At 39.6% G+C, this 60948-nt stretch overlaps 1 protein-coding gene and 1 long non-coding RNA gene across 2 annotated transcripts; both read right to left on the bottom strand.

Moving 5' to 3' along the window:
* Positions 1-3409: 3409 nt before the first annotated feature.
* On the bottom strand, positions 3410-27877 carry ITM2B (integral membrane protein 2B). The gene is made up of 6 exons (XM_070471248.1): positions 27558-27877; positions 8987-9115; positions 7297-7503; positions 6348-6458; positions 5324-5474; positions 3410-4202 (listed from the first exon to the last, which is right to left on the bottom strand). The coding sequence occupies exons 1-6, from the start codon at positions 27672-27674 to the stop codon at positions 4117-4119; spliced, it is 801 nt and encodes a 266-aa protein (XP_070327349.1). The 5' UTR covers positions 27675-27877; the 3' UTR covers positions 3410-4116.
* LOC139036286 (uncharacterized) lies at positions 23003-27050 on the bottom strand. Its single transcript, XR_011488996.1, has 2 exons — positions 24114-27050; positions 23003-23200 (listed from the first exon to the last, which is right to left on the bottom strand). It is a non-coding gene; the product is annotated as an uncharacterized lncRNA (long non-coding RNA).
* Positions 27878-60948: the final 33071 nt, after the last annotated feature.

Here is a 60948-nt window from a genome sequence, read left to right as displayed (position 1 = left end):
ATTACGTTGTTTTATGGCACTTAGAAATGGATTTTGAGCTCTGAAGAGCCCACTCCCACCCATCTGCTTCTTGGGACTCATCTGCAATAGAAGACTGGAGGGATTAAGTGTCCACACCACATAAAGGCTACAGTATATGCAGGAGATGCAAGGTACACAAGTTTAATCCCTGGGTCAGGAACATCCCGTGAAGAAGGAAATGGCAACCCACTCCAGTATTCATGCCTGGAGAATCCCATGGACAGAGGAGCCTGGTGGGCTATAGTCCATGGGGTTGCAGAGTCAGACAGGACTGAGTACACATGTGTATCTTTTTAATCTTAAATTGTGATTAATATTTTATCAGTAAGATAAAAGCCTAACAATGATCAACAGTGAGAGAGCGGACTAGACTACACTTTTCCCTCATGTAATACTTGAATGAGAAAGACTGAGAGAAGAAAGCTAACCCTGACTTTGGACAAGACATTTAACAAACTGACAGCTCTGCAGTTTCGTGGAGCTGAAACAATGTCCTTTTTATAAACACATACACATGACGTCCTCACCTGGGAAACTGAATCTGAGTTAAATATGCAAGGATTGGTGCCCATCATTCAGAGCAGGACTCGTATAATTCCAGCCAACAAAAAAAACTCCTCTCTAGGTGGAAAGGTGTCCAATAAACCATTAAATGTGCACTTAGCAGGATGTTAGCCATTCAACCAGCATTAACTCATAACTGCATTCAAATGTGGCATCTGGGCTTTTTCCTTCCAATAATCCATTTGCTTCTTGTTTTATTACTAAACTGCCTTTGAGTTTCTTTATAGTCTACACCCCACTTCCACTGTTTGAGATAAATACCCTTGAGAACACTGTTTTGTTTTGCTTTGTTTTTGCATCCTACTTATTTTAACATGGATGTGGAGAATCTAAAACAGACACAGCAAAAGCCAAAAATTTAAAAACATGCACTGAAAAATAGGATCAGTGTTTACTTGCTAACACATACCAGTGATGGGGGTTCCCAAAAAACTAGATAGGGGTTACCAACAACTAGATGGCACTGTACAAAGCTCTTTCACATTTATTATTTTGTTCCATCTTCTGCCACAGTGATCAGACCAGAGTCCTAATGACGTGCAAAGATTTTAATCTTCTGACGTGTGTGCTCTTTATTCAGCCATGCAATAGGATGTTTCTGGAAGGGAGCTGGATTAGAGCAATCGTAGATAAACATGCACATACACAAGACGGAGAGCCTCGGGGAACTCAAGGGTAGGGAAGCATGTATGAGTCTCCTCCCCCACCCCAGGAAACCGGGCAGTCCTCTCTGCCTGCCTGATTCGGTCATCTTCTCACTCACTTCCTTTGCCTTCTGCTTTCCCCAGGCTCACAACCATACCAAGACTGTAGTCTCAGGCATGGCGTGAGTTCAAAGGGTACAATCCTGAATCTCAGCTGGAGCTCGAAAATTCCTGGGCCACATCTGACTGACCAAGTTTGGGTGAGAGGGACACCTCTGTTCAACTGACTCTAAATAAGGGATACACACCTCAGCATTTTTAATGGCAAAAATGTCATCCATTACTGAAATGTCCAAAAAGAGAGAACTTACTAGAAAGCTACACCACACCCACAATAAATATAATGCAGCCTTTAAGATGCAGAATGATCAATGACCTGGGAAAGTGCTTACATTAAGTGAAGGAAAAGACCATACAACAGTGAAGACACAGAAGTGCATACATCAAAATAACAAAAATCAGTCAGTTCTTGGTAGGGAATAATTTCCCCTCTTCCTTGTGTTTCTATGTATTTCCCAAATCTACAAAGAGCATGCTGCTATTACAGTTAAGATGATACAGTTTTAAATATACACTCAATTCTTTATTATGATTATTGCTGGGTAATGGAATTATAGAGGGAGGATTTTTATTTTCTTGTTTTTTTTTTTTTTTCCTTCATCCATGCGAACTGTCCACTCGTGGTAAAAAAAAAAAAAGACAACGCTTTGTGTTCAGCACATCATTTTGGTCCTCTTCCTGGACACACCTGATGACTACATACCCCACCTCCCTTACCACTGGCCTGAGGTCATAGGGCTGGGTTCTGGCCAATGGAAATGGGGAAAAGTGATGCATACCCTAGCAGGCCTGCCCATAAACCCCTGCAGGATCTACCACTGCAACTCCTCTCCTTCCAGGGCAAGTCTGAGGATTCAAAGCTGGCACTGTCACAAGATGGGCAAGTCTGGGTCCCTGGGAACCTTCCTGCCATATTGAAGTAATGATGAAAATGACAAAAGTCCTGCTGTCCGAAACCACTGAGATGTTGGAATTGTTACAGCAGTTCATCTATCCTATTACTATTATCAGTAGGAAAAGACAAATTAAGATGCTCCTTCCAGAACACAAACCTTCAATATCAGTCCATGATCTATTAGAAAGAAGTCCTCAGGACGGCAGAAAAGGTCCACCATAACCTGGTCCCATGCACTTCACATCCCCAAAAATCTCACTGACACTCCTAAAGGATCCTAAAACCTCTAGACCCAATCTTCCCATATTTCGGCACCAATCACAACTGTGTTACAATTAGTTGGTTGTTAATCGGTTCCTCTCATGAGACTGACCATCTCTGCTAAGGCACAGTTGTCTTTCTTTTCCACAGGTGTAACTTCAACACTTAATGCCATGTGCACGGCATATAAAGGATGCCAAGTATCTGCTGAATGAATTAATAATGTGCTCCTAAGTGTTCATAGCCCCTAAAAACCATGAAATTTTAGTGCCTTGGAGGCAGGGAAAAGCAATTCTCATTTCATCAGTATACATTCTCTTCTAAAACAAATTTCAATCCCCAAGTATCTGTCTAGCCAGCCTAAAGCTTTTACAGTATTACTGAAAGGAAACCAAGAGCCAGGACTCAAAATAATATCCTTGTAAAAAAATAATAATATCCTTGTTAGCCTAGTACTGGTTCCTAGACTAAATCCTTTATGGGTTTGTAAAGCTTTAAAAAATCTGACTTCTTAAATTCAGAATTGGAATTTGTCTCAAGAATTTACAGTGAAATTACTCTTAGATATTTTAAATAGAGGTGGATTCTAAAATATTTCATATAGGAAACAAACTTAGAAATATAAGAATCACCACGATAACTCAAAATGCTCCATTTGTGAAGAGATATTCCCAGGAAAGCACTTTAGTTTATGCTCCTTGGTAAGTTCAGGTTTAATGATAGCCCTTCCATTAAATACAAAAACATTCCTTCAAAATGTTTAAACAGCACCTTGAGTCTTAGATGTTACTTGAACAGTATCCATGAAGAACATAGTTATGAAACCTATGACTTTACCCACTGTATATAGAGAACTGGATTTTTAAGAAATAGTTTCTTCTTTAATATGGATTACCTCAAGATATGAAGGACCAAATTACTCTTTGGTTTTATTATATGGGAAAAACAACACACAGTCCTTTAGTCAAACAACTTTGTGATATTTATATTCCATTGCACAGGTAGAGATTATACAAATTAGTAATACAAGTTATTCCTTAAATTCCAAACAGTTTCTAAAATATCATTACACCAGATGCCTAGAATATTAAAACATCGAGGTGGAAATCATACTCTAAATAGTGAAATATGACACTAAAAATACTACACATTTTAAGTAGAGGAGAAAATTAAAATGTGTGCTAAAATGCTCTAACAAACCAAGTAGCAGGGCAACAGCTACAAGGAAGTCCCTGTGGTCCATTTGACGTATGCATCTATGTGATTATTAGAGAACCTCTCTTCTTGAAAATGCATAATTAAAACACAAAAATTTGGGTACATGGATTAATGAAATCTAAACACTTCCTAATACCTAAGCTCTATGATGAAATGTACTATTACCTATGACTTCATATAACTAATTCAAGATAAAAGACACCACACTTGGAAAGAAAAAAAGATTTTTAAAGATAATGGTTTTAATTGAGTTAATGAGATGAAAAAATTGTGAAGCCCTATGTGCTACTTACATGAAAGAAGATTTTTTAAAAAATAATCACTGCACAAAATACAAAGGGTGGGGTTATGCTGTGGTATTAAATTTCTCTCCATTATGTTTTTCTTGACTGTTCAAGAGCAAATTAAAGTTTCCACGGCGAATCTGTTCTCAAAATGCCGAATCGTAGCACAGATGCTGGCTTCACGTTTCTGAATACCTGTTTGAAAGGAAAAGTTGTTTAAATTTCTGGTTCTTCAGTAATAAATATTCATATTAATCTTCATAGCTATTATTTAGACATATACAAATATTTTACTCTATAGTCCATTAACTTCTGTAGTTTGATTTGTTTTAACATGGCAGAAGATAATTTCTGATCTCTTCTACACTAAGTATCTTTACAGAGGTTGATAAAAATAACAATGCCATACATATAAATTTATGACCCTGAAGGTAACAGAAACATTCTATATCTTGATACGGTGGTGATCTGTTGAAATTCAGAACTACACACTAAAAAAGGGTGAATTTTATTATATGTAAAATTATGGCTTTAAAAAAATTATGAACCATGAAGTTCATTTCACAATATAAGACCATCAAGCCTCAGGTTTCAGCTAACTCATCATCAAAGTATCATCAAACAGTAGATCAGAATCATCAAAAGTGCTAACAAAAAGCCAGAAATGCATTTAACCAGGTGCCACAATTTCAAAGAAATCACATCATAGTGTATCTGCATGGCATGTCTTACTTTCTAAAGCTCTGTCACCTTTCATTTTATTTTTTCAATGATCTTGAAAAGAAATGAGATAATGTCATCACGAGAGAAAACAAAGGTTAAGCGATTTGGCAAATCGCTAAGTTATAACAAACCTTAGTTATGTCAATGCAATTCTTCAGTCCAGTTCCTTTCTAACTAACCTGACTGTGGTTATCTTCAATGCGATCCAAAAGGCACACTCTGCTTAGAACCTGAGTACACACCTGAGAGCTACCTTAGAGGCTCTCTGGGTAAGCAGAACCCTTGCATAGCATGGCTGAACCAAAGTGGGAGGATGGAAAGGGAGACAGGGTGACTATATGGAAAGTGAGCTAACAGCACATCTAGGAAATGAATTTCACATTCACCTATTCTCTATATCTGAAAAGGAGTAGATTTAGAATTAAGGTGATTCTTCAGTAATCTAGAAATATTAAACAGTGTACAATATAGTTTTATTTCTTACTCATGGCCAATGTAATGGTAACAATGACAAGCTTACAACTAAATCTAATTTAACACAATGAAGTGAAACAAACTTTTCTGCCAACACTCTTAACATTCAAAAGTATTACCTTTAATGGTTTCTCTGCGTTGCAGTTTGTACGTTTCCTTGTCATGGCACAGTCGATAAATATAGAAACCCAGGTGGTCAATGTTTTCAATGCGATCAGTGATGACCATGTGTTCATGAATCAGATATGACTGAGGCAAGTAGGTCCCAGCCTACATTTGGAAAAGAATTATATTACATGGATATCTCAAAATATACATTGAACAGACAAAGAAAACAAACAAAATTTTTAGAGATTATATACAAAACAGAGATTGGCAAATTATCACCCATCATCTGTTTCTATAAAGTGTAACTGAGGACTTCTCTGATGGGCCAGTGGTTAAGAATCTGCCTGCCAATGCAGGGGACACAGTGCTATCCCTGCTCTGGGAAGATTCCATAAGCCACAGGAAAACGAGGCCCAAGAGCCAAAACTACTGAAGCCCACGCACCCTAGAGCCCATGCTCCGCAACAAGAGAAGCCACCACAACCAGAGAAAGCCTGCACACGGCAACAAAGACCCATGCACAGCCAAAAATAAATAAATAAATAAATTTTAAAAAGTTTTATTGGAGTATAGTTGTGCCCATTTGTTTACATATTGTTTATGGCATCAAAACTGAATAGCTGCAACACAGACCTTATATCTTAAAAGCCTACTATTTATTCTCTGACCCTTTAGGAAAAGTTAAATATGATATAATTTAAGAAATCACATTTTAATTTCAATAAATAAAATATTCAAGAGACAAGGAAAAAACCCAAACCACTAGTTTCAGTTACTTGTCATAAGATGCTTATTAGCTATACCATCAGTAAGTGAAGTGAAGTCAGTCAGTCATGTCTGACTCTTTGCGACCCCATGGACTGTAGCCTACAGGCTCCTCCGTCCATGTGATTTTCCAGGCAAGAATACTGGAGTGGGTTGCCATTTCCTTCTCCACCGTCAGTAAGACGGGCTCCTATAGGGCTAATTTCTCAATAAGGAATTCCAAGATCCTATAACAGCAGCAATAATAAGAAGTATCTGAAAGTTTTATACCTTTATGTTAATAAGTAACTCCAATAGGTTCTTGGGTGGCATGACAATGGAAGTGTTCAGAGGAATCACATAGCACTTATCCAGGTTAAGATCCAAATAGGCGGTGAGTTTCTGGGAAGAAAAAGATAATATTTTTGTTAGATTCATGTATAAATATTACAAATATATTTGTAATAATATTTGTAAACAGGCAGCAACTAGATTTTTAAGAACAATTTGTACCATTAAAATGGGTTGGCTTTAGAATGTGTCAGTCACTTGCATTTCAACAAATCAAGAATTTGGTAGGATAGGAATGGAAGTAGTAAGGGGAGAGGAAATTCTGCTACTAGTCAGTATTTACATAGTGATCAGATAACAACAAACTATTAAAACTAACTCCAATACCCTATCATTTGATTAAGAGACTTAGTCCCTGCATTTAGAAACCATCATGCCCTCCAAGGCATCCATCTATTGTATATAAAAATTAACTTCTCTCTGATGCATCTAGAAAGTATTGGCTAGTTACTACCATCCACCAGAGAATTGGATGAAATTGACTGAAATAAGTCAATTAAATGACTCTGTTCTTATGGTTCAGATGAGAAACCATGATTGAGAAAGACTAACTCAACAGGATGGTTCTTAGGATTAAAATTAGTTAAACCAAAACATGTAAATATTTAGATTTCTAAAAGCAATTTAACAGCAGAGAAGGAAGGAACAGCATCTGGTGTGCATTAAGACAAGACAAGGAAAGAGGGAGAAAAAGTAGGTTTCCTGAGGGTTAGCTTCAGACAAAGAGCCCATCAAATGTTGGAGTTTTTCTTGTAGGGCAGAAGGCCTTTTTTAAAGTTTTCTTTTCAAACAGTAAACCATAAATAGAATAAGTTAGCCAATATTAAAACTACAAAAGCATCCATCAAGGGACCTGCATTCTTTTTACAGTTCAGGGCACCTGGCTCACCTTGTTAAAGTCATGAACAATATTGGCAGGGTCACTATCTGCAAACTCTGGGACAGGCACGCTGATGAATTCAACCTCATCTTCCTCAAAGATCTTGATATTTTCCTCAATGGTCTGGTAGCGAGCGGCTGGGGCATCTGCAGAAGGCTCATTTAAGATGACATCATCTTTGATGTACTTTATTCCACAGTAGTAGACGTCATCTGGCTATAGAGAGTTTAAACACTATTTCAGCAATGCAGTGGGAGACAGGTTTTTAAATGTAAGTATTACTTAAGCTGCCACCTTTATCTAAACAGCATTTTGCTTGCAAACTCCTACTTTTAGATGACAAGTCAGACAGTTTAATTACAGAGTTAACACATTCTTTAAGATCAGGTTTTGAAGTATTGTTAAAAAAACCGGTTCAGAAGGAAAAAAGCAGTTGATTTCTCCTTTACTTTTTGTATTTGATTAAAAATAGACTATAAAAGCAATTATCCATCTGGTGACAAGTAAATCTGAAGAAATATACACCTCTTCCTACCTGTAGACCTTAATTTTATAAAAGGAATATATTCAGAAACCAGGAATATTTTTCTTAAAGAATATACTTTTAATTTTGCTGTGATTCACTGATTAGATGATTTTTCTCTTATTAGCTGAAAAAGGCATGGTTTTTCTGTCATTTCTACAGGCATACAGGTAGCTCTCATTTTTCCTTAAAATATATCACAATTAAGTGGAAAATATCAGATTACAGCCAATCATAAAGATTTTTTTTAAAGTAGGCATATATAATAAAGATTATGAGCATTTAACAAAAAGATAGATCAACAAATATCTCTAGACAGTGGAACTGCAATGACTTTTTATATCAAAAATACATTTCTTATAAAAAACTGCATTAAGATGACTTGTATTTCACTAAAGTCTATCACCATGCTATTATCTCAAACATACAGAAAATGAGCACAAAACTTATACATCCTATATAGAATGTTTCATTATTTTAATAAAATCTATCTGTCAACAGTTTCTCCAAATTCTGGCATATTAAATGAAATAAACCACTGGATTACTGCCAGAGAAATAAGTCACAAAAGAGAGATCTTAAATCTTAGTAATTGTAATCAGAAGAAAAAAACTGTCTCAATCCACTGGAATTCCTATCTATAACAAATTACAAACAACTTTTATCCTAAATTACATCAGCATTATTGCCAAAGTCCCAATTCTTAAGATAAACCGATGGCTAAGAAAGAGGCAGAGAGAAATGCAACAAGTGTACCCTGGGCCCAGAAGCAAAAAGCTACTGTGGGGAAGCCCAAAATGTCGATCCAATAAATTATAGTTTATCAACATGACATCTGAGGCTGGTGTATTTATTCAATTGGCAACTGAAAAATCCTATAACTTAGCTATTAATTATGGTAGGAAAATTGAGGGTTAGTCAGTTTTGAAAAATCATCCAGCAATCTATATCCTTCAGTCAGCAACATTTCAAAACAATGTTATTCTGCTTTTAACGACTGTCTAATAGGCTCAGTGAACTTATGCTCAGGGAATTTTTGAACATAACCAGAAAACAGAACCACCACTCTGACTAAAAGGCCACGGACAAAAAGCACAGACTTAGAATTAAGTTTGGGCCAATTTTCTAGTACAGGTGAAGGAAAGACAGAAGTGTCCTTAGCATTTTCCCACTTACTTGAAGTGCAAAATATTTGTACAGGTACGCTCCCCCTAGAATGACACCCGCGAGCATAAACGCCAGTCCAAAGCACATGCACCAACACCAAGCTCTTCTTTGGCCAACTGGAACCACTTCATCTGGGTCCTGAAATGTGAAAGACTGATGGTCAGTATCTTATCTCCAGTCAGAACCACAGAAATGTCAAGCCTGAAAGAAACCTTAAGAATTATCACTTCCCACCTGCCACCCATACCTCTAGAGCAATCAATAACACACTCAACAATTTATACTTCCTGTGCATTAATTTTTGTGGTTAAAATATCTTCTAATATTTAAAAATTCAGAAAAGGCGACAACCTTGTCATGCAAAATTATGGTGCTGAATCTTGTGTACTGGGCTTCCCCTATGGCTCAGTGATAAAGAATCTGTCTGCCAATGCAGGAGATTCAGGTTAATCCTTGAGTCAAGAAGATCCCCTGGAAAAGGAAATGGCAACCCACTCCAGTATTCTTGCCTGGAAAATTTCAGGGTCAGAGGAGCCTGGCGGGCTATAGTCCATGGGGTCACAAAGAGGCATACACGACTGAGCACGCACACACATCTTATGTATTATAACTTCAGGGTATGTGAGGTTATTCACAAAATTATATGTCAGCCTGCTGCAGGTAGTTAATATTTCACACTAGGTACAAAGCCATTCCTAACCAAACAAAAGAAAAATTAACAGGAAAACTGGGACAGACCAAATAATATTAAACAGATTCTTTAAATAATCAGAATCTCAAAGAAGTAGGACAAACATATTCAGAAATAATTCTATTAATGCACTTCTCTACCCTAAAGAATCCCAGTTTGTAACAAAGTTTTTCACTTTAAAGATAGAAGGAGTAAAAATTTGAGGAAAGACTCAGTAAGAAAAACTTAATGATTAAGAGACATACAACTAGTATGCAATTGTTAGAATTCTGATTCTGACCCATTCAAGGAGGTAATTTAGCCCTGAAACATCACCAAGGATCAGGATATGCACAGCCCTTAGACACACTCGCCCTTCTAACTCAGTCCTTCCACCCTGCCATTTCAAAGTTACAACTAATTTCTTATCTGTACCCAGGTTTATGTGCAAATAGCTAACAAATAAATGAGATTAGTTGCTGGTGTTATATAACCAGTGACTCAAAAAACAGTACAGACAGCAAAAGAGAGGCCCCAATGGACTTGAAACCAACATAATAAAAGATGATCTAGTAAGTAGTATGTGTGTGCAGCCTCTCAAGTACTGTATGTAACTCTGACCTTTACTTGGAAAACTCATTTGGGATGGGTTAAAGGACAAAGTAGACTTGACCCCACAATTACATAGATAAATAGGATATAACTTAAGAGTTAGGAATGAAAGCTGTATGAACGATACTGGAGGGAATTCTCTGGCGGTCCAGTGATTGGGACTCCGAACTTTCAATGCGTTGGCCCGGGATCGATCCCTGGTTAGGGGACAGGGATCCTGCAAGTCACGTGGCACAGACAAACCAAAACAAAACAACACAGAAAAAAAAAAAACACTGGATATAACTGAAGCAAGAGTTCAGACAGGAAAGAATGAAAGCTAAAGTTACATTTTCAACTCTAAGATGAGGAATCTTAACTTGATATCACTCAGAAAAAGCCCAAGCCCAGATGTCCCAGCCAACCAAGAACAATTTAAGGCACCTGGGTTGGTTGAAGTTTAAACACTGTAGAAAAAATGTCTCTCAATCTAGGGATTAACTCAGATGCTGTGAGATCATCACACTTTGCTGTGGTAGGTGTACCTGTCAACAGACTGTATGTATACTTAGAGGACGACAAGTGCATTGCAAGGAATTAGAATGTACCAGAGAATAAACCTAAGGAATTTATCAGGTCAGGTAAGACATCCCATCTGTGAACAGAAAGTTACCAGAATTCCATGGACTCATCAGGTATTATGAAAGCCGAATACCAAAGAACATATAGTGTTTTGCTTGAGCCCTTGTCTGACACAAATATCTAAGAAGACAGGAAACAGTTCCAAGGATAATTAATTTTAGGGTGGAGGCAGGGTGGGGAGATGAAAATGACAGATGAAAACAGTAACTTCTAAACATTTGGTATCAGCTGCTGAGACGTCAGATGTGTGTATAACATCCCCGTTTCGGCAGGCCCTCTTCAGTAGTAGCACTTCAAGCAGCAGCCAGAGCATGGGCAAACCCTTGGAAACGAATATGCAGTCCCAACTGCTAATTGGATGACAAGTCTCCAGGCCTTTTGCTCTCTCATTTTTAACGGGTCAACAAGCAATATTTTCAAGACTAAATTATAAATGCCTACAATGGGCCAAGTGCTATGGGTATATAGCCACGGCCAAGAAAGAGAGCATTCAGGTCAGCCTGGAAAATCAATCTACAAAAAAGAACATAAATATGATACAAGCGCTAATAGGAGAAGTAGAGAACACAGGAGGACTGATTGGGAAAGACTTCCCAGGGGAGAAAATACTGGAGTGGAATGAAGGACAAATACTCATTAACTGTGCAGAAGGTGGAGTTAAAGGGCCTCGTATGTAGGGCAAAGAATGAATAACCAGAACGCGTTACTTCTCCAGTCACTTGGGGTATGGCTAGAGTGCCCAATATGGTGGCAACTGGTGCAGAGAGAACGGAGGAGTTACTGGGGCAGGTCACAAAGGTACTTTATGTAACATGCTATCTCTTGTTCATTCAAAAACCACATTTCAGGGCTACGGCAATAAAAATTTAAATTTCTCAAAAGAATCTAACTTATACAATCATTTATTGCATAAAAGAGGTACCAGGTCTTCAAAGTCTAACTAATCTCTTGTTTTCTCTAAATTCCTACAAGGTTAGTATGGTAGCTCCAAGCCAACCTTGGCATTTAGTCGGCACTCAATAAATAACTGATGAGTGGATAAAATTTAAAAGCTTTAAAACTTGGTTATTTTTTAATGACCCCCAAAGTTACATCAACAGCCAGCATGGTAATGGAAGGTGGGGCCAACATAAGAATTTATTAACCCACATGAGACTGTGGCTCTTTAGCAAAGAATAGTATAGCCCTAAGTACTTAGCCCAGTTCAACATTAAGGGCCTGTTATTTGCAAAGCACTGTGCTACATCCTGTGGGAAATTCAAATGTGATTAAGATATAGCTGAGGCCTTAAGCAATTTACAGTCAAAATTAACAGTATGCATGACAGACTGTTAAATGATGTTCCTTTATTACAGTCTTAGTTAGTCATGGAGAAGGGATGAAAGTATATCCAAGATAGAAAAGTTTTTAACCTAAGTGATTTAAAAATGTATTTTTAGTAACTAAATTTTAAAACTTGAAAAAGTAAGCTCAGAGGGAAAAAAAGCCACGTATAAGATTAAAGAAAAGCCCCATGACCATCTCAAAATATGTAGAAAATGCATTCGATAAACTCTCACTCTCATTCATAATAAAATCTCTTTTCAAACTAGAACAGTTGAAATTCATTAACATGAAAAATGTTAATGATCAAAAATCTGTCCCAAGCCTCACATGTAACAGTTAAGCTTCAGAGTTAAACCATAACCTTTCAAGTCACGAATATGAGGATGCTCACTAGAACTGATTCTGTTTCTGTCTGAACAGTGTACTAGAGATCCTATATAGTTCAAAAATGACAGAACATGAACAGAAAAGATTAGAAAAAAGAATACAAAGCTGTCATTATGTTAAGTGATATAACTGTCTATGCAGAAAATCAGAAAGCCACATTATTCAAACTAATTAGCGTTCAGCAAAATTGCTGAAGATCAGTAATGAAAAATCAACAGGTCAAAGATTTATACATAAATAGTCATAGCATCATTATTCATAATAGCCCCAAACCAGAAACAACGTAACTATCCACTAACTGACGCATGGATAAATAAAGTGTGGTTTAATCACACTGAATCTCAAAAAACATTGGAGTGAAAAAATTCCAATTCAAAAGACTAGCTATGAAAAGGAAAAACTACAATGACAGAAAGCAGCTTAGTGGCTGTCAGGGTGAAAGGAAGATAGAAGAGCCACAGGGAAATTTTTTAGGGTGATGGAAATGTTTCATATCATGAGTGGTTGTGGATATATGACTTTTATACATTGACCATAATTTCAATCAAATTATATACATAATACAAGTGTACTTGACTGTCTGTAAAGTTGTTTTTTCTTGGTTTTTTTTTTTTTTTTTGCTGCTCTGGGTCTTCGTTGCTGTGCGTGGGCTCTCTCTAGTATTGGGGCAGGGGCTGCTCACTGCGGTGGCTCCTCCCGCTGCACAGCATGGGCTCGAGGCTGCACGGGCTTAGCTACCCCTTGGCATGAGGAATCTTCCCAGACCAGGGACTGAATCCGTGTCCACCACACTGGCAGGCAGACTACCAACCACTAGATCTCCAAGGAAGTCCTACTCCCTGTAAAGCTTATTTCAATATGGGGAGTGAGAGAAAAAATTATCAACTGAGTTCCTATGCACTCGGCAATAAAACAGTCTAAACACCAGCGCTGGAGAAAGTGTGGAACAATGAGAATTGAGAACTTTCGCACAGCTAAAGACAGGAGCTGGTACAAATGTTTTGAATGCCAATCTGGAAGGATCTAATACAGATAAAGGTATGTATGTATCTTACAAGCCAGTAATTCCATTCCTGGCACGATAACCCTAGATAAACACTTTTGTACACAGAAAGAGGCTCAGTAACAGTAACTGCAGAATGGTCATTAAGAAGAAAATTGGAAATAACTTAAATGTCCATCAAGTAAAGAATAAAGTATTATAGGTTCATACAATTAAAGTCTAAATGAAACCAACTAGCACTGCTGACTTTGAGATTTATCTTAGAAACAGAATTCTGAACCAAAAAAAGTCAAGTTGGATTAAAAAATGACACCACATATTTAACACTTAAAAAAACACTTAAAAAACATAAATGGTACTCTAAACTCTTTTTTTCTTTTCAGTATGTTTGGATTATTTCATAATTAACCATCACAGTAAGAAAAAGGAAAACCACTCATGAACAAGAACATCTTCACTGAGATCTATAACTTCACTTGGCCTAATTTAAACAAGTAACAGACATTTCCTCCCATGGTACTGCAATAAAACTGGTGCACCTTAAATTATGCTGATAAGGTAAGAGAACTCCCACAGGTGCTATACAATTATCATCTCATTAATCTTCCTAAAACCTCAAGTTTTTTATCCCAGTTTATAAATGAAGATGCTGAAGCACACGCTGGCCCATAATCACCCTTGTCACCCTTCACAGTAGGAAAAGAAAGAAACTGCTTCAAATGCATTATCACTTCGACACTACTAATCTCTGGTTCAAATGAATCTTATCACTGTATTATAAAGTAAAATTATTTAACCAGTTATATCTTAAGCAAAATGAAGGATAAATTCAGTTCTGATACTTCAATTAGTTAAGAATTAGGTCACCTCAATGAATTCCCTAAGAGGCTTTAGTAAATGTGCTTCAGTTATAAACAACTCAGACAAGATGCAAGGGTTTTCATATAATTTTTATTCTGTTCCACACTAACAACTCAATTCACGAGCCTTCTTTGCAGAATGAATGAAGAGACATTTTTTCAAAGCTCCCAGAAATATTACTTTGCATTATTAGAGCAAATGCAACAACAGTGCTGTAAGAACCAGAATTACCAAAGACGAAAATATCTCTGAGAGTTAAAAATTGTATTATAAAAAAGAAAAAACGTGATGGTATAAAAACACTTTAATATAAATACTGAAATACAGGGAAAAAAATACAATTTATTCACCTCAGAGCAGCGTCAGAAGTAGATTTAGTTTATTTCAAAATATGTACTTTTTAAAACACATTCAATAATATGGATAAATATGGGGATGCACAGGCTGGCTGCCCATGGGCATGCTGTTTAGCCTGTATACTGTTTTACAAAATATAGAATTAGCTGCCAACATTTAAAAAAATCTAACAATTCAAATTTTCATAAATAAACTTCTCATCTATGTTCTCATTTTCTCAACTTCTCCCTCATCATTTTTCTTCCTGCTGCTAAGTCACTTCAGTCGTGTCCGACTCTGTGCAACCCCATAGATGGCAGCCCACCAGGCTCCCCCGTCCGTGGGATTCTCCAGACAAGAACACTGGAGTGGGTTGCCATTTCCTTCTCCAATGCAGGAAAGTGAAAAGTGAGAGTGAAGTCGCTCAGTCGTGTTTTTCTTAGTGAAGACCAAACATACTAAGTTCTTTTCTACAAAGTCACTTAATTTTGAACTTCAATCTTCACTTCCATACCTATGATTAGGTATGTATGATTCCTTCTGAGTATCTAATTTTAAACCACTTCTCCACATAAAAGGATTTAGAGTTCTGGGTTTTAGAGACTAGATTAGTATGGTGAATAAAGCATCTTAATCCTTTAAATGACAGAACAGGTATTCTTTTGCAAAGAATAAATCCAAGCATGAATGGCATAAGCAAAAATAGTGACAGAGAGGAGTCAGGTATCGGATAAGCTCAGAGAAAGCTATGGTCCAAGAACTGTGGGCATCAAAGATGTTGAGATGACGCCCAGTTCTCAGGACAGGAACAATGAGAATGACAGACAGCCACTCCCAGTATAATACCGTAGGTATGAGGTTTTGGAAATGGTAAATTATAGAAACAGAAAACTGGAACAAACTACAAAGTGATATGATCACACAACTGCATATATTGGTCAAAATTAACTGAACTGTATAAAGTTAGAGGGGCTGAAATTTTCAGTATATAATACTCCAATAAATCTCAATTCCTCTCCTTTCCCAGCTTATGAGGAGCAAGGAGAGGATTTTTTCCTAAGACCCCATTAAATGAAAGATTGAAGGCAGGAGGAAAAGGGGATGGCAAAGGATGAGATGGTTGGATGGCATCACTGACTCGATGGACATGAGTTTGAGTAAACTCCAGGAGATGGTGAAGGACAGGGAAGCCTGGGGTGCTGCAGTTCATGGGGTCACAAAGAGTCAGACACGACTGAGCGACTGAACACAGTACTGAAAAAGCCAATTAAAAAAGACATTACTAGAGAGGAAAAGAAAATGACTTCCTATTCCAATAAGAAATAAAAATAAAAACCTTGGTCATCACTTAAGATCTATTTTAAAATACTTTCAAAATAATTTCCTAACTAGACTCTTCAAACCACTGAAGTAATACAGGCAATTGCTCCATCTGATTACTATCATGTAGAATAGCAGTGTCACTCATTTACCACTGGTACTTGTTCTAGTCACCTGGCTTCTACATTAGCTTTCTTTCCCATCATGGAAGCATCAAAAAGACACGATCCAGCAAGCTGTTCACCATTAACAGCATTAACTGGTTACCAAATATATTCTGCTATATGTAAAACACAAAAATCTATGGCTAAGAAGCTAAAAAATCCATAAAGCCACCAAACATCTGTTTGTAGTTTCTCTTGCTCATTTAAATAAGTAAAACTGAATTTTATCTCCTTATTTAACTTTTCAACCATGTGAGAAAGTCCACATGAGAAATCTTGTGTATTAGATGAAAAAAGGGAGCAGTTTTCCAAGTGATTGGCATTATATGAATAATACGGTTATTGCATTATCTTACACTTGAGTAGGGAGAGATTTTTCACAATAGAAACTAATCTAAAAGTATAATGTCTACAAAACCAATTTCTCTTTAACATCCTTTATTTGTTAACAAATCCTATGACACAAACAGCAAAATAGAAATTTAAAAATTAACAATTTAAATTCACTGCATAACAATTTAACTACTGTGAGAAATAAGAAATCTGAACCAAATTATTGGCATTATGTAAAATTAGCACAGGCTGAGGTTAAACAAAAAAATAGGCCAGAGCTACAAAAAAGAAAAAGATCAGGCTGTAAATGCTTTTAGTGCTGGATTGTCACTTAATCACTTTTTACATCATCAGGAGCAGAGTATCTGGTACATAGCAGAATATTCATATAGGAATACCTTAAAATCTTCTATTCTTTTTTCTAGTTATTTTAAAAGATGACCATTTCTATGTAGTGTTTATTGCATTTACACTGAAGAGAAGTGTAATATTTCATCAGGTTTTCAAATTCATATGAGTGAGATATAAAGGTAGTCGGTAGTCAAAAGAAAAACCTAGACTAGCACTAACAGACAAATGTTTGTAAACAACACTATTATATACACATGACATTTACACATGACATTTACTGTGAATAAGTCTTTTCGAGGGATAGACAGATTGGTCATGACAGATTTCTTCTGCTACTGACTGAGTCATGAATTCATACTGTTCTTAATGACAGTATCAACCATCTTCCAAAAATTTTCAAGTATGATAGGAATGTTCTACTCTATAATTCATCACAGAATTACGTGTCAAGATTAGAGGGGGGAAAGCAAACCTGTTCTGGACCCATTTTTGCATAAATCTTCAATTTTAATGTCATTCAACAAGATAATTATACATTTGTATTCAAATATGAGTCATTCCATTTAAAATGCAGAATTTTCGACAAGAAAATTCCAAGTATAGTCTTTTAAAAGCATAAAATAATTCGAAGGTGGAAAGCTATATCTTCTGTCCAAGTTCAGAAATTTGGAAGTTATACAAAATGACTATTAGAAAAAATAATTCCAGTTCCTGAGATCACAGAGCCTAGCACCAAATACATGTACAGTATAAACATTCAGCAGTCATTCGATTTCGCTCCCTTTTCCTACTGCTCGCCTCACTCTTGGATCCAGGAGGGTTGTTCTTTGGTGAAAACAGATACAGATACTTCTTAGAAAGAAACGATCCTCTATGCAAGAGCCGTGAGAGGTCATTTAGTCATTTAGTCCAATACGTCATTTTATAGATAAATATCCAACCAGCAATGACCTGAGTTTCTACAGCTTTTCCCTATCATGATGGGTTTACTCAAATTGAGTCACACTCATAGGAAGCACAACGTGTTAACTGTTACAACAGTAGTGTTGTTGTTATGAATGTGTTGACAAAGTTAATAGAATTTTTCTCTATTATTCATCGAATTAACACAAAGGATAGTTAACAAAAAGTACTTAAATCATATGCACATGAAGGAAAAACAATGAAGGAAAATAACTCTGGCTCACTAGGATATAAACATTTCAAAGATGAAAAAGGCAAAATGTTATTACAAAAATGAAGCTAGTAAAGTCAGAGAAATAAAGCCACAAAGCAAAAATCATGAAGTTGGCAGTGAGAGAGCTGTGTCTAAAATTACTCATGAAAAGACAATTTTGGAATATTAAAAAAGGAGACAAGTAGATGCCTCTCTATAGGTTATCCTGTCAGACCTTAAACTGATGCTAATAAAAATGAACATGGTTTCCTATTATTATCTACTATTCCTACTGTTATCCATCATTATCATTAAAAGTCCATTTTCAGTGTTAAAAAAAACGATCTAATAAGTCTTAAAGCTACGAAGACAGCTGTGTTGAAAGTCCTGTTATTGATTTCCAGTTAAACAGTCATCTTTACTTCCTCCTGAAAGCTCGACAGAGTGATTGTAAAGGGATCAACAAATAAACCGTAAGCCAGAAAATGGAAACGACAGAAGATAAAGTATGTCAATAGAAATTTTAAAAGCTGAAAGCATATGGAAAAAAATCTCGAGCTTCTTGAGGGAAAGTAAAACAAAAGTGGTCATATTCAAAGAACCAGGAATCAGAATGGCATCAGACTAGAAGATGGAGCAATGCCATTAAAATGCTGAAAGAAAATTACAGCTAACCTAGAATTTTATGCCCAGATTACATGTGAAGACAGAGTAAAGATTCTCAGACAGGTTTAAAAAAAAAATTCATCTCAAATGAATTTTGTTTCTTGGATTTAGAAAACTGCAGAGCCAACGGAGGATGGAGGCAAAGGCAGAATAACCCGAGAATAATAATTACTCTCAGGACATCTGTGCAGCCACATACCTAGAGTACAACCAGCTGGGTGGAAAGGCTGAAGAATGCCAAGTGAAATATCACCACGAAAAACTGAAAACTCGGTAAATTATCTGATAAGTCTGTAGATATGAAAGTTTGTTATCTGAAAGTTTGTTAGAGACATTGAGGATGAACTAAGCAATACACAGAAAATTAAGTAACCCTCTCTCCTGACTCAAGAAGCCAATTATCAAATTCAGGGAAAATAAAAATGGCTTTGTACAAGAAAGGAAGTAGAAAAAGTTATTACTACATTACTCCGATGTAAGTTTCATGTCAATTACAATAAAAGCATGGGCCAGAAATTTAACCAGACATTACTATAACTATACCAGGAGAAGAGACTATGTATATACTACATAAACAAACAGAAAAGGCTAAATAGTCACTTCCCATTTTAGGAAGCCAGGAGGTAATATCTAAAATTGCAAAAAAACACAAATGAAAACAAAAACCATGAAATAGCAAGTATTTAGAAGTTCTCCAAATATGCTCTAGGGACAGACACCACAATGTCAGGGAGGTCCATAATGTCAAAACTAATTTCGTAATAAAAATAAGACTCCCCCCCATTCTCATTCTCTGGACAGTGTACAGTGGAGTTTCCCAGAAGCTGAATGTGTGACACACGACAGAAGCTAACTGGAAAATTCAGCTGTCTTCTATGAAGCCATCAGTAAAGGGTAAAAATTTAAAACGACGTTGCTCTGTTCTTAAAATCTGTTCGTTATATGGAAATTTTTATTTATAAATGTTATTTTTGCTAACATAGGTTTTGTATTATTTTAAATCAATAAATATTGTTTTAATTTTGAATACAGTAAATATCAATAAATATAACCAATATAATCAAAAGCTCTTTGGGACCCTCAACAATTTTTAAGAGTACAAAGGGGTCCTGAGACCAAAAAGTTTGAGAACCATTAATGTACAAAGTGGGTTCCCAAAAAAGGTGCGTTCTTCAGAGATAGGGCAGGACAGTTATCTGCATTTTAAAACTAAGTATTACTTTAGTTAAACCCCAAATTAAATTTGTAAAATTTTATCAACATTCCATTCTGTAATAAGAAATACTTCTATACAAAAATGGACATAGCTACTGAATGCTAAGGATGTTTATGTTGCAGGAATGACTCTTTGGCAGAGTATCTAGGGGGAGCAGGGTGTTACTTATCAACAATAATGTAATTTAATTGACATGTGAGGTAGGGATAAGCAATAACAGTAACACAAGAAACAACATTCCAACAAAAGAAGGATGAGGGGGTAAAAATGGGACTTTTAACAGATGGAGACTGGGGAAAAGTGCTAACATTTAATGAGTTTCTATGTACCAGGGACTGTTAATTCTACCACAAGAACACTATTTAAGGTCAGTGCCATTATACTATTTTACAGGTGAGGGAACTGCGGCTTGGGAGGTTGTGGGGCTTGCCCAAGTTACCAGATCCAGGTAATAATATTAATCTTTGCCAGTAGGCTCTGACACTATCTGAAAACAGTGTTGAGTTTGAGGTACTAATCTATAAAAAAGAGTACAAAATGAGTAACTGCCCTGCTTCATTAATTTTCTACTTCTGCCTGGCTTCCGCTATGGCTGAGAGGGTATAGAGTCCGCCTGCAATGCAGGAGACACAGGAGCCTCAGGTTCGATCCCCTGGAGGAAGGAGGAAAGGGCAGCCCACTCCAGTACTCTTGCCTGGAAAACCCCATAGACAGAGGAGCCTGGCGGGCTACAGTCCATGGGGTCGCAAAGAGCTAGACATGACTGAGCACACAGCCACATCCACCCTGAAGTCTACTTTCAGAAATCTCTAAGATGCAGCAGTGCCAAATAAATGGAGAAGGAAATGGCAATCCACTCCAGTGTTCTTGCCTGGAGAATCCCAGGGACAGCGGAGCCTGGTGGGCTGCCGTCTATGGGGTCACACAGATCGGACACGACTGAAGTGACTTAGCAGCAGCAGCAGTGCCAAATAAAAGTTTGAATCATTAAAAAAACTGTAGTAGCAATAATAGCATCTACTGAGTCATACGCTGTTCCAGGTATTGATACACTTTTTACAAATTATCTTATTTCCCAGTTAGCTGATGGAGAAAGACACAGAGAGTTGCAGTAACTTACCCGAAGTATCGCAGTAGATGGTAGAGACACAATCTAAACCCTTAAAGTATAAACTGCATAGTCTGAGTTAAGCAGACAGTGTGGCTCCCCAAACGATACCCCTTTTTCGATTGTGAGGGAACTGGAGCAAATGGGAGAAATTGATTATTTCTCCCCAAACATAAAAATACAATTTAAAAAAAAATCATTCTTAGCTCACGGGTTATACAAAAACAGGCAGTAGGCCGTAATCTGCCAGTTCTTCTCTCCACTGTAAAGGAGACTGTAAAACGGTGGCCTGTGTTAGCCTCCCGTGTTTCTGCATGAAATTCTTGTATGAATTAGTTGTTAATATTTAAAAATCAAGTTTTAAATGAAACCGATTCCAGCTTGCCTTTAAAACCTGGAGGATCAAGCAACATTGGATCCTTCACTTTTTAAATGAAAATGAAGAATATTCTAAGTTGCTTAATATGCAAAAAAAAATGAAAAAAGAAAAAAGCTTAGCTTCACTAAAATATCTACTTGGGCCCAAGAGTATTAAGTTTGCCATCTCTGCTTAACATGCCTAATTTTTGCTCGAGCTAAAACTGATGGGATTGGGAAACTCTTCCTAGCATTAAAATGAAAGCAAGGTAAAATAAATTGAAGAGAAAGTTAGAAGATGAAAAATGAAAAAACTGCCATAGTATATACAGCAGAAATGAAATACTAGAGAGGCTGGCTGAAAAAAAAAATTCATTTTAAGAAATGCAGACCTAGGTTCCCTAGTGGCCTAGTGGTGAGGATTCCAGGCTTTTTCTCATGGCCAGTGTTCAAATCCTGGTCGAGAAAGTGAGATCCCACAAAAGCCACACAGTGTCCTCCCACCCCCACCCCCCCAAAAAACTGCAGACCTAGATAGACTGACCCTTTAAAGTCATTTTTTCCAGCATAAAGATGATTCCTCTTCTGGATGTTGCAGTAAGTGACTTAATAATGCAACTTACCTTTTAGGTTTTTATATCACAAAATTTTAAACATCATAATCATGTTTAAAGCAGAGAAAACAATCCAAGATTAACTTTGGCATTAAAAGTTAAAAACAAACATACAAAACTTCATTAAACCTTCTTTTTTAAAATATGAAATTCAACTATGCCAAAAAAGGTTTATGCAAATATTTCAGAATCTTAAAAGTACTAAATACCACACACCCACTTAGTATCAATTTCCCAAATAAACTCCCTACATATTTAACTTGAAAATGTTTAGGATTTATAAACTGTGCAAATTTAATTTCAACATTAATTTATCTTCTGACAAATATATCTTAGCTCGAGCTCATATAATTACTGCTAGAAATTTATCAATGTTAATATTATCATTTATCAATGATAAATATTGATAAAGATTAAATGAAAAATTAGAATATCCCTCTATCATAAAAACAAGAGTAATTTTTTCATTTTTTTGAAAATTCTTCTGCGTAAGTCTATGTTCATTTTACTTGATTTTCCCCGAGATGACAGAATTATAGAAATACTTCATTAAGTTATTAAGTTCTTTTTTTCCCATTGATCAATTCAAGAGTTCAAAAAAACTTCAGTTGTTTACAATTTTGCTCAATTGTTGGTAACATAAAATAGGATTATTTAAAGCTACTAAGTATATGTATCATAAACACTGATTAAAAGGGAAAATCACAATTGAATTATTTTTAATGATATTCTTAGGGTCATACCTATAACAAAATTTCTAATTTTCAACTTTCAGTTGTCTACCCTGTAAAATTTTCATTGTTAAGCCGTGCAAAGTAAATAGGAAAGACAGGAAATAACTCTTTACACATAAGCTTCTTGAAAACATAACTCCAGTGTTAATACTTTCTATAGCATTTTGACAAAAACCACCACATTCAGAAATTTAGCACTGTCAAATCCTTTATTTTTAACAGGCAGCAGCTATGGCCTGAAAAAGTCCTTTGATGGCAGAGTCCTTAACTCCTTCAGTCGAAGCTCTAATAAAAAGTGACAAGTTTACCAAAAAGTTTTAAGAGGATGGATTCACTGATGTCATTTTGAAAAGACACAAATTTTTTTCTGGCTCTTCCTCTGCTGACACTGTGATAAACAAAAGAGTTCAAGAAGTTTTAGTTATGCCATGAATTCAGAAAGCATTTTCCTTTTGGTGAAAAAACAAAAATGCCTTTTAAATAGACATCCCAGGTATTTAAGTTAGAGTATGAAAGAACAAATAAGAAATAAAATGTCCCACCTTACATCAAGCTCTAGCAATACATATTGAAAATTTTTAAAGTTAAATTCTAAGTCAATTTAAATAGGCCTACACCATTTGTTCCGAGAGATATTTCTGGTTAAAGTAATACTTCTATTCTCCTAAATCTCTAATATGGCTGAGCTGAATTCCAAAATGTCTTACAGGTTTATGATTTTGCCAAGGATAATATACTCGGTTCTATCTAGTCCAAAGATGATTATGTTTAAGGTGACACTGCGAAGACCCCAAAAAGGGTCTTGGGGCAGTTTCCAGCTGCACAACGTACACTTTTTCCACCCTCTGGAGCCGCAGCCGCCCAATGAGGCATGTGTATACACGAGATCCTGCCAAGGTCAGCTGGTATGCATAGGGACAATTAATTTATCACCCAGCAATAAATCCTCACTTCAGGTATCAATACCCTCACGAAGAACTAAAATGCAGTGACTGTAAAGTTTTTGCTGGCCAATGTTTTACTGACACTAAATTATACAACGGGGTAATGATATGCGCTTTTGTTAAAGGGAACCAAGCTCCCCATCCCTTCTCTAAAGACCAAAACATTTTAGTATATGGCATCAGATTTTATGTTCCTCCTCCCCTCTCTCTACCTCTCCCCAAACAAAAAATAAAATGAACACCAACATCACCAAAAAGCTAAATGACCAGTCCTGTTTTATGCAGAGAGAAATGCCAGAAAGTGAAAAGAATTAGGAGGGAGATAGGCGTTTTGTGATGGGTGGACTCAGAACTTACTGGGTTAGTAGTCCTTCACTTAAGCTTCCATCCTGCCCTTTCTTTCCCCTCCACAAGCATTTCACTTTTCCTTTTAAGGATGTCTACAACTACAATGCACTGCAGAGAAGAGGCAACATTATTTATCAGCAAAACAATTTACAGGGTTATCTACGAAGAAAACTTGAGCTTCTTCAAGGCCTGATACTGGGAAAGGCATTTCATAATCAGGCAAAACAACAGGAGTTATTGACAGCTACTGTTCTACAATGAGGTAACCCAAAATGAAAATTTAGCTTATTACATAATACCTCTAGCCATCTCCTTTCTCCGTGACCCACAGCTACTTAATAAGAGGAAGGCATGTAACAAGCTAAACAAGGGAGGAAAAAAAGGAACAGTCTAGTTAGGATGAGAGGGGAACTATTATTTTTCACAGTTAAAACAATCTGACTCCTGCCAAATATAATTATGTAATTCTTGCCATTTTCACAGAATTTTAAAACTGGAAGAGTCCTCTACAGACCATCTGGTCCTACCCTGTCATCTTACACATAAAGAACTCTTAAAAAAAAAAAAAAAAACTTAAACCCAAGATCAAGCAGTTGTGTACTGACAAAACTGGGACTTCTGACTCAGGACATTAAGTATTTTCTTTGATATTTACATGTTTATAACAAACAGTGTTTCAAAGTTCAAAGTAAAAACAAGAAGTTCATGAATGAATTGCTGCCTCTCACATAAAACATTCATAATTTCAAATTCACCTCTATTACATAAAACCTAGGGGGAAATGTAGAGAAAGAATAATAAACAGCAAGCTAGTTGAGACAATATAATCCACAGACGTGGCTGCTGGGATTAATAGCTACTGAAAAGACAAATCTGAAAGATAGGACAATGCAACAGCTTCCAGAGAAAAGAGTTGAAGAAACAGCAAAAGACAGGAGCAGTGTAAAAGTACTGGAATGTGAGTTACATAAGCCAGCCGATTGGAGGGATCAGAATTCTTTACTGCAAGAAGGTCTGAAGAATCTGCATTTTTAAACCAGAATCCCAGGTGATACCAGGTGATCCTTAAGAGTACAACTGGAGAAACAATGGCCTTCAGGACACCGAGGTCTGGGAGAGTTAAAGATACTCAAAATTCTTATTCAGGAGTTTTTGCTAACTAGCTAAACCGGATCCTCTTGACCAACCAGGCAAGGAAATGCCAGAGGCAAACACAGGAAGACTGATTCTGTGCAGAATTCGGAGTCAGACTCAGCGGTCATGGTACAGTCACCGGAGGAGTCAAAGAACATTATGTAACCACCGTCCGAGCTCTGAGAGACTGTCCGCAAATGCCTGTTACTAAGCGAGCTCTGCATTTACTGTTAGGTGACTGACGGGTTATAATGATTCTCCTAACGTACAGCAATATTCTGTCACTCACTTAAGAGGTCTTTGAGTTCACAGCTCGAAAAAGAATTAGTCATTTTGTATCTGCCAGTTCATCCATGACTGCTGTGTGGTTATAAAGGAAGACAGGCCCTCACAGCTTAGTTCTAGTATTTTTCTTTGGATATGGGGATCTGAGAAAACAGCTAGGAATGGTTACTTTTTTTTTTTTTTTTTACTGCTGCTATGACCACAATATTTGAATATGGTGAAATTGTGAGAAATTCTGAGAATCTGAAAACAGTCACCATTTCAGAACTGACAATAAATGTCCAAAATCAGATTTACAGCTGCCCAGCAAATTATTTCTGATTTTTGTCCAGCGTTTCAAATCTTCTTCACAACAGGAACTGGGAAAAGCTATCTGAAGTGACATCATCGGATCCTTTCTTCCTCTCTTTTTTACTGAGAGGAATTGTATTTGTTCATAGGATTTTTTAAAAGATACGTAATAGGATTAAAATCTACCTAATCTCTATATATGTATTTCAGTCTGTTATGACAGGGTACTTGACCATCAATCTAATTTAGGTACAATGAACGTTAGACAAATACAGAGCTCAGATAATAATTTACGGCTGGAATTATCCTCTGTGTATTCCAAACATTTTCCATAAAACCTAGACTTTGCAATGGATTCAGGCAAACAATACCAATACCAAAACGCTTAATCCTTTTAGGGAATCTGTCCACTTCCTATTTCAAGGCAAGACAGTCATTTAAAAATCAACTCCTGACATTTGTGTTTTTAACTAGAACATTTCCAAAATCCCAGTATAGGCACGTGCAGATTAACACTGTATTTTCACACATTTTTCACACTGTGTTTCCCAGTAGTAGTAATATATTAAAAAAATGTTTATACCTGCACAAGTTACTGGGTTTTTTAAAGTTAAAACTAAGTTTATCCTACTTATAGCAGGTCTTCAAAAATGCTAACAAAAAAATTAAAAGGTACAGAACATAAATAATTCTACAACTAATTTCTACAGGATTAAATATTTGCAGCCTGAAGATCTGGGAGAAAGGTTGTGAACCTTTCCTGTTTATTCAACTTCTGAGACAATTACAATCACATCCTAAATGAGTATTACCGTAGCACGATAATAGTTCTCCGGATTTTTGCTTAGGGCTAAAAGGGGGATTTTGTAAAATAAAGAAGAGTTTTTGAAGGGACGGTGGACAATTTTAAAAGGGATGAAGGACAATTTTGAAAGAGACGCAGGGCAAGTTTGTTTAGTTTCACTTAGCTTAAGGGGTTCTCGTAAAGTTGCTGATATAATTTAAAAGTGAACTGTCGGTTTTACACTAACATCCAGATAGTAATTAGTAACCTTTACCAGGAATATTTCGGTTATAAAGTGAACAGCCAGAACCTACTCTGAGCAGACCATTACCTTGCCTTCTCCCCTCGCCCGCTCCCTCCCTCTCCAGACCCCACGGCGAAGTTCACCTACCGCTACCAAAGGGCCGCGGAGAAAGAGAAGGTTAAAGGGTAAAAAACGCTTTTAAAATGAAGAGGCTTACAGGAGCCGGACTTAGTCCCAGTGCAGTTCAGCCTGGAAACGAAAGTAAGGAAGCAACTGCGGTTTAGGCTTGTGATGATGTCAGCCATCTTAGGGACATTATTTATACTGGGAGGACGTGCCAAACTCTTGTTGTTGTTTTGTCGTTTTGCTGGTCGCTGCCGGTCTCCAGGTGGAACGAACCCCGGCCCGGCCCCACACACATTCCTCGACTGCATCCAGCACCATGCACTTGGCCCCGTTCTCCAATCCTCCTCCCCCGGAGCCCGCCAAGCCCCCGATCCCGCGCCGGGCACCGCTTTCTGCAGACGCACTTTCTTACAAAGAAGCTGCGCCGGACAAGAAAGGGGAGCAGCCCGAGAGAAGGGAGCGCTCGGTCCTCTCGGGGACCCCCGTCCCGCGCGCGCCCCGCGCAGCCCCGGGCGCACAGCCGCCCTGGCCTGGCGCAGCTCTCCCGGGGCCCCAGCGGGCCCACTTCCCCGAGCCCCGGCCCTCGGACCTTGCAGTCCACGGCAACGGCGTCCGGAGGGATGATGAGCGCCTCCTCGCCGCTCTTGGCCTCGTCCTTCTTGGCCTCCTTCTGGGCCAGAGCCGAATTGAACGTCACCTTCACCATGGCGCGGCCTGGGGCGCCCTAAGAGGGCGACGGCGGCGGGCTCGGGGCGCGGGCTGCGGTCTCCCGGCGGCGGCGGCAGCCTCCTCGGCCGGTCTCCGAACACGGCTAAGCGGTGGCGGAGGTGGACCGGCAGCTGCGCGGTAGCCGAGGCGGCGACTGCGGCACCAGTCCTGCAGCCTCGCAGCTCGGGGGCGAGGGCGGAGACGGCTCTCCCCAACGGGGGCGGGCGGATCGATGTGGGCGGGGCCAGGGGCGGGGCCGGAGGACGTATGGGCGGGGTCCCGCAGTCTGACACCCCCAGTGACCAACCGATTGCGGGGGTCGGCGACCCCTGCCCTCATCCCGGGTCTGAGGAGGGGATCGGGCAGGGAAGGAAAGGCGTGGGGGGGGGGGGGGGCTGCTTTGGGGCGAGGGCCTGGATTTTGCAGTTCCGATTTCGCTTCCAACCCTGTTTACCTCCGCGCACAGGATTGCAACTTTTGAGCAAAATCAGGTGAACTTTCCTGGGTCCGCCCTAACCGTGCCTTGACCTCTGGCAGAACCAGGTCGACCCTTCCCTGCCTGTTGCCGCCACCGAGAACCTAAAGGCGGTGGAGTCTGGGGGCCTCCATACCTCCACTGTCTAACTTTATTATGGATCCGACTCAGTGGAACACAAATGTTCAGTGCTCTCTATCCTTATGATCTCACTTCTTTATCTTCCCCGGACCCCACCCAAGGGCGTTACCTGACTCACACTTGCCTTGTTTTCTCCCTCCCCCCTCGCCGCCCTCGCAAGGTCCCAGGCTGCCCTGCCTAGTCCCAGAGCAATTCGGAGGAAGGTTCTTGGCAGATTTGTATTTCATACATCTCACATTTCTAAAACAAAATGTTCCCCTCTTGTGTAGACTTGGACAAAACCCACATGCACACGGGGCTGATTTGTGATTCATATTCGCTGATGAGTCTTTAGCTGCTTTCTGCAAAATTAGAAAAAAATTATGGATAAAGCAAAATTTTGTTTTGAAGCGATTTCACTTACAACTAATTCGAGAGAGGATAGGGCCTGCAGTGATACTGAGTTAATTACGGTCAACAGATGACCCTTTGGACGAATGGTTGATCTTGAGTCCTTGTTCCACTCCACTCTGTCCACAGTAAACCAGAGATGTGGGCGTACTCTCGAATGTTTCAGCTGTGTCAGCTCTGCTGTGAGTCAACCGTGAAGAAAGTGGGTTGAGTATGTGGTTCTGGGGATTTGGTTCTGTTCAAGGAGGGAGTTAGGTCTCTTAGACTCTCCACAGAATCAGACCATGCGTGAGTGCTAAGTCCCTTCAGACGTATCTCTTTGCAACGCTATGGACTGCAGTCCCCCAGTCTCCTCCGTCCATGAGATTCTTCAGGCAAGAATACTGGAATGGGTTGTCATGTTCTCCTCCAGGGGATCTTCCCAATCCAGGGATGGAAGTTGTGGTCTCTTATGTTTCCCGCATTGGCAGGTGGGTTCTTTACCACTAGGGCCACCTGGGAAGCCCATAATCAGACCATAATTCCCTGCAATCATACCAAGATCTCAGAATCTTCCAGATCATATATCTACAAGAGTCATCCTGGACTAAGGTAGAAATCCAGCCCAAACCTTGGGTCTGCTTACGCATCCTGAAATTCGAGTACAAATGAGTTATGTGTTCAGTTGAAAATACTAAGAGTTAGGTTCAAGTCCTGCCACGTCCTGACCCTAGCTAGCCATATGACTTGCAGTGATTTATTTAAACTCTCTGGGTTTCCCTAGTCTGGGGATCAGCACTGTGGGGCTGACTCTGTGAACTGACATAGTTTCAGAGATTTCTTGAAAACTCTACAATTGAAGACCAAGAAATTCTGGAAGCAAGATCTAGATGATTGTAAATGGTTATACATATATCCTTCCTGCTCCTCTTTTAATGATACTAGAATGGTGGGAAAATACCCAAGGCATTTTGCACTATAGAGAATTAGGGAAGAAAACAAAATTATGAACAGCACTATTAAACAAATTAAAAAACTGAGGCAAAGAAAGAACAAAGATGTTTCACAGAACCAAAAATTAACTACCCCCCTCCCATTTCTAGTCTAAAAACTCAGGAATAAAACACTATACCTTGTTTTGTGTACCAGCAGCAAGCAATAGTTTAAAATCAGCTGGCAAGCAGTCTGGGAATAATCTGGTTTTGTTTCTCCACTTTATCCAGTGTGTCTACAAAACTGTGTAGTACACAACAGAAGAGATAATGAAGAAGCTGGAACAAGACCAAACAAAGCAAATCCAGTCCAGTGATTTATGAAGGGTTGCCCAATGACCCTGGAAACCAAGTGGGGAGGAGGAGTCAATGACTCAACAGAAGAAAGTTGAAAACATACTCATAAGTTACCACTAACTACCGAATGTAAAGAGAGTCTTGGAAGACCTCTGTCTTCCCTTTTCATGTTGATTTTGAGAGAGTGATGGGAGGACAAACTAGAGTCAGCAAAATAAACTCAAGGATCTTAGATCATTTAGATTTGTGTGATGTGCTGGAAAGGGATTCGGCGGGCTAACACCACATCCCCGCCGCACCCCCTGCCCCTGCCTGCCCCAGAGTTCTTTTACATCTTCATAGTTTCTGTGCATTCTCCTTCAGATTTAGCAGGCTGATCAGGAAGACAGTTTTGCAAATATAGGACCCTTAGTGAAACAACATCCCTGAATATGCCTTTTAAAACGTGTTCTTGACAACGTCCCTCAACCCAGTGTGTGACTATAGCTGAACACCTTGTGGCTTTGTCTTAGCTTTTATTTATTTATTTTTTAAAAGGTGTTTCTTCTAGGCAAAAAGGTGAAGGCATCTACTTGCTTCTCTCTAGACTTAAGCAAGCACTGTTTTCCTCACTCCTTCCTAATTTCAAAATTGTTGTTGTTCAGTCGCTAAGTCACGTCCGACTCTTTGTGACCCCATGGACTGCAGCACACCAGGCTTTCTTCTCCTCCACCATCTCCCTGAGCTTGCTCAGACTCATGTCCATTGAGTCAGTGATGCCATCCAAACATCTCATTCTCTGTGGCCCCCTTCTCCTCCTGCCTTCAATCTGTCCCAGCATCAGGGTCTTTTCTAATGAGTTGGGTCTTTTCTAATGAGTTGGTTCTTTGCATCAGGTGGCCAAAGTATTGGGGTTTCAGCTTCAGCATCAGTCCTTCCAATGAATATTCAGGGTTGATTTCCTTTAGGATTAACTGGTTTGATCTGCTTGCAGTCCAAGGGATTCTCAAGAGTCTTTTCCAACACCACAGTTCAAAAGCATCAGTTCTTTGGGGCTCAGCTATCTTTATGGTCCAACTCTCACATCTGTACAGCTACTGGAAAAACCATAGCTTTGACTAAACAGACCTTTGTTGGTGAAGTAATGTCTCTGCTTTTTAATATGCTGTCTAGGTTGGTCATAGCTTTTCTTCCAAGGAGCAGTCGTCTTTTAATTTCATGGCTGCAGTCACCATCTGCAGTGATTTCGGAGCCCCAAAAAATAAAGTCTGTCACTCTTTCCATTGTTTCCCCATCTATGTGCCATGAAGTGATGGGACCTGATGTCATGATCTTAGTTTTTTTGAATGTTGAGTTTCAAGCCAGCTTTTTCACTCTCCTCTTTAACCTTCATCTAGAGGCTCTTTAGTTCCTCTTTGCTTTCTGCCAGAAGGGTGGTGTCATCTGCATATCTGAGGCTGTTGCTATTTCCCCCAGCAGTACTTCAGATAGCCTTTATTGTTTCTAAATTTCTTACCTCCCAAGTTTACATATTTTATTGCCTCCCCACCTCAATTGTTGTTGTTTTTGTTCAGGCACACTAAGTTGTGTCTGACTCGGTGACCCCATGGACTGCAGCATGCCAGGCTTCCCTGTCTTTCACTGTCTCCCAGAGTTAACTCAAACTCATGTCCAATGCCATCCAACCGTCTCATTCTCTGTTGCCTCCTTCTCCTCCTGTCCTCAATCCTATACATGTTTTCCAATTATTTTATTTTATACCAAGTCACTGTTTTCCCTGATGAACTAAGTTAGTTCTTAGGGGTGTTGTAATATGCCAGTGTTAGTCGCTCAGTCATATCTGACTCTGCAACCTCATGAACTGCAGCCTGTCAGGCTCCTCTGCCCAAGAAATTCTCCAGGCAAGAATACTGGAGTGGGTTGCCATTTCCTTCTCCAGGGGATCTTCCCGACCCAGGGATCGGACCTTGGTCTCCTGCATTGCAGGCGGATTCTTTACCTTCTGAGCCACTAGGGAAGTCAACCTGTAATATGCCAACCCTTTGGGAATTGTCTTGTTTATAAATGTAGTTCTCTTTTGATTTGATTGACTGTGGCATTGACATTTTTACAGTATTTCGGTTTGATTGTGAGAAGAGTAGGTATGTTCCACTCCCAGTGCTTTAGTTTTCTAGTTGCCATCTGTCTGTTGCCCTCCTCCAAAGCCTGGCTATCAAGTCCATTCATGCTAAGGATATGAGTCTTCACATTTAAAAGAGAGGGCGGGGCAGGGGGGTGGTGGGAAGAAACTATAAGAAAAGCAAGTTGAAAAAATAAATGACAGAAAGGAAATGAGAGATATGGCAAGAAGGCACAAAGATAGTCCAACGGACAGAAACCACTCAGACCTGAACCCTTCTCTGGCTTAAACCTCATCTTGCCTCAGATTTTATCAGCAATACTCAACAAATAAACCATCTGTTCAGAGTAAGAGGTTAGAGGCTGGAATGACCTGGAGGGGCCTGGTAAGTTTTCACAGAGACAAGATTTTAGTTGGAGGAATGGGAAGGATTTGGATGCAGGCAGCGCGAAAAACTCCAAGACCACTAGAAAGGACTGAACCAGGCTAACAGCGGCCTCTGGGAGAGGGTGTATGCTAAGCAATGTGGGGATCAACAGCTGCAGAGGGTGGATGGAGCTATAAATCTGCATGTCCTGTTAGAATGACTAGTGTGGAATTTTTCCTGAGGGGATTACTGAACATTTCTGCAAATAACCTGTTTGGGGGAAAAAAAAAGTTTTCTCTATAAAGATTAATCTGGCATTCTGAGGAAATGAGAAAGAAGGAAACACCAAAAACCATTAAAACAGCTTTCCAGACCATTGAATCAACTTCCCTCTTTAAAAAAAAAAATGAGGATAAAGATGTTCCTTAATGCTTTTATTTATGTTAGAATAAAGGATACCACATAAACCAGCATAGCTAATAATAACATATGACAGAGAGAGAGTATGTGTGTTTCTAGGTCAAATAAGTTATTATAAAAGTCAGGCACGCAAAGACTGGCCGAAGACGATAGAAAGTCTGCCCTGCTCTAGTTAACTTTCACCAAGCATCAAAGGCCTTCCTTCATCCAGGAAGCCTAAGAACTTTCAGGCAAATGGTGCAGAAGTGCTGCTGTTGTCATAACTATTATTTTGGCAACACAGATTGTGGGGGAAGGCGCTAATATTTCTCTATTGTGAGTGCATATGTACATAGTCCACACACACAGGCAGCGTGTATGTGTGAGAGTGTATGTGCATATGTGCAGCCTAAACTTTTTAAGGTCCTCTATCATTGAATCAATCTAATGTCCCCAGTGAACTTTCTTCAGTCTATTCTGGGCAGTCTTGTCCAACTCGTATCTTTATCAGAATCTTTTTTCTCATTAATACAGAGAAAGCAGATAGTTTTGCCGTTTTGTTACAACAAAAGAGGAATGAATATGAAATCAGTACAAAGAAATTTATTTTCCTGAGTTTCTTAGATGTTTGATGAAATTTCCAGATAGTTTCATTTTTTTTTTTGTTCACTTTTTAAAAAATTAGACACTGTATGTAGTGTTACTGACACTTTTGAGTCCCAACAAAGGTTCTCACACCCGATGTTGCTTGAGCCAGTAGAACAAGACCAAGTTCAGCTCAGAAGCAAAGGAAATTAAAAAAAATTTTTTTATTTATAGTATTATTTGGCTTCACCAGGTTTTAGTTGCAGCATGCAGGATCTCTAGTTACAGCATCTGGGATCTAGTTCCCTAACCAGGGATTGAAACTAGGCCTCCTGCATTGGAGGATGGAGTCTTAGCCACTGGGCCACCAGGGAAGTCCTGGAAACATTTCTTTTATCAAAGAATGGAGAGCAAGTGTGAGCTTGGGCTCCAGAGCACTTAACTCCGCAGGCTGTGGGCGACGCTGCTTTATAGGGGCCTGTTCAGCAGGGAGGGGGCAGGGTTCTCCCAGGAAAGTGCACCTGAACAACACAGCCTGTCTGCACACAGCCGGCCACTGCCGTTTTGAATTGAGGTATCATGTGTGCGTGTGTGTGTGTGTGTGTGTGTGTGTGTGTGTGAGATCTGCATACGGCCCTTCCAGCTGAGGTATGGAGGGAATCATTCTGAACCAAGAACTCTGGTCTGAAGTGCCAAGTTCAAGCCCTCTGCACGTGGCCCTCTATGAGCATGTGAAACTAGATTAAGCACAGAAGAAATAAATGCTTGGATTTTATTTTCTATTTTGGTTTCCCAGGAATTATTAACAGGCTTGGTCAATGACAGTAGGACACATATGAACACCTGAAGGCAGACTTCATCTAACACTGATTTTTTTTTTTATGTATTCATTACCCTAGGATTAACAGGCCCCATGTGATTCCTAAATATTTTTTTCTTCATTACTTTTTGACTTTTTCATTACAGCTGAAACAAAAACAGTGCTCACTACATGAATTCTGCTGAGTTATTTACCATTCTGACACTTTAGTGACATAAAGGAAAGAATATCACTTAACCCTAACTCCAAAAGTATTATTTGAAGTGTAGGTGCATTCATTATTGGAACATATGGCAACATATGTTCTCTCCTGGAAATATTTTCATAAATTTAATTGCCAAATAACTTGTAAAATTAATTTGCCTAGAAGCTTTATGAGAATGGCTAAGATAGTCTAATCATGGTTTGAGATACCACATCTCTAAATATTTTTGTATATTATATCTTGTATTTAATATATACTCATTAATTACATCTAAGTTATATATGCAATTTTAAATCTAGGTCAAAATAGAAAAATAAAGGTTGGGCAGGGAATTTAAGAGTTAACTTGGCTGTTTGGGAGTAGTCAAATTTCTGAAAACCATAAATGTGAAATCTCATGTTCTCAAACTAAATAGCCAGAGGATTTTGCCTTGTGTTCACTGTTCTACCTAATACAATCACAGTCCTGGAAAAGACTTCAAAAAGTCTTCTGATAGTTATTTTACTGCCTTGTCCAAGAACAGACTGCAATACAATCTAATGGGAAGGCCATGCTTCCTCAGACATAACGCAAAATAACTTTCCTTCCAATCGCTAAAAACAAAATTCAAAAATCAACAAAAAAACTTGAATTCATTTGGTCTCCTGCACAACTGTGGTCAACTGAGCTATGATCACTAAAATGACGTTTCCAACTTGGGACCTCAAGATCCATTGCATCCAGCTATGGTTATTAAGCAAGGAAAACATTCATAAAGCAGCGTAACTAATGGGCTAGTAACAGTAAGGGCTTTATTGCATATTGAATCTTTGTGGCTTCTAGGTGGTAGTACAACCCAAACCCTGCCATAGATACTCATTAGGAGGCTATGTGTGTGTTCCTGCTAAGTCACTTCAGTCGTGTCCGACCCTGTGCAACACTATGGGCTGTAGCGCGCCGCGCCCTTCTGTCCATGGGATTCTCCAGGCAAGAATCCTGGAGTGGGTTCCCATGCCATCCTCCAAGGGGTCTTCCCGACCCAGGGATTGAACCTGCATTTCCTGCATCTCCTTTTTCCAGAAGTAAAAGAATCCACTACCGCTGAGCCACCTCAGAAGCCCAATGAAGAGGCTATTTCCTATTTACTCAGAGATCATTTCTTAGATCACCATGACAGTCTATGCCTAACTAAAACTTTCCCTGTATTTCTAGCCCTTAGTAAACCCAAAGACCTGGGAAAGACCTTACAATGAGTTACTGACAAACCCTTAGCACCTACTGGCGCAGTTAATCTGTGTTGCCCGGTTCTGACTCCTTGCTACTACACTCCTAGGGCAAACAGAGGTGGGGCATATATTCAGAGCTGTGTTTCTTAAACTTGGTAATAATTGCAAGATCTTTGGAATGGTGACTGAGTTGCTTTCTTCTCTTCAGTTCTGCCCCAGTAATCTCTAAAAATAGTTTAAGGTTGTTCCATGCCCAAGAGGAGACTATTAAAAATATATATCTTTAGGGGATGATATCTGTAAAACAAATTAGCAGACTACAACTAAAGGAGCTCAAGATAAGACGTATAACAATGAACTGTGCTTGCGACCCATGCCAGGGACAAAAGAAGGTCTTAGGAAGTATGTTTAAGAGCCTCCCCATCAGATTGCACCTTAAAAAACACTTGGATACAAAAGGAATTATTTTATTCCCCACTTAGGGAATGTGGGTCCCAGATCACTTTAACCAACTGCAAAAGAACATGAGAAATGCAAATAAGTCCAGCAGAGCAGGAGAAATCCACTTGGATTTTTACTTTGAATGTGGTATCATCAACTTCCTTCTGCTTTGAATCATAGCATAAGAGGGAAGGCATATACCCAAGAGAAAAACTGTACCTTGAGTCAGAAAGCATCTAAAGAGATCATTTCTGTATAATCTTTCATTTAGTTTTCCTCTGGCTAAATTTAAGAAAAGTTGAGGGGGGGGGGGTTGATTTATGAAAACTATAGAGAATCAAGACCCAAGTATTTATTTAGAAACCTCTTTTTTATGTTTATAATTTCCTTTAAAAGATGTTTCAGGCAGATAAAATAGGAGCAGAGCTGGAATATACATTTTGAAGGCCAAGGGAAATTCAGGCATGCTAAGTATACTAAACACACACGTTTCTCCTTAGGATGTTCTTGGAGCTAGTTGATTACACTACATAATAGGCTTATAAAATCCGTCTTGAGAAATTACCTGACCTAATCCAGAAACAGCTCATTTAGCTGCCATTTGCTTTAAGAGACCACATGGAAGGGAAAAAAATATATTATAAAAGAAAATGAGATAAAATGCTAAAAGATAGACCGAGGAAGTGACCCACCTTTGGTTTCATCAGAGACAACAGCAAAGGAATAAAGAATAGTATCTTCTTCCTCTTTCAAAGTGCTCACTCTGGACGATTTTTTTTAGATGTGTAAGAATTGAAGGAACAAACACAGTAAGACATTCCCTGAAAGAACAAAATCGTGCAGAACTGCAAATAAACTTCCAGTCATAGAAAAAAAAAAAATTCCTTGTAGTTTCAGAAATGTCCATACACTTAGGCACGTATTTAAAGTAGCCTAATTTCAATGATCATCCTTTAAGTTACTAAAAGGAAAAGGGAGACGTGGGGCAATACTTCACTGTGACTTGCACTATTCAGAAGAGGACCATTTGTTCTTCTTTTTTTTAAGATTTTTTTTTTTTTTGATGTGGACCATTTCTAAAGTCTTTGTTGAATTTGTTACAGTATTGATTCTGTTTTATGTTTTAGTTTTTCTGGCCATGAGGCATTTGGGATCTTGGCTCCCTGAACCTGCACCCTCTGCACTGGAAAGCAAAGTCTTAGCCACTGGATCTCCAGGGAGGTCTGAGGATCTTTTGTTCTTAACTCTTTCAATGCCTCTCAGCGCTGTGGGTCAAACCACCGCCTATGGAGCCTGCTGCTCTAGATACACCACACCGAGTCTTTCTTTCCTTTGGGTTATTCAGCTTTTAAAAAATGCATTTCTTTCTAAAAATGAACTAGTTACATTTTTGCAAAAAGAAAGATGATACTTTGGAGGCATAATGAAGTATATTGCATTATAGACAATCCCAAGAAATAGCATGGCCATCATTCTAAGACACCAGGGTTAATTGAATGAAAACGAGAGTGCTTATAACCGACCCAAACGTGTGTATGCTGCAGATGAGGAATCTTAATGGCATTTAACCGAAGCAATTCAATTCAATTTTTTAAGAAACCATTTGCCACAGTACCTATAGACACTTTATAAAAAGGCATAACTGAAATAATGAGGGTGAGAAAGGTTAAAAAAACAAGTAGATTCCTTGTTAATAGCAAGTTGGTTGCAGAACAGTGTGCCAAGACTCAGAGATAAAGGAAGGCTTGAGCAAAGAGGGTGACGCCTATGACACGTGGAAGAAAGGACACATATCATTAAGAACAAGCAGTTTTGTGAGGCAAGAATTTAAACTAAAATATCTTATTGTCAAATGGAATGCATCCACAAGGAAAGTAAATGGCTGAGTTGATGCTTCTGTCAGGTTTCCAAGAAGACTTTCTTATTGAGTTCCAAAAAAAGCCAATCTTTTGGGATCTCTAGTACCCAGGATCTAAACGGTATTTTCAAACAACTGAGGAGGGAGGCAAGACTAACATGCTTGAAGTCATGACTTAACGAAGAAGACAACGTAGGAGAAGAATCATTGCTAAACTGAAGTTAACCCCGAGCCCAAAGGCACAGAGCGTATAAGGTTCTATTCCCAAGGTGATGCTGCTCTCATTTGGGGAACTTCGCCCTCCCAGCCAAACTGAAAACTCTTACTTAGAGCAGGCTCCCTTTGGAAGAAACCTGAGGAAGATATAACACACACACACACACACACACACACACACACACACACACACAGAAAAGGAAGCGAAAAGAGTGTTTTTAGTCTCACACATCCTGTGCTTTTTTCAGCTGCTATTTTGAAGGATAAACATTACGTTTGTGGTTGAATTTTTCCCTAGGGTCAAGAAAAACAAAATAATATGGTCTTGAAAAGAAGAGATTTGAGAGGGAGCTGCTGACCTTGGAAATGCAAGCTGCTTTCCTGGTTTTTAAAAAAACAAAATAAAACAAAGAAACTTAAAAAAAAAAAAAACAAAAAAACACACCCAAACATAAAGTGGCTGAAAAAGAGTGGAGACCTTGTATCCATCTCCAGTGGCCACGGGGCCCCAGGCTGCTTCTGAAGGAACCCAAACACAAAGACACTCTGTCAAGTGGGAATTTCCGTGAGCAGAGAAAAGACATGCTGTACCTGTATGGCTGCATTCCATTTTTAGGTTTCATTCAACTGGCTTTTTGTAAGGCAGGACGTTTTGCTCAACTCTGGTCTTATGGAAGCTGGAATGTTTCCATATTCTCAGCCAGATAATTATAGCCAACTGTATTTAGGAAACTGGCAGAATTTTTTCTAGATTTGAAGGCACCTACTTTACCAGTGTGTCAGTTCCATACAATCATTTGTTTTCATATTAGATACCAAAGGTAGTTCTTATTTTTAAATCCAGGAATCCTGCTGTCATTACAAACAGTGTCCTAAAGGCTGGGGTCTCCTGAGAGATGGGAGAATTTGAAAGGTGACAGATCCTTGGAGATCAACCTGCACAGAACTGGTGGGGGCAGTGGGTGGAGGCAGTGCTGAGCTGCATACTATTGAGCTGCCTTGAAAAACGACTCAGCTGGCTGATAATATATGTGTGGAAGGGTGCTGTAAAACGGCTTCTTTCACACAGTTTACAGTGTGATTGACTTGTGTGGTGCCATTAGGTCAGAACTGGAAGATAAAAAAAAGTTTCAGGAGCCCGCAGATGTATGATTCTTAAATCTCCCTATAACTGAAAAAGTATTATTGGATGGGAATCATATTCACTTCTTATGGCGGCTCTAACAAATTATCTCAGAAGTGATGGCTTCAAACAATAGAAATGTATTCATATAGATCTGTAAGTCAGAAGTCCTGAACTCATATCACCAGACTGAAATCAAGGTGTTGATGGAGCCACACGTCCTCCAAAGGGAGAATCCATCCATTGACTCTTCTTGCTTTTGCTGGTTCTTGACATGCCTTAGCCTGTGGCTTCATCAGTCAAATCTTCAAGTACAGCATCTTTAAATCTGTCTCTGCTTTGTCCTCTTTGTTTAGTCACTAAGTTGTGTCTGGGCTCTTTTGTGACCCCATGGACTATAGTCCACTAGGCTCTTGCATCTCCAGAATTTCCCAGGCAAGAATACTGGAGGGGGTAACCATTTCCTTCTCCAAGGGAACTTCCCAACCCAGAGATTGAACCGGGGACTCCTGCATCTCCTACATTGGCAGTCAGATTCTTAACCACTGAGTCATCCTGGGAAGCCCATCCTCTACAAAGCTTAAATTTTAAAGTAATGAACCACCTGGACAATTGCACTCATCTCACACGCTAGTAAAGTAATGCTCAAAATTCTCCAAGCCAGGCTTCAACAGTACGTGAACTGTGAACTTTCAGATGTTCAAGCTGGATTTAGAAAAGGCAGAGGAACCAGAGATCAAATTGCCAACATCTGTTGGATCATCAAAATAGCAAGAGAGTTCCAGAAAAACATCTACTTCTGTTTTATTGACTATGACAAAGCCTTTGACTGTGTGGATCACAACAAACTGTGGAAAATTTTTCAAGAGATGGGAATACCAGACCACTTGACCTGCCTCTAGAGAAATCTGTATGCAGGTCAGGAAACAACAGTTAGAACTGGACATGGAACAACAGAGTGGTTCCAAATCAGGAAAGGAGTATGTCAAGGCTGTATATTGTCACCCTGCTTATTTAACTTATATGCAGAATACATCATGAGAAATGCTGGGCTGGATGAAGCACAACCAGGAATCAAGATTTCCAGGAGAAATATCAATAACCTCAGATATGCAGATGACACCACCCTTCTGGCAGAAAGCAAAGAGGAACCAAAGAGCCTCTTGATGAAAGTGAAAGAGGTGAGTGAAAAAGTTGGCTTGAAACTCAACATTCAGAAAACTAAGATCATGGCATCGGGTCCCATCACTTCATGGCACATAGACGGGGAAACAATGGAAACAGTGACAGATTTTATTTTCTTGGGCTCCAAAATCACTGCAGATGGTGATTGCAGCCATGAAATTAAAAGACTCTTGCTCCTTGGAAGAAAAGTTATGACCAACCTAGATAGCATATTAAAAAGCAGAGACATTACTTTGCCAACAAAGGTCCGTCTTATCAAAGCTATGGTCACATATGGATGTGAAAGTTGGGCCATAAAGAAAGCTGAGCGCTGAAGAATTTATGCTTTTTAACTGTGGTGTCGGAGAAGACTCTTGAGAGTCCCTTGGACTACAAGGAGATCCAACCAGTCCATCCTAAAGGAAATCAGTCCTGAGTGTTCATTGGAAGGACTGATGCTGAAGCTGAAACTCAACACTTTGACCCTGATGCGAAGAGCTGACTCATCTGAAAAGACCCTGATGCTGGGAAAGATTGAAGGTGGGAGGAGAAGGGGACGACGGAGGATGAGATGGTTGGATGGCATCACTGACTCAATGGGCATGAGTTTGAGTTAACACCAGAAGTGGGTGATGGACAGGCAGGCCTGGCGTGCTACAGTCCGTGGGGTCGCAAAGAGTCAGACATGACTGAGTGAATGAACTGAACTGAACTGATTGATTAAACAGGGGCTTTCCAGGGGGTGCTAGTGGTAAAGAACCCACTTGCCAAGGCAGATGTAAGAGACGCGGATTCGACCCCTGGGTCAGAAAGATCCCCTGGAGGAGGGCATGGCAACCCACCCAGTATTCTTGCCTGGAGAGTCCCATGGACAGAGAAGCCTGGCAGTCTATAGTCCATGGGTTGCACAGGGTGGCCATGACTAAAGCAATTTGGCACGCACACATTGATGCTGCTGCTGCTAAGTGGCATCAGTCGTGTCCGACTCTGTGCGACCCGGCAGACAGCAGCCCACCAGGCTCCTCTGTCCCTGGGATTCTCCAGGCAAGAATACTGGAGTGGGTTGCCATTTGAAACATCGTATATTATCAGAATCAAGTTGTATACTCTTCAAAGTGTTCAGTGAACATTGTAGTTGACAGTTCAACACCTATTCCATTCTAATCACATTTAAGAGATTTGGTTATAGATTGAGGACATACCCAATGGATGTAAGTCTTCAAAGAAAAGCTTTTTTCCTTTTATGAGAGAACCAAGAGAGAGATGACTTTTCTTCTTCCTTTATATTTTGCCATATCTGGGTATGACAGAATTATGTACACACTATGTTACTTTTTTTTCCTTTTTGGCCTTGGTATATGGCTTGTGGGATCTTCATTTCCTGACCAGGGACTGAACCCAGACCCTTGGCAGTAAAAGCACAGAGTCCTAGCCACTGAACTAACACAGAATTCCCCCCACTATGTTACTAATAGAAAATCTAAGAGCTAAATAGAACCTGGGTCTTTGATGGCATCACAAAAAAATATGGTAGTGAACTAATTTACTCTTATTTTTTTTAGGTTGGCTGCAGTGGGTCTTTATTGCAGAATTTGGGTTTTCTCTAGTTGCTATGCTTAGGTTTAGTTGCCTGGAGGCATGTGAGATCTTAGCTCCCCAACCAGGGATCGAACCCATGTCCCCTGCAATGGAAGGCTGATTCTCAACCACTGGACCACTAGGGAAGTCCTCTGATGTCAAGACTGAGATAATACACTGACCCACTGCAGATCTCCCCTTACCTCTGGTTAAGTTAGTTAAGATATTTCCTTCTTAAGTCAGTTTTTATTGTGTTTTTTTTTACTCTGTTTTCTGTAGCTGTACTGGAAAGAACCCTGACTGATACCAAGTATGAAAATAAAGTAAATGTGTATCAGTGCAACTTTTTTTAAAAACATAGAAAGAAAACACAGTAGAGAATATGTGAAAATATGTAACTGCTGGAAATGGCTAGCATTTAAACGAGGTTTGCTGTTGGCTGGGCACTGGGCTAAGTACTTTATATACGTTAACTCATTTTATCCTCATAATACTTCTAATGAGGTGATTACCATTATCATCCCCCTTAACAGATAACAAGCTATCTGTTGACAATTTGTCAGTGCTTGGCAGAGCCAGAATTTGACCCCAGGCAGTCAAATTCTAGAATACTCATATGTTATGCTGTATTACCTCTCATGTCTCTATATTTCTCTCTCTCTTTTTTTAAAGAGGCTCTTCCAAATAAAGAGTTAAACAACTCCATGTCAACATTCCTAACTGCACTTGATAAGTGGTTAAAGGAGATATGCACACCGTATCAGTTATCAACTGTTGGGTCACAAACCAGCCCCAAATTCTATGCTTTAAAACAAAAACAATGATTTATTTTGCTCATAAATGTTTAAATCGAGAAGCACTCAGCAGGATTACCTTACCTCTGCCCCTCACCCCACAGCATCAGCAGGGGCGACTAGTTTGAGCACTAGTGAGTCAAGATGACTCATGCATGTGGTTAGCAAGTGGGTGCTGGCTTGTTCTGAGCTCAGCCAGGACCATGTGTTGTAGCCCTCTAAACTGCTCCACCTGGACCCCCTCAGAGTGACTTGGGCTTTCTCACAGCAAAGTGGCTGTGTCCTAAGAGCAAGTGTATAATTCGATGCACTTATTTTGAACTGAAGCAGACATTGTATTGCTTTTTTTTTTTTTTAACTTAGCCTTGGAGGTCACATAGTGTCACTTCTGCCAGAGTCACAAGCCCACCCAAAATCAAGGGGAAGAGCATAGAGCTTATCTCTCAGTGGGAAGAGTGTCAAAGAAAAATGTATTGGATGATTAGGTTGTTATAGACAGATTAGGAAAACATAATCTGCCACAAACATTTTTATGCCTGGGACAATACAGATAGGAAGTCACTGAGTGGGAAAACACAGTTACAAATGTGGGGGAAAAAAATGCCAATTTAAAAACTTTCAAAAGAATAAAAAATTTTGTGTTTGGCAAGGCTGACGGTGAACTGTAAATGGGGACATTTTTTTAGAAAGCCGCTTGACAGTATTCATACTCTTTGACACAATACAAAAATATTCTTAACTCTTAATACTGAGAAGATGTCTGTAAAGATGGATGATTTCCATTCTGTATGACAATTATATAAGTAAGGCTTCTCTAGTGGTGCAGAGGTTAAGAATTTACTTTGCAATGCAGGGGAAGATCCTACATGCCCAGAGACAGCTAAGCCCATGCATCACAACCCCTGAGCCCATGCTCTGGAGCCCACGAGCTGCAGCTACTGAGCCCACGTGCCACCACTACTGACGGCCACGCACCCTAGAGCCTGTGCTCCACGAAAAGAGAAGCCGCTGCAACGAGAAGCCCACACACTGCGACTAGACAATGGCCCCTGCTCCCTGCAACCAGAGAAAGCCTGAGCGCCTCAGTGAAGATCCAGCACAGCCATAAACAGATAAAATTATCTTAAAAGTAGTTATGTGGGTAATAAAAATGGCAACTTTGTAGAACTGCAAGTATAAGTAAACACATGCGCTAACATAACAGCACAAAAGTAGTATGCATAAAGTATCAGGACTATGCAATATGTGTGCTTATATACTGACAGATTAAAAGTGACCATGGAGCAATAGAAATAGAATTTAATGGCTTTTGTGGTCTTCTGTGAATTTACGTAAACATACAGTATTGATGTATCATTTTAATATATGATATGAATTAAATATATCATAAGCTCCAACAATCATAAGTATAGCACATTAAAGAAAGAACCCATGAAAATAGAGCCCTGCTACTTCATCATACATAGGCTAATACACATGATTTGTTATGAATGTAGAATATTTAGTGAAGAATAACTTACTCATTTAGAAGATTCTTGGTAAATTGGAAGATTACTGATACAAGTTAAAATAACAGTCTGTGGAAGTTAATTACCACCTCAGCCTCATTTTTTTGAAATTATGGTAGCACTGTCTCTCTAGAAGTTTGATTTGAGTTTGGAGGACTATAAGGAAAGGTCTCCCTACCCACCTGTTCCAGTCCTTCAAAATTACAAGAATTATGAAGACAAAGCAGAATTCATACTATTGCTTGAAAATAACAAAATATGCTACCGGTAGGTCCAAGTGTTTGAAGAATTCCAGAAATATTGAAAGCTTGTATCATTGGATTAACGGAACAAACATCAGCTGAAAACCAAATGCCGACTGTAACCAATGCACCACACACTGAGGCGGATGTTGATGGTGGGGGAGGCTGTGTGTGGTGTGGGGAGGGAGTGTATGAGAACGGCCTGGACTTCCTGCTCAATTTTGCTGTGAACCTAAAACTGCTCTAAAGAATAAAGTTTATTTTTGATCGGCATGTTGGATGTTCTGAGTGGAGGACTGAATGCAGTGAGCGAGATTTTTGACAGTTTTTAAGCAGAGGGTTCTGTGGTCAGATAAGAATCTTGCGCAATGTGGGAGACCAGTTCGATCCCTGTCGAAGATCTCTTGGAGAAGGGCATGGCAACCCAGTCCAGTATTCCTTCCTAGAATCTCCTTGGCACGAGATCCTGTGGGCTACATCCATGGGTCGCAAAGAGTCGGACCGATGGCAACTACGTTTCATTTACTTTCTAACAGAAGGCAGTAAGGCATTACCTCCAGGACATTGTGCAGAAAGGCAGGGAGTTCTTCAGAGCACACAGATCAGCTGGGTGTGTTTCACTATTGCTCCGTTGCGCAAATCGTTGGGTAGGAGTGGGGAGAAAACAACAACAAAAACCCTTAAATTTCATAACTGCGGCTCCAAAGGTACACCTGATGTGAAGTCATCTTTTGAAAGTACCTGTATGCTAGTGAAGGTTGAGGCAGGAGACGAGGGGACAACTAGGATGAATGGTTGGATGGCATCATGACGGTTGCTTGAGTCTGGCAAATTCTGGAGATGCTGAATGGACGGTAGCTGGTGTGCTGCAGTCCATGGGCTGCCAAGTTGTGACACATGCTCAAGAGCTGAACACAAAATAGACATTCTATAATTAATGGCACTAGATCATTCTGGTGTATGGTACAAAAGCTCTCATCGAGCTTAGGCATGCTGGGGAAAGTTGTCCCATAAAGCTCCTAGGAGACTATTATGAAAAAAGTGTGTGAGAAACATGTTGCCAGAGTATGTGAAGATTTTGGCTGGAGGTGTTAGGAGGAGGAAGGAGAGAAGGGTGGAGAGATCCACATGACATGACAGCTCCAGGAGCAGAAGCAGTCTCCAGCGGTTACTGAAAACACGAACAGTTTCCATAGTGGCTGATACTAATTTGCATTCCCACCAACAGGTAAGAGGGTTGCCCTTTCTCCACACCCTCTCCAGCATTTATTGCTTGTAGACTTTTGGATAGCAGCCATCCTGACTGGCGTGTAATGGTACCTCATTGTGGTTTTGATTTGCATTTCTCTGATAATGAGTGATGTTGAGCATCTTTTCATGTGTTTGTTAGCCATCTGTATGTCTTCCTTGGAGAAATGTCTGTTGAGTTCTTTGGCCCATTTTTTGATTGGGTCGTTTATTTTTCTGGAGTTGAGCTGGAGGAGTTGCTTGTATATTTTTGAGATTAATCCTTTGTCTGTTGCTTCATTTGCTATTATTTTCTCCCAATCTGAGGGCTGTCTTTTCACCTTGCTTATAGTTTCCTTTGTTGTGCAAAAGCTTTTAAGTTTCATTAGGTCCCATTTGTTTATTTTTGCTTTTATTTCTGAAATTCTGGGATGTGGGTCATAGAGGATCCTGCTGTGATTTATGTCAGAGAGTGTTTTGCCTATGTTCTCCTCTAGGAGTTTTATAGTTTCTGGTCTTACATTTAGATCTTTAATCCATTTTGAGTTTATTTTTGTGTATGGTGTTAGAAAGTGTTCTAGTTTCATTCTTTTACAGGTGGTTGACCAGTTTTCCCAGCACCACTTGTTAAAGAGGTTATCTTTTTTCCATTGTATATCCTTGCCTCCTTTGTCGAAGATAAGAACAACAGCAACTAGACATCCTAGTGCATCAGAGACTCTAGAGGTAGGAAGGACTCGGGCAATGTTGGGATGTTCTGAGCTCAGAGGCACTGAATGCAGGAGCAGGAGAGTTTTTTGGCAACAGTTTTCTAAGCAGAGGGGCTTCCCTGGTGGCTCAGAGGCTAAAGAATCTGCCTGCAATGTGGGAGACCCAGGTTCGATCCCTGGGTCGGGAAGATCTCTTGGAGAAGGGCATGGCAACCCAGTCCAGTATTCCTGCCTAGAGAATTCCATGGACGGAGGAATCTGGTGGGCTACAGTCCATGGGGTCGCAAAGAGTCGGACATGACTGAGCAACTAACAGTTTCACTTTCACTTTCTAAGCAGAAGGCAGTAAGAGCATTTACCTCCAGGACACTTGGTGCAGAAAGGCAGGGATGTTCTTCAGAGCACACAGCATCAGCGTTTGGGGGTAGGGAGTGGGGAGAGAAAACAACAACAAAAAATCCCTTAAATATTGCAATAATTTGCGGCCCTCCAAAGGACACCTGATGTGAAGAGCCGACTCATTGGAAAAGACCCTGATGCTAGGGAAGGTTGAGGGCAGGAGGAGGAGGGGAAAACAGAGGATGAGATGGTTGGATGGCATCACTGACTCAGTTGCCTTGAGTCTGAGCAAATTCTGGGAGATGGTGAAGGACGGGGAAGCCTGGTGTGCTGCAGTCCATGGGGCTGCCAAGAGTTGGACACAGCTCAGAGACTGAACAACAACAAAGGACCACAATAAGTAAATGGACACACAGCACATCTGTGGTACTAAAATTCATTGAGCTTAGGCAGTGACTGGGGGGAAAGTGTCATAAAAAAGCTTCTTAGGAGAACAACATGAAAAAAGGGTTGAGAAACATGTTCCAGAGTGTAGTGAAATTTGGCGGGAGGTGTCTAGGAGGAGGAAGGAGAAGAAGAGGGCTGGAGAGATCCACAGTGACCAGTGACAGCTCCCAGGAGCAGAAGCAGCTCCCACAGACAGGGCTGCTGAAACACGAAGACAAGCAGTGGACCAAGAATCACCAGGCTTTTAAGGAAAACCAACACCATGGAAGACAGGCACCAAAGGCAATGAGTACAAGTGTGAATGCCCAAGGAAACAGTTACTAGAATAAATAATATTTCATGTTAACTATGATCAATAACTGCAGAGATATGAGAGGACACTACACCTATAAAAGCAGGCAGGTTTTAATTAAAGAATCACCTGTTGCTCTTGAAAACAAAAAAAATTACGATCATTGAAATAAAAGTCCTAGTAAGTAAACCAAATAAGGGCTTCCCAGGTAGATCAGTGGGAAAGAATCCACCTGTCAATGCAGGTTTGATCCCTTGGTCGGAAGATGCCCTGGAGAAGGAAATGGCAACCTGCTCCAGGATTCTTGCCTGGAGAATCCCGTGGACAGAGGAACCTGGTGGGCTACAGTCCACGGGGTCCTAAAAGAGTCAGACACAACTCAGCGACTGAACAACAACAACAGATAAACCAAATAGCAACATAAACACATCAAAGTATATTAACTAGTGAATTTTAAGAAATGAACCAAAAATTTCAGCCACAATAGAGTGTACCAAAAACGAAGTGTAATACATATAAAAAGGAATTTAAAGAAAATAAATTAGTGCATTTTAATCTCATTACTGTATTTTTTCGGGAAAAAAATAAAGCAACTTGTATCTACATGTAAATGTGGTAAGCGGTTTTCTAAAACGAATCTTAATAATCCCTGCTAGTAATGTGATCTTGTAAAATTTTAATCTACTTTTCTATAAGAAGGGAACGTGATAGGCCGATATCATAAAGTGCTAACTTCATAAGATTGGTGGGAGAATTATCACAAAATAGACCTCAGTTGCATAGTTTATCAATTACCACATGTTTCCTTTCCTTTCCTTTCTGTTATGGTGCTATTGCCTAACCATGACTAAGATTTTTTCCCCCCATTTCACAATGGGATCTTAGCATCAATAAGCAGGTTTGAAATGATTCAACAACTTTCTCTAATTTTATTGCACAATGGTAGTGAGTAGAGCCCTGAGTCAGTTGGAAATAAACAGCATATTTTAAGTCAGGTGAATAAGAACCACTTTAATAATAGTAGCCCTCAAACTGCATATTTACGGTACTTTATAATGAGCAGTTAATTGTAATAAGAAACTAATTGTCCACATATTACAAAGTAGAAAGGCAGAACTTGCATGACTTTCCAGAACATGTGAAACAATACAATTGGAATATCTCATAATTCCTAACTTTCTGATATTTCCTTAGACTTCTACAAGGGACTTGAGGCTCAGATAGACTTAATTAGACTTAGATAATGAAAAGAGCTAATACTGACAACTATTATATTCCAGAGAATATGCTAAGTGCTTCATGTGTATTACCTCACCAAATCCATCCACGGGACACCTATACAAGTTAAGTATTACTATGATTACGCCCACTTTTTAAGAGAGAAAACTGAGATTCAAAGATGTTTGAGCAACTTGCTAAGGACTCACAGCTAGTTTGGTAGCAGGGTCCGTGTGAATCGGGCAGTTTGGCTCCAGAGCCCATGCTCTCGACTTTATGCTTTGGGGAGATGCTCTGGGGCTGTGGACCGAAAGGGTGGAGAGCTTTGAAGAGTTTTAATGGGGTGGGAGTTGAGAAATGAATCGTACTATTGAGCAGAGCTATTGCTGCCTGGCAGTAAATGCTGATTCTGCTTCCAGCAGGCTTTTATCTTACTCGATTACTCTTTCCCTTGACATCTTCTCTTCCTTTCCTCCTGTGGATCATATCAAGCTTCAGGAGGGGTGGCCACCAGTGTGAAGCCAGCCGTCCTCATGTGCAGAACAGCATGTACACACGGGAAAGCAGAGGGAGGTTCACATATGGTGATCTTTCAAATTTCAAAGCAAAATATGGGAAGCCTAGTTTTGTTCGTTTGCCATATTGTTTTTAAAATTACATCTGTTATTGGTTTTTTTTTTGTCAAGATTTTCATAGAAAGATATCTGTACTATACTAACTGGTGACTATATTTTTAAAAATTGTGATACTTATGTATACTCATTGTAAAAAAAAATCAAAGAGTTCAGATTTGTGTAGTACAAAAACTTTTAACTTGGATCAGAGACTCAAATGTAAAAATGAGCCCATAAAATAAGTGGAGAAAAGCATTGGTGAATTTAAATAATAATATTGGAGTGAAGGAAAAACTCTAAGTGTAAACAATACCCTGAAATGATGAAGGAAAACATCAACACATTAGATTGAATGAAATTTTCTCATGAAAAAATTTATCACAAACAAATAAAGATGAGTAACAAAAGCAAGACAAAATTTAACACCTATCAAAAATAGCTATTTGAAAAATATATACAAAGAGCTATCTCAAATCAATAAGAAAAATAAAATTACATAGAAGAGTAGGCAAAACACATAAACAGTTTACAAAACACAACAACCATAAAAATGTTTTGACCTAGTTCAGTTCAGTCACTCAGTCTTGTCTAACTCTTTGTGACCCCATGGACCGCAGCATGCCAGGCTTCCCTGTCCACCATCAACTCCCAGAACTTGCTCAGACACATGTTCATCGAGATGGTAATGCCATCCAACCATCTCATCCTCTTTCGTCCTCTTCTTCTACCTTCAATCTTTTCCAGCATCAGGATCTTTTCAAATAAGTCAGCTCTTCGCATCAGGTGGCCAAAATATTGGAGTTTCAGCTTCAGCATCAGTTCTTCCAATGAATATTCAGGACTGATTTCCTTTAGGGTAGATTGGTTGGATCTCCTTGCTGTCCAAGAAACTCTCAAGAGTCTACTACAACCACAGTTCAAAAGCATCAATTCTTTAGTGCTCAGCTTTCTTTATGGCCCAACTCTCACATCCATATGTGAGATGGCTCACATATGCTATGGCTTTGACAAGACGGACCTTTGCTGGCAAAGTAATGTCTCTGCTTTTTAACATGCTGTCTAGGTTGGTCATAACTTTTCTTCCAAGGAGCAAGAGTCTTTTAATTTCATGGCTGCAGTCAGCAGCTGCAGTGATTTTGGAGCCCCCAAAATAAAGCCAGCCACTGTTTCCCTATCTATTTGCCATGAAGTGATGGGACAAGATGCCATGATCTTAGTTTTCTGAATGTTGAGTTTTAAACCAGCTTTTAAACTCTCCTCTTTCACTTTCATCAAGAGAATCTTCAGTTCCTCTTTGCTTTCTGCCATGAGTGGTGTTATCTGCACATCTGAGGTTATTGATATTTCTTCCAGTGATCTTGATTCCAGCTGTGCTTCATCCAGCCCAGCGTTTCTCATGATGCACTCTGCATATAAGTTAAATAAGCAGGGTGATAATATACAGCCTTGATGTACTCCTTTCCCAATTTGGAACCAGTCTGTTGTTCCATGTCCAGTTCTAACCTTTGCTTCCTGACCTGCATACAGATTTCTCTGGAGACAGGTAAGGGGGTCTGGTATTCCTATCTCTTGAAGTTTCCACAGTTTGTTGTGATCCACACAGTCAAAGGTTTTGGCATAGTCAATAAAACAGAAGTAGATGTTTTTCTGGAACTCTCTTGCTTTTTTGATGATCCAGTGGATGTTGGCAGTTTGGTCTCTGGTTCCTCTGCCTTTTCTAAATCCAGCTTGAACATCTGGAAGTTCACGGTTCACATACTATTGAAGCCTGGCTTGAAGAATTTTGAACATTACTTTGCTAGCATGTGAGATACATGCAATTGTGTGGTCGTTTGGCATTGCCTTTCTTTGGGATTGGAATGAAAACTGACCTTTTCCAGTTCTATGGCCACTGCTGAGTTTTCCAAATTTGCTGGCATATTGAGTGCAGCACTTTCACAGCATCATCTTTGAGGATTTGAAATAGCTCAACTGCGATTCCATCACCTCCACTAGCTTTGTTCACAGTGATGCTTCCTAAGACCCACTTGATTTCGGACTCCAGGATGTCTGGCTCTAGTTGAGTGATCACACCATCATGGTTATCTGAGCCATTAAGATCTTTTTTGTATAGTTCTTCTGTGTGTTCTTGCTATCTCTTCTTAATATCTATCGCTTCTGTTAGGTACATATCATTTCTGTCCTTTAATGTGCCTATCTTTGCATGAAATATTCCCTTGGTATCTCTAATTTTCTTGAAGAGATCTCTAGTCTTTCCCATTCTGTTGTTTTGCTCTATTTCTTTGCATTGATCACTAAGGAAGGCTTTCTTATGTCTCCTTGCTATTCTTCAGAACTCTGCATTCAGATGGGTATATCTTTCCTTTTCTCCTTTGACCTAACCCATGAATAAAATATTAACTCACTAATGAGATGTAATTTTCATCTGATTACTAAAGGTTAAACTTTTTATAATACCCAGTATTGGCAGGGGTGTGAAGAAATAAGTATACTCACATATCCATAGTAAGAGTGTAAACTAATGAAACCTTTTTATGAATGAAGTAAACTAATGAAGACAACTTAGCAGTATTTATGAACATTTAAAATTCTCAGGCTTATTGACCAAGCAATTCTATGAGGAATTTATCTTATGTACATATTAATATAGACACTCCAAAATATGTGTCATTATGCCACCATCTGTAATAAGAAAAATCTGCAAACAACCTAAATGTTATTCCGCAGAAGAAAGGAAAAACTCTGACGTTTCCCTTTGAGAAAACACCATCCAACATTTAAAATAGCGAAGCAGGGCTCAATGTTTTCACATGGAAAGATGTTTAGAATGTATGACTTAGTGAAAAAAGCAATTTGCCATACAAAATCTATGATATGATCCCATTTGCGTATGTGTGTTTTACAGTATAAGCATGTATTGGTTAGGATGCTTTTGTTGTAAGTAAACAGATAATCATGAAATTGATCAGATCCCATGGTTTGCAGTATAGAGGCTTTCTGGATATAGGGTTTGGCTTCAATGGCTTGACCTGCTGGCCCGACTCTGTTGCTCTGATTCTCCTGGCCCAACCTCCTCTGTTGACTTCTCAGACTAGTTCTAGCAGTTCCGGGACTTCTCCAATTATGGTTCTCAAGAGAGGAACCCCCACCCCCCCAGCAAATTTCTCCTTGCATCTTATTGGCCTGAACTGAATCATAGCAGTGACTCATGAGCCCATTCTCAGCTGAATCTCTAGGACAAGAAAATACCCTACAAGGATAGCTTAGGCCTAGCATTCTGAACCAGGTACCAGTAAGGGATGATTTGGGCTTCAAATCATCTTTACCAGCTCAGCTGGTAAAGAATCCACCTGCAATGCAGGAGACCCGGGTTCAATTCCTGAGTCAGGAAGATCCCCTAGAGAAGGGATAGGCTACTCACTCCAGAATTCTTAGACTTCCCTGGTAGCTCAGATGGTAAAGAAACTGCCTGCAATGTGGGAGACCTAGGTCTGATCTCTGGGTTTAGAAGATCCCCAGAGATTGCCAATCCTTTGGATTGGCAACCCACTTCACTGTTCTTGCCTGGAGAATCCCTATGGACAGAGGTGCCTGGCGGGCTGTAGTCCATGGGGTCGCAAAGAGTCAGACACGACTGAGCGACTAAGCAAACACAGCACACAGGGAGGGTTTAACATGCTTATCCGAGACATGAGAGTTCACCCAAGAGGTGAGGTCAAGGTCATCCTACCTCCATCTCCTACCCCCACCCCCCCAAATCCTCAAGCAAATAAATGGCAACTGGGCATAGAATGGAATGGAATTAAAGGCTATGGGGTAGGAACAGATTTCTTTTTTTCACTTCTTAGCCTTCTACACCATTAACTTTTTTTCTTTAAACATAGCTACATGTGTCTGACTCAGGATCAGAGCAGGATTTCTTATGAACAGATGACGTACTCAAAAGGGTTTGATGAAGAGACTTTAATAAAGAGATGATTTACACATGTATGGGTGAGGTTAAAGGAAGAATAAAAGGGATGGGAAAGCGTGCAGGGACTAGCAACAGCAGGAAGTTGCTCCTAGCCCCAGGCCTCTGGGGCAGGGGGCAGTCAGAGTGGGGAATGGTGTTAAGTGAGCCTAGAGTGAGCTGGTGCTGAGGAAGTGGGGTGAAGAGCAGCCACTCCCTGAACTGGGCTGAGCGGGAAGGGATTGTTTGTGTGGGGGATAAATGAATGCCCTCAGGCCCTTCAGTCTCCTGATGGTGCTTCCCATGTGCCAACCCAACTGCAACCAGAAACCAGAGGGCAAGGGGGAAGGCAGTCTGTAGAAGTCAGCCTCCTGGGACTCAGCAGGGAGAGGAGGATAGAGAATGTCTGATGGGGCAGGTGGAACAAACAGCTAGCACAACATATATTACCCAATTGAAAGCATCAGTAATTTTTTATGATTAAAAAAACCATGGGAAATCCTGCCTGTGCAAGGATGTGCATGGATAACCCTACAATGTGGATGACCCTTGAGGACATTATGCTAAGTGACATAGATTAGTCCCCAAAGGACACACCTGATTCTGATTCTCCTCTGTGAGTTAACTAAAGTAGTCAAATACACAGAAACAGAAAGTAGGATGGTGCTTGCCAGAGGTGGGGAGGAGGGGGAGATGCAGCCCAGTGGGTATACAGTTTCAGTTCTGCAAGATCAAAAGACTTCTGCAGATTGGTTGCACCACAGTGTGAATAAACACTGCTGAAGGCGCACACTTAAAATGGTTATGATAGGTGATGGCCATTTTAATAAGCCTGTAGGGGATCTCATCGTTTTAATTTTCCACTCCATAACATGAAGCTGGACATTTTTTCATGTGCACATCCGCCATCTTTACATCTTCTTTAGCGAAGTGTCTGTTCAAGTTCATTGCCTATTTTTAGCTGGATTGTTTGTTTTGTTATAGCTGAGTTTTAAGGGTTGTTTGTATACTTTGGATAACAGTCTTATCAGCTGTATCTTTCACGAACACTTCTCAGTCTGTGGCTTGTCTTCCCATTCTCTTGCGAGTGTCTTTTGCGGAGCAGAAGTTTTAAATTTTAATAAGGTCTAGCACATCCATTCGTCTTTCACTAACAATACCAAATAGTAGTGAAGATGTAGAGCAACAGCAATTCTTATTCATTGCTAGTTGGATACAAAATGATACAGCCACTTCCGAAGACAGTATGACAGTTTCTTGCAAAATGAAACATTCTCTTACCATATGATTTAGCAATCATGAGCCTTCATTTTACCCAAATGAGTTGAAGACTCACATTCACACAAAAATCTGCACACAGATGATTATAGCAGCTTTATTCATAATTGCCAAAACTTGGAAGCAACCAAGATGTTCTTCAGCAGATGAATGGATAAATAAACTGTGGTATATCCAGACAATGTATTCATAATATTAGTGCTAAAAAGAAATGAGCTATCAAGCTATGAAAAGACATGGAGGAACTTAAATGCATGTTACTAAGTGAAAGAAACCACCCTGAAAAGACTACCTACTATATGATTCCAGCTATATGATACTCTGGAAAAAGCAAAACAATGAAGACAGTCAAAAGATCAGTGGCTGTCAAAGGTTAGGGGGGAGAGGGGGATGAATAGGTGGAACACAGAGGATTTTTAGTGCAGTAAAACTGCTTGACATGATACTATAGTGATCAGGTCATTATACATTTGTCCAAACTCATGGGACGAGCAACACCAAGAGCGATTCCTAATGTAAACTATGTCTCGGTGATGATGTTGCGTCAGCATAGATTCATCAGTTGTAACAAATGCAGCCGTCTGGTGGGCGATTTTGATGTGGGAGAGGCTATGTGTACATGGGGGAAAGAGGTATTTGGGAAATCTCTATACCTTCACCTCAGTTTTGCTGTGAACCTAGTTCTGCTCTAAAAAATAAAGCCTGTTTTTAATATTTTTATTTATTTATTTATTTGGCTGCCACAGGTCTTCACTGATGCCTGCGGGGTTTCTTTAGCTGCAGTGAGCGGGGGCTACTCTTCACGGTGGTGTGAGGGCTTCTCATTGCGGTGGCTTCTCTTGTTGTGGACCATGGGCTCTAGGCACGTGTGCTTCAGTAGTTGTGGCTCGAGGGCTCTAGAGTGCAGGCTCAGTAGTTGTGGCACGTGGGCTTAGCTGTTCCGCAGCATGTGGAATCATCCTGGCCCAGGGACCGAATCTGTGTCCGCTGCATTGGCAGGCAGATTCTTAACTGCTGGTCTATCAGAGAAGTCCAATAAAGTTTATTTTTAAAAATTGGTTATAATAGTACATTTATGTTCTGTGTTTTTTAATCACACTTTTTCAGAAAGCAAGAGTCTTTTCCTCCTCACTCCCTCCTCTCAGCAGCAACAAAAACCATCATTTTAATCAAGTTTTAAACTTCCACTCTTTTATTTTCTAAGATAATGATTTAGAAGCAATCTTATGCTCAGAGAGAAGCCCTGACTAGAGAAGTACAGATTTGTTAGTTACCAGCATGGGTGTGATACTTCTATCATGGACTGAAGGAAATCTCCAGGGACTGTGTGCAAAGCAGGTAGGAGAGGCTGAGGAGGAACCCAGGAAACCAAATTAAAGAGGCAGAGAGAGATGGAGAAGTCACCCAAGGAGCATGGAAAGTAAACAAAGAACCAATATGAAAGCAGGAATCAAAGACAGAGAGCATTTTAAGAACAAATGCATACATTAAAACCACAGTGAGATACCACTTCACACTCAATAGGATGGCTATTATTTTTAAAAAGACAGAAAGAAAAATAAGTCTTGGTGAGGATGTGGAGAAAATTCACTGCTGGTGGGGATGCAAGATGTTGCAGCTGTGTGGAAAATAGTTTGGAAATTCTTCAGGAAGTTAAACATAGAATTATCATATTGTAAAAGCAAAGACCTTTTGCATTCTATTACAAGTTGATCACTAAAGGGATGTTGCCCTGTAAGTTAAATTATACATAATGGCCCATCTCTGGGAACCCTGTATCCCAGGTAATAAGCATTAAGCTAAAATACTTTGTTTAGCTCCCAGGAAACACCCTGACCAGGCCCACATATGAATGATTGCAGGGAGGAAGAAATTACCACATCTCCTCCAGAGTCTGGCTGGAACCAGGGCTTTCTTCTGTTCTCTTTTGGTATAAAAGAAATCTGAATCCTAATTCAGGGAAGATGGTTCTTTGGGACACAAGTTTACCATCTTCTTGGCCTAGCAGCTTCCAAATAAGATTGTTATTCCTTGCCCCAACAACTCATCTCTCAATTTACTGGCCTGTTGTGGGGCAAGCAGTATGAGCTTGTACTCCGTAACAACGTGACCCGTGGATGCCACTACTCAAAAGGATTGAAAGCAGGGACTCAAATGGCTATCTGTACACCAGTGTTCACACAGCACTGTTCACAATAGCCAAAAAATGGAAACAAACTAAATGTCCACCTTTGGATAAACAAAGTCAGTAATCAAAATTTGGTATATGCATACAATGGAATATTATCATTATAAAAGGGAATGAAGTTCTGTTATAGTGTGGCTGAATCTTGAACACATTGAAAGTGAAAATGAAACTTAGTAACTCAGTCGTGTCCACTCTTTGTGACCCCATGGACTGTAGCCCACCATGCTCCTCTGTCCATGGAATTCTCCAGCAAGAATAATGGAGTGGGTTGCTATTTCCTTCTCCAGGGGCTCTTCCTGACCCAGGGATCGAACCCAGGTCTCTGAATTGTGGGCAAACTCTTTACCGACCGAGGAAAGCCTTTTGTACATTACACTAAGTGAAATAAACCAGACACAAAAGGGTAAATAGTGCTCAATTCCACTTATATAAAGTACTTACAATTGGCAAATTCATCGAGACAGAAAGTAGAATAGCGGTTACCTGAGGCTAGAGGGGAGGGGAGACTGGGGAGTTATTGTTTAATGGGTATACAGTTTCAGTTGGGAAAGATGAAAAAGATCTGTGGATGGATGGTAGTGATGACTGCATGACAATGTGAATGTATTTAGTGCCACTGAACTGTACACTCGAAACAGAATAGTACATTTAATGTTATTATATTTTACACACAAAAAAAGAATAAAGGCATTAAAGAAACCAGACACAAAAGAGTACAGGCTGCAGGAGTCCATTTATATGAAGTTCAAGAACACGCAAGCCTAATTGGAAGCGGGGGTAGTGTCTGAGCAGCAACTACCTTAATATATGTGTGTGTGGGAAGAAAGTTGAAGGAAAAGAGAAACACAGGGTACATTTCCAGGGGCTTTGAACAGGGGACACACCAGGCAATGTCAGCTATTTTTTTTTTTTTTTTTTTTTTAGTAAAAAGAAAGTCGAATGTATTTTTAGTTTAAGGAACAGATGGACAGGGAAGGATGACAACACAGAGGGGAAGAGACAGGTGACACCCGGAGGTGTGAAGGGAGAGGATGAGGAGGGGAACAGCAGGGGAAAAGCATAGGACACTTCTCCCACTGTGACTGTGGGACAGGGGGCAAGGATGGGCGAGGATTAGCAAGTGAGGACTTGGAAGAGAAGCAGAGTGAAGGATTCCAAGTTGTACGGTCTTGGTTTTGTTTTTTAAATAATCCAGTTTTTAAAAATATTGATCTATTTTTTTGGCTGCACCAGGTCTTCAGTTGCAGCGCCTGGGATCTTCTCTCTTCATTGCAGCATTCGAGCTCTTTAGTTGCATCATGCAGGATCTAGTTCCCGGACCAGGGATCGAACCCAGGCCCCCTGCATTGGGAGCATGACGTCTTAGCCACTGGACCACCAGGAAAGTCCCTGCATGGTATTTATTTCACTCCGCTCAATGTGGGGCTTCCCCTAGTCTGTTTGGTATTATCAATATCCCTCAAAATTCCAACTGTTCTAGTCTATTACTCTCTCTAAAGCCAAACTCTGTCATTAACCACCACCTTAAATCCTTCTCTTTTGAAGTTTTCCTTGATGAAAGGTATTTGATGAGAAGACCTCCAAGATTTCTTCACGGCGCAAGATTATGTTTTACCACGGATGTGAATTTTAGAATGAAGCAGTTGAAGAATGTATGTATTTTTAATTTCCTCTGTGTCCCCAGTTTAATAAATGCAGCTAAGAAATAGGCAAGAGTACTGGAGTGGGTTGCCATTTCCTTCTTCAGGGAATCTTCCCAGCCCAGGGATCAAACCCGGATCTTCCTCATTGTAGGCAGATGCTTTTACCGTCTCGGCCACCAGAGAAGCCCAAGAAATAGGCACATTTATGCCAAAATTGTATTAGAGGTAAAGTGCTATCTCCCTTCCTTACAAAAGTTTGGTTGTATTATTATTATTATTTTAAAGTGAGAACTTTCTTTTCATTCTACAATGAAAATTGATTTTAGACTTAGATAACTAAATTAAATATATCCACTTGTACTTGCAGTATCAAAATTTGTTAGTAGAAGATGAATAACTGGCCAAGTTTGTCTGTCTATTCACAACTGTAAAGACTTCATTACAGTGTAGCAGCCAGTGATAAGATTCTGGGACCACTCTAAAATGTGTGGTCTAATTAATTCAGAATACAGGCCTCTGATGAAGGGCAGGCAATATTCCAGTAGGAGTCTGGCTAGAAGACCACTTTCTAAAAATCACTCAGAAAAATTCCTTTGAAAAAGCATGCAAGACAATTCTAAAGGTAAAATTATAAATGACAGAGGAAAATGGAAAGCTCCATTAATATTCAAAGGATGAAAATTTAAATGCCACCCAGATGCCATTTTATCTTATCACATTAAGAAGATTTGTAAAATCATACTTAAGGGTAAAGTGATGGGAAATCTCATGGACTGCTTGTGAGAGTATAAATTGGTTTATCTTTAAAAAAAAAACAACAGAAGATTATGGATCAAAAGCCTTAACAAGTGACTCAAACAGCCATATCTTTTGAATCAATAATTGCAGTGCTAGGATATTATCCTTTAAAAACTTCAGAAAAGTGGATAAAAGCATTTTCACACAAAGAAATTCATTGTAGTGCTAATTATGATAGAAGAAATTAGAAACACCTGAATGTCTAACAATGAGGATTTCAATTATAAAAAATTTACCTGATATTGCACATTTTATAGTCATTTAAAATGTTTATGAAGAATTGTTAACTCTGTACGGAAAATGTAACATATGGTAAGTGACACAGTATTATTTTACTGTATTGAAATATGTATACATATATAATAAAAAAAGGACTGAAAAGTGTCAAAACTTAAAGTGGTTATCTCTAAGTGGCAGGGTTTTAAATGATTTTCTACTTTTTTTATACTGCTCTCTGTTTTTCACAATGATCAGCATTTTCAATCAGAACATGAAGTCATTTTTAAACTTATTTTAATTAATGAACTCATTTTGCAAGCCATATAGTTTTTGTGGCGGGGGGGGGGGGCGGGTGCTGTGCTGAGTCATCCATGTGGTGGGTGGGCTGTTCCTTGCACCAAATGGGCTTAGTCGCCCCACAGCATGTGTGATCTTACCTCCGCCACCGTGGATTGAACCCCTGTCCCCCACACTGGAAGGCAGATTCCTCACCGCTGGACCACCAGGGAGGGAAGTCCCAAAGTTATTTTTTTAATAAAAAGAGAAAGTTACCCTTGATCATTTTTGGTAATGGTTACATACCTATACTCCAGTAAAATGGACCAAGACATCCAGTGGCAGTCAGCTGTTCATTCAATATTTATTAAGCACCTACTCTTCACCAGGCTCATGATATGTGCCGGGGATACAAGGGTAGGGAAGATATCCGGACACAGGCTGGCCCTCGAGAAGCTTACAGTCTGGTAGAAGGCATAGTGCAGTAGTTTGCCAGGGTTGCCAGAACAGAAGACCACAGACTGGGTGGCTTAAAAGAACACAAATTTTTATTATACAATTCTGGAGGCCAAGATCGAGATATTGGAGTGTTGGTTTCTTCCAAGGTCTCCCTCCTTAGCTGATAATCATCTTCTCCCTCTATGTTTATATCTTCAAACTGAGTGTGACTGTGTCCAAAATTCCTCTTCTTACAAGTCATATTGGATTAAGGTCCACCCTTATGACCTCATTTCAATTTAATTACCTCTTTCAAGATGCTGTCTCCATTGCTTCTCGGCCTTTTGACTAAGAAAAAAAAAAGACCCTAACTCCAAATATCATCACCCTCTGAGGGGTCACCTGTACCGGATTTAGGACATTGGTGTATGAATTTAGGGGAGACAGAAATCAGTCCATAACAAATGACAATAAAACAAGCAACTGCATCAGGAAGAACTGGAAAAGTTGAGACCATAGACCAGACACTATCATTGCACTCCAAGCACTGGTCATTTCTAGGGAAAGTGTTGTGTTTACTCTATTACAACATTTGCAACTTCCAGTCTTCTTTTTCAGTGTGTTTGTCTGTTTTGGAGCTTCTTTATTTAACAGATTGATAGGAATGAAACAAATTTTCATCTAGTTAGGATGAAATGCAACTGACATTTTAAATTTATCTTCTCTTCAGAGTATTAGAAAATGTATTTAATGCCTGAT

The sequence above is a fragment of the Odocoileus virginianus genome, chromosome 8 (genome assembly GCF_023699985.2).
Source record: "Odocoileus virginianus isolate 20LAN1187 ecotype Illinois chromosome 8, Ovbor_1.2, whole genome shotgun sequence".
Lineage (NCBI taxonomy): Eukaryota > Metazoa > Chordata > Mammalia > Artiodactyla > Cervidae > Odocoileus > Odocoileus virginianus.
Note: the sequence above shows the minus strand (reverse complement) of the source record. Positions and strands in the feature narration are given on the sequence as shown.

What these genes read in the sequence shown, in the direction of transcription:
- ITM2B (XM_070471248.1), bottom strand. Translation starts at nt 27,674, where the DNA reads ATGGTGAAGGTGACGTTCAATTCGGCTCTGGCCCAGAAGGAGGCCAAG. An exon ending in CCGTTGCCGTGGACTGCAAG is followed by an intron (nt 9,116 to 27,557) that starts GTCCGAGGGCCG and finishes TTCACATTTCAG; the next exon opens with GACCCAGATGAAGTGGTTCC. An exon ending in AGTTACTTATTAACATAAAG is followed by an intron (nt 5,475 to 6,347) that starts GTATAAAACTTT and finishes TTCCAAATGTAG; the next exon opens with GCTGGGACCTACTTGCCTCA.